General features: G+C 50.5%; 3 protein-coding genes across 3 annotated transcripts; 1 reads left to right on the top strand and 2 right to left on the bottom strand.

Annotated features, from left to right (window-relative positions):
• Window positions 1-850: 850 nt before the first annotated feature.
• On the bottom strand, window positions 851-11,230 carry TTI1 (TELO2 interacting protein 1; the record flags this gene model as incomplete). The annotated part of the gene is made up of 7 exons (XM_079543397.1): window positions 851-1,073; window positions 4,455-4,542; window positions 5,246-5,450; window positions 6,415-6,555; window positions 7,397-7,545; window positions 8,318-8,506; window positions 8,941-11,230. The coding sequence occupies 7 exons, from the start codon at window positions 11,228-11,230 to the stop codon at window positions 851-853; spliced, it is 3,285 nt and encodes a 1,094-aa protein (XP_079399523.1).
• A 460-nt stretch (window positions 11,231-11,690) lies between these two features.
• Window positions 11,691-30,039, top strand: RPRD1B (regulation of nuclear pre-mRNA domain containing 1B; the record flags this gene model as incomplete). Its single annotated transcript, XM_079543396.1, has 7 exons — window positions 11,691-11,841; window positions 13,084-13,213; window positions 14,310-14,443; window positions 19,222-19,337; window positions 21,117-21,243; window positions 22,081-22,256; window positions 29,890-30,039. 7 exons carry the CDS (start codon window positions 11,691-11,693, stop codon window positions 30,037-30,039), a joined length of 984 nt encoding a protein of 327 aa, XP_079399522.1.
• Window positions 30,040-36,754: 6,715 nt separating this feature from the next.
• TGM2 (transglutaminase 2) lies at window positions 36,755-45,463 on the bottom strand (the record flags this gene model as incomplete). The annotated part of the gene is made up of 13 exons (XM_079543258.1): window positions 36,755-36,911; window positions 37,111-37,247; window positions 37,331-37,491; window positions 38,677-38,949; window positions 39,034-39,273; window positions 39,380-39,483; window positions 39,570-39,705; window positions 40,463-40,643; window positions 40,901-41,029; window positions 41,558-41,676; window positions 42,433-42,675; window positions 44,171-44,350; window positions 45,376-45,463. 13 exons carry the CDS (start codon window positions 45,461-45,463, stop codon window positions 36,755-36,757), a joined length of 2,148 nt encoding a protein of 715 aa, XP_079399384.1.
• Window positions 45,464-50,970: the final 5,507 nt, after the last annotated feature.

Here is a 50,970-nt window from a genome sequence, read left to right as displayed (position 1 = left end):
CTGCAGGGCTCGGGGCAGCCCCAGGTGAGTGCAGCAGGACCTGCAGCCTTGCACCAAATGTCACCGTCTGGCCACATGCACGCAGCCAGCAGCCTGATGCTTCTCCTTGAGGTGGGCGTTAAGGATTGGAGAGGTTTGAGAAATAGCCTGCAAGAAATGGCAGGCAATCTGGGAATAAGGGGGACTCTTAAATCACTTGCAAGTTGTAAATCAAGGCTGGCTGTTTATCTAAAGGATCTGCCGCGGCTCAACGGCAAGAATGAGGCAGCACGATTCATTTGGCCTGGCTTAAATAACTGTAAGGGAAAACCTCGCTATTGCTAAGGGGAAAGCAGGATGCTGTTCTCAGTAATACTGGTGAGGCATTCCCTGTAAATGGATATAGCTGTTGTTCTTGATTTCAGTTAATATCAGAAGAGGATTTCTAATGCGCCGCCTCTCCAGGAGGGTTAAGCATTAGTTTTCAGTGATGTTGCAGGTGGGGACGGGACACAACAGCTGTAAGGGCAAGGGGTGCTGCAGGGATGTCACCCAACCACCGAGTGCTGGGAAGTCATGTCTGGAAAACAACTCTTTGTCCTGCAGATCTGGAAAGAGCTGAGCTCTGACCCTCCGATCTCCTCCAGCACAGCGTGCAAAGTACAAATCCAGAGCTGGGATGAGGCACCCACCTCACCTTCACACACTGCTTAAAGAAAACCTTTCACCCACGGGGAAGGCGCCTCAGTCAGGACCCAAACAGGGCCGTGGTTTCCCCTGCAATGACGCTGGGCATCGCTGCCAGGATTCTCCCAGGTGAGCGCTGTATGGCGGCGGTTCTCCTCTCCTCTGCCAGCTGCTGTGAAGGTCCTCACGGAGGAGGTGCCCTCTGTGCCCCTGCACTCTCCTGTTGCTGCAGTTCCTCCAGCAGAAGCAGGATGTTGTTGGTGAACTCATCGCGCTGCCTGCCCATCCCACGCAGCTTCACAGGCTGCAGGCTGGCGTGAGGAGCCTCATATGGCTGTGGGCAGCACACCTCAGTCAGGAACAGCCAGGTGCTGTCAGGGTCCACACGCATTAAGTGGTGGAAAACGCTTCAGAAAGCAATGGGAAGAAAGGAGAGATGAGTAAGGAGAAAGGTTTTTTTGATTTACATCCAGTGGGGCCATTATAAGCAGCTCAGGAACGCATTGGCTCTGTCTGCAACCTACACAGCTTTCCAGGCTGGGCCTCTAAGAGCTGCATGCTGTTCTGAGGGTCTGTCTTCCAGTCTCTCCCACTCTGATTTCTTATGAACTGCCTCTACATTTTCCCCCTTCTACACAGCGTTTTCAGAAAGCAGAGTTCCTTCCCTTGCCTGGCTGTGCTGGTGGGAGCAAACTGTGCTGACTGCAGGGAGCAGCAGGTCCCCTCTGTCTCCCTGGCTTACGGCGGGTGGCTGCACAGAAATCATCCCCGTTCCTTCTGCCTGGGATGGATCACAGCAGGCAAGGAAGATGAATCACTGGGAAGTAAATGTGGGAATGGGGAATGCTGTGCTCCTGCCATCCATCTCCCCAGCTTCCACTCCTATATTCACAGCACAGAGCTCCTGGTCTCCAACCCTTCCCCAAGGGATCTGCTGCTCCCCAGAGAACTCCACTGCCCCTCCTGCCCACAATGGCTCACGGCCTGGGATCATCTCCTGTAACCCGGACTGCTGTGCAGCAGCTTCAGGAACAACTGGACTCTTGCAGTTCCAAACTCTTTGGATAGTATCTAAGCAACCTGTTTCCATGGCAAACAAACCTGGGGTTAATCCAGGTTTGTTTTCTGTTGTTGGTTTTTTTTTCTTTTTAAGTTCAATATCATTTCATTGAATGCTGCCACGTGCAGGTGGCTGTCTTAGTGGGTTTCAGCCCAGCTTGCAAATGACAGCTGTTAGTAAGAATCCAATAAGCTGCACAGTCAAAGCAAAGGATGTCGTTAATGCTGTGTAATCAAATATGGTATCTAAAAAGATCCCCAAATTGCTCCAATTTGTTCCAGTTGTGTGAACCAACTGGTTCTTATGGCACAGGGCAGCGAGGCTATTCTGATAACTGGGCTTTGCCCGGGCTCAGAGCAAAGCCATGGCACAAATGGGCTGGCAGAAGAACCAGCCTGCCTGGCTTTCGCAGCTGTGCTGGGTAAGAACTGGAGACGGGTCACTGCAGGCTTCAGCACGAGCAGGGAAATTATTTCTGTGCCTCAGAAAAAAGCATTCCTCCCCTGAATGGTGACGGAAAGGTCAAATGGGAAACTTCACAGACTGTAAACATTTATTAAAAAGAAGTGTAAATTTCAAAACAGTCACTTCAAACGGAGAAAAAATGCCCAGCTATTTGTAAAGCGCTGACATGGGCCAGTGACAATTTCTTCATCTCTCTTTTTTTTCCCTTTTCCTTCAGGGTTTGATGTTCTGTTTTTTCCCAAGCTGAGGAACTTAGGGGTGATGCCATTTCGGAAGTGGATCAGATGCTCAAATCCACGTTTTGGTTTGCACTGTTTTCCCCCCATCTCATTCCTGACCCCTCACAGTGCAGCCCCTCAGCTGCATGATGCCTGCTCACCTTCCTTGAAGGCACGCTGCCTCATTTTCCATCAAAGCAAAGCTGTCCCTATGTTCCCTGCTTTTCCCAAACCTTGGTGTTTCGGTTTCTTAAACCAAGGTTTGGGTAATGCTTATCTCCTGGAATACTACCAGCAGCCATAGGAAAGCCCTGCTTTCCCTGCCTCAGACACGCTGCAGTTCTTCTTTTCCCAGCCATCTATTTTTGCCCGTTGAGTTCTGCACAAAGCTGCATTTACCAAATTCACTTACTCCCACTGCTTCATCCAATAAAACTACAGGGTCCCATAAATGGGATTAAATGGCCTCCCTGGAGCACCGTAACATTCCTGGAAGACAAAAATCTATTTATTTTTTTTTTTGGTGATGGCAGCACCTTGGCCCAAAATTGCTGCTCAGCACTTCGCTACAGAACCTTCACTTTAAAATCGGGCTTAGACGATGAGGGGAGTTATTGCAGCTGGCTGTGGATGAGCTGACCTTCCTCCTGGCAGGTCACAACTCATGAGTAGCATAAGGAACCAAAAAGGTGAGCAAAAACCAGTTAGCATAAATCAGCATGGCACGGGGGCTCCAGACATCCTTTTACCCTGTATGATTTTGGTAGTGATAAAGCTGAGTTATGTGATGCGTGCTGGCACTCGGGCTGCAGCTAAGATTAGTTCTGTTCTATCTGTTTTTAGAAGCATTTAAATTGCAGAATACTTCATGTAGCAGGCTGATAATTTGCCCTTGCCTAAATGCACATCATATGGCTAATTCAGTCTTTCCCCCCTCCATCCCTAGCGTGCGTGTGAGAAATTACACAGCTTTTCAGCCTGCTTTGTTAATGATTTAAAAGCTTAAGTTTCCAAACAGATAAATCCTGGCGTTCTGCTTTCCACGCCGGCGTTGCTTACACAGATGAACATTATATTGTATCAAGGATATGCAAGCCTACAGCAAAGAGCCCCTTTGCAGAACAAATGCTGCTGAAGCCTGCTGCGATGCCATAAAAGCCACTAAGGTAAAAATAAACTGACTCTCACCAACTCCGGAATACAAACAAAGGTATGGCTGCAGTTCTGAGAGCTCTGTCTGTCTCAGCTGCTGCCCAGCCACACAAAAGCTCTCGCACACCCCTGGGAGGTCTGCACTCAGGTGAAAGGGAGCTGACAGCTTTTCCCTTTTTAACAGCCTGCCCTCTGAAATCTGCTGTGCCTGCTGAACCTGCTCGCAGCGGGCTGCCTCTCCCATTAGGGGAGGGAAGGTGGCCACACAAAGAGGGTGGCTCTTCCTCATCTTCAGCAGAAACACAGACGTGTGGCTTTCTTATTCTTTTTCTGTGTTCCGTAACTGGACACGTTTTGTCTGCTGAAATGCCTGCCCTTGTTTCCAGGTGACAACATATGGCAGCAGCGATTTCTTATCCTGACAGCAGGAACATGTCGAGCAGGATTTTGAACAGCAACTGGCAAAGTGTGTCTGTCAACGTTTCATAGGGCTAATGCATGTTCACCTAAACTGTTTGTGCTCTTTTAACCTCTCCCAGCCTCTGCAGAGCGAGACTGGTGCCAAGACTGACAGCAACCTAAGCAACACAGGTCCACCTGGCTGAGCCTGGGGGGAACAGGCCTTTTTTCCTGCTTAGCTATGGGCTGGCAGGTGGAAGAGGTAAGCCATTTAGCTGGACACTACGGCAGAGCTGTTCTGCCAGGTCTGATCCACATGGATGATTTATTTTGAGTAACACCTGAGAAATTCTATGAGGGACTCTTTTCTATGTCAGATGGAGACGTGCTGGGAAAAGGAATGAGAAAGGAGCAAGAGGAAAGGGGTTACTGCGTTTCCCTCCTCTCCCCAAATTACTTGTACACCAGATAGATCTGCATCTAAGAGACATTACCTCTGGGCAGCTTCTTGCAACTTCATGGGCTGCTTGGCACTGAGGTAAACCAGGCAAGCATCTGCCACTTTATTCAGGTCACTCTCACCTGCAGAAATGGAACAGAAAAGAAGGGTAGGAGGTAACCTACTCAGCTGCTGCCACCTAATAGAATCTGCTCTAAATTGGCAGCAATGGGCTTCTGAGCCTTTGAACTGTCTGACCCAGAGCTCTTCTGACCTCTCCTCTTGAAAATCTTGCTGCGGAGCCAGGAAAGCAATCAAGAGTATTGAGAGAGGAAAATAGCAACCAGCCAGCAAGCCTTCCCCCCCATCAAAGTCAGCTCCAGAAATTTAACCTAGAAGAATTTCAGAGAGTTTTGTTCCACAGAAGAATAATATGCTGCATGTAAAGGGTCATCCAGAGAGATACCTCAAAATGGAACCAGCCAGCTTAGCCAGAAGTTTCACCTGGGTGCTGGTGTTCAGTTGAGAACAAAGCACTGCCCAGCAGGTCTGAGTGCAGCAACTCAAACATTCCACTTCACACACGTTTTAATGCACATTCTAATGCACGCACAGGACAAGTTGTCAGATTCTGTGTGGTACTGGGAAACTCTCTGTTGGGGAGTAAGGAATAACAAGACCCTCTAGAAAGAGGACAGATTAAGGCCCAGCAGGATGGGATGAATCTGGAGATCAGTCTGTGGGGCACCAGAAGAGTGGGAATCCAGTGCAGACCCAGTTAGTCACGACAAGAGAAGTTACAGCACACAGGGATATCACACAGTCCACACTTCCCCTGCTACTCACCCATGTCCAGCTTCTCACACAGGGAACCCAGTCCCTGCAACACAGCCAGCTGTAACTTGAAGGCAAGAGTGTGGTTGTACACAGGCCCAGCTCTAGCACTCGCTGCAGCTTGGCTGAGGAGGGAACTGGTCAGCTTAGGCAGGACATCTTTGGAGAACCTCTGCCTCAGAAAGTCTCCACACTTTTGTGCCAGGGTACACAGCACCTAGTGGAGAAACTTCAGTTACTGGAGGTTAAGTGCACCCACAGGTCTGTGAGTTGGCTGCTCCAGATTACTGCACTCAGCAGCAGCTCTCTGAGCAACACGTTCTCTATTGATTATCTTTACAGGGGGAAGGAATGTGACCACACCTGCCACCACCTCCCATGTAAAGCAGAAGCTAAACGTTTGACAGAAGCTGGGTGAGCTGTACCTTGCTGCTCAGTTTCACACTGCTAACTTCCTGGGTCTTCTCCTCTCTCTTAGCAAGGTAAGGGTGGTTTGTGAGGGCCTATTCAGAACTGCTGGAGGAGCCTCTGATGGAAGATGCTTTTCAAGAGTTAGTCCTGCACGGTGATCTTGCCCTTGTTTTGGAGCAGGCACACGTGATGTACGGCTACTCTGAAATTCCAGTGCATGGCTTCTTGAATTTGGGGAATCAAAACTTTCCTTTTATTCACACTGAAGGATTTGAAAATGAGTCTCATTCTGCACAGCAGAGTAAGCCCAGGGCAACTCTGGAGCTGTCAACCTCAGGCACTGCGTTTTTTGTGCAACTTGTGATTTAGGAAGAGAATGCTGTCAGTTGGCATGGCCAGGAAATCCTTTAAAATGTTATTATGAGGCTAAGTCTGCACTTAACCTCTTCCCTCCCCTGCCAATGTTTCAATTGCAAAACATTCCCCTCTCTTCAGACTAAGACTTCCAAAGGGCATTGCTGAGACTGTGCTTCCAGCAAGGCTAAGCTGCACTGTACAGTATCAAGATCTTATCTGTGGACATGCTGTGGTTAAGAGGGCTACAAACCTACCCAGTGCAGGGAGGTGATCCTGTTTCCTGAACCACATTAAAAAAATCACAAAAACGATTCCATAAACTCAGAGTTTCTCCCACTGGCCACAATAGCTTGCGAGCTGCTTGCCTTCTAAGCGCCAGCTTGAAGGCTGCTGGCAAAGATTCACTGTTGTACCTTGAAGGCTCTCAGCACTGCCAGAGGGTCATCGCTAATCAGCCGAGTGACAAGAGCTGGCCAGACACGATGAGCCATGGGAAGCAGATGGTTTCTGTGAGGATGCAGCACAGTCACACAGAGCTCCAGCACGTCCAGGACCTGTGCACAAGGGATAGGAAACGGACTTCCAGAACGTTGCGGCGCCAGGCGTTCAGGTGGATGCCCAGCCTCACAGCAGGGAGCAAGGACAAAGAAAGATGCTAACACAGAAGGGTACAGTTTCACCTCAGCAGGAGCTGGGATAACTGAGCACTGCTCAGAGCGTTGGCCTGCTCTGAAATCAACACGCAGCACAGTGATGTAACTCACACAGGGGTACAAGGCCAGGCAGAAATAAGGACAGGATCTCTAGCCGGATCCTGCAGGCTGAGCTGTGCTCAGAACCCCACTGTTCCTGTTGCACAGCAGCAGGAATCACCTCACAGGGCTGAGGCTGCTGTAGTAAGAATCTGGGTTATGCCTCACTGCTGCATTTTTCTGTCTTGCTTTGCAGTTTAAAAGGAGGACACCTTCAAAGGATTTTATAATTTAAAGAAAAAAAAAAAAAAAAACAGGCTTCTAGCTTTGCTTATCACAACCCCAGCAACTTCTGAAATATTTGTTAGTCTGTGAAGTCTACAGCCTGCAGTAGGAGGATGGGACAAAAACGCTTCTCCTTCTTCCACCAAAGGCTGAGGCATGATGGCTTCACTGTGAGCACCAAGGAAACGTGCTCTCACAAAGCCACCCTTAAGATCACACGCAGCCTGGCTGCCACTCCTTGCACAGAATACTTTCAGAAAACTCTCTCCCTTTTCTTGCTGACGCTTGGAGGGCCTGTCCTGAATATGTCAGCACTAATCTTGAGACAGCAGGAAGCCCCACGTGCATTGTGTACACACTGAGGGGGCTACCAGCCCCTCCAGGGGCACCACCTGCCCCTACACCACTGTTCACTCACCTTCAGCCGCACACGGAGGTTCCTGTCAGACAGCAGATGGATGCACCTCTCCATCACATCTTTGGCCAGCTGAGCATGGCTTGGCAGTGCAGTTTCTCCTTCTGCGTCAGAGTTGCTTGGCTCGGGCTTAGCAAGGGGGGGAACCTCGTCTGGAGGACAAAACTGTTACTGAAACCATGAAAATGACTTGGAAATCCTGGGAGATCAGAAAACCCACCCACGGCTACTCTGCAAATTCCCAAATGAGACCTTTGGCATTTCTGAGCATGTTTAGATATAGTCAAGTATATGCTTGAGCTCTGTGACTTAAATGGCAGATTCAGACTGTGGGACTGAGGAATTTTTGCTTTCTTCACTGGACAATGCAATTGGTCTGACATTTGCAGTCTCTCTTCACCACAGACTTCTTTATTTCCCATTGATTTTTATTAAAAATGAAAAGCTTGGATATTTAAAGATGAAGTATTTAAAGGTCAGGATTGCAGCATAGCCCAGTAAAGACTACAGAGTTCCCTACATGAATGTCTGCAGGGCCTTCCAAGGCCAGGTGGGAAAGAAGTAGCAGCATTATGAGACAGGAGAAAATGGTATAGGGATTCCTGGGGGAGGGTGAGGAAGCTGAAATAAGATTCTGTCACGAGTTAGTGACAGGATTCTGAAAAGGGGTAAGTTTGGATCCTGGACTCTGTTACAGTGGTCGTTTATGAGTGAGGAAATAGGTTTTTTTCCTCCCCCAAGAACATAACAAAGCAAGAACACCAAGCAGCACCTCACAGGAGCTGCAATCAGCTCAGAGCAAACCTGGGATTGTCACGAGCACATCAACCCTTCAACCCCACCCAGAGACCTTCAACTGATGAAAGGAAGCCTTGGAAATCACCATCTTTCTCTAAGCTGAAGATTCTCAGCTCCTGTACTGACCTGCCTCCTCGTCACCCGAGTCAGGAAGGTTGCCCTCTGCAATCTGCTTCTGCTTGATGTAGTCGAGGAAGAATCGCTCCATTTCTTGACTTGTTATCTCCTGCTGTATCTGGGACACAGTCCTGCTCTGCCCCTCCGCAGCCTGCCTCCGCTGGTGCTCCTTGCTGCAGGATGGCCCAAACCACTGGACTGCAAAAGAACTGGTGTGTCACTAAGCATTCATAACTCCTTCCTGCAAGACAACAGGCTATCACAGTTTCCTCGAGATGAACATGGCTTTTAAGTGTGGGATTGAAGTGCGTAATCAGGCAGAAGCTGTCGCATCACCAGGACCTCCTGTGAGTGTCAAAACCCTGCTGGACACAGCAATACACCCCATGTGCTTCTACAGAACAATTATGGGAGGAGTGAAACTACCCTTTTTGAACCACACCCCCATAACTCTGCAGGCCAGAAACTGGTTATTATTGCCCACAAGCAAAGAAACTGGTTATTATTGCCCATAAGTAAATGTTGCAGTACCTCAGCTACTTGAAACTTCCCATGGCGAGTCGAAATGTCAAAGCCAGGGACCCTTAGTCACAGCAACACTGAATTATGCAAAGTAAACATCACTTAGATACCTAGAGCTGCCATTAAGGAGTGGAGGACACCGAGGAAGGTAGAAGCCTGGTCACTGTAAGACTGATCCAGTGCAGACAGGACATCTTGGATAACGTCTTCTACCAGTGGCAGCAAGCTGGCATCCGAGTGCCTCAGCATCGTGCTCAGGACCTGGGCAGCATGTGGCTGGTGTGCCACCTGGCGCAGGTTCAGGGAAATCCCATTCACCAGATAGTCAGAATTCTCATTAATCAGACTCTGCACACAGTCATAACCGCAGGCCTCGCATATGTCTACCAGCGTCCCCTGTGCTGTCTCACTGATGAGCAGAGTTCTGTCACCGGCCTTTTCCAACACTGGGTAGAGAGCTGACAGCAGAAGCAGGCGGAACTCTCTCCCCAGCACAGCTGCAAAGCAGCCGACCCCCTCCAGCTGGATGCAGAGCTGCCACACGTTGCTGTTCATGGTGCGCGTCGTTACGTGAGGGTCTGGGGATGGCAGAATGCTGCTGCATGCAGGTCCTGGGAGGGCAGCAAGTCCTGAGCGTGGCACAGAGAGCTGCTCGTGGCCGATTTCCTCTGTGTCAATGCTAGTGACCAAATACCAGTTTGCCTGGTCTGTGTACTCCTCAAGAATGGACGTTACGGACGCTTTGAGATCATCCATGCTCAGTGAAACTTCCCTTTCCTGAAGGACATCCACCCCCATGCCAGCAGCTCCTGCAATCAGCTCATTGAGGACCATGGCAGCCTGCTTTCGGTACATGGCAGACTCGCTGTACAGCCCCATGAAATGATCCACAAGCAAATAGATGTTCCCATAGTAGCCGAGAACACGACAAACTTGCTGAAGGAGCTGGAAAATTTTTTCCTCTGTGAAGAAGCGGAAGTATTTCCTTTGACTTCTGCCCTTCTGCACGCCGTGCTGCACGGAGCCTGAGGGGTCGTACCCACCCACACAGCCCCACTGTCTGTCTTCCACTATCTTCACATCCGTCACATCCAGCTCCAGAACCTGCATCAGTGCTTTGGACAGGCGGTGGAGGTGGGATGCAGAGTTGAGGACAATGTTAATCTTGGGGCCCAGCAGCTTCAAGTAGCCAAGTAACAAGCTCAAAGTGGAAAACTTGCCTGCGTCATCCTGAGAGTTCATCAGGCGAGGAAGGGCTGTGGCAAGGGAATGGAGGTTCTCTGAGAGAACATCAGCGAGAGCCCTGTTCTGTGTTATCACCTGCTGCTCTGCAATGCCTTGCAGCACTTCGTTACACCTGCTTTGCACTTCGCTGTTCTCATCATTAACCAGCCCCACCAAGGCCTTCAGAAGGTGGGTGAACGAGTCCACCAGCGACAGCCTGCAGTTGCTCAGCAAGTGATGGACAAGTTCCACCAGCTCCAGTCTCACTCTCCAGTGAGAGTGAACCGAAGAAAGTTCGACGATTTTATGAAGGAGGAGGGAGAGTTTTTCTGATGTACTTTTGCTCCACTCAGGCCCTCTATGGACAATCAGTTCTGCTATCCTACTTTGTTCTACCGGCGGCTTTTCTTTCTGCTTCGGGACTCTGGCTAGCTGCTCATCAGCCATTACCGAGACAACGACCTGATAAAAGAGTCTGATGGCAGAAACAGTGATTCTGTGCCCTTGTTTGACATCGCCAGCAATAATCCGAGACAGCGCAAGAGAAACGCCGGGCAGAAAAGAAGCAAATAAATCCCCGCATCGCTGCGCCTGCTCCTCGCGTAGCCACCGGTGCTCCTGGCACTCGCCCTGCAGCAGCAGGACCTGCAAGCACTCCAAAGCGGACAGCCTAATTTGCTTCGCCTTCTCTCGCTCCGCCAGACCCAGGAGCAGAGATACGGCGAAGCCGAGGAGCGGGAGGCAGGAAGGCCGGTACAGAGCGGCGACGGCATCCCTCTGAGCAGAACGCATCAGGGCGAGCAGCGCCTGCAGCGCGGCCAGCTGCAGCTCCTCGGCCGGTGCCGGGGCTCCGTGCGGGGCGGGCAGGCAGGCGCAGAGCTCGGACAGCAGCTCCCGCAGCAGCCGCGGGTCGGTGACGCGGGTGCCGAGCAGCACGGCACGGAGGCACCGCAGCACGCGCTGCACCACGCGCTCCCGCTTGGGCCCGGGCACCTTGAGGGCGAAGCGCAGCGGGAACAGCACGTATTCCTGCAGCTCCTGAAGGGCCCCCGCGCCCACCGCCGCCAGCCGGGCCTCCAGCTGGGCCACGTTCTCCACCGTCTGCGCCTTGGTCAGCTGCACGCAGGCGGGGCGCAGCGCCCCGAAGGCCTCCTGCGGGGTGTCGAACACGGCCATGGCGGGGCGCCCCTCGGAACGGAGCCTCGGGCCGGGCGGCGGGGCAGCGCCTACCTGCTCCCGTAGCGAGGCCCCCGCGTGCGGGAAGTGACGGGAGCGCGGCGCGGGTCGTTGGCGTGACAAACGGCCCGAGAGAGATCAGCGGGGAGAGCGCCGCCAGAAAAGTCGCGGTTGCTCGCGCTGCGCGTGCGCGTCCTCTTACTAAAAGGCAGCGCGCGTTCGCGGCGTCTTGGCGGGCTCCGTCGGCGGGCCGCGCATGCGCTGCACGGCGCCCTCCCGCCCCGCTCGGCGGTCGCGGAGCCGCTTGTCCCTTCTGGCGCCCCGTAGACGCTGCCCTTTGACCCCGCGCGGCGGGGTGAGAGGGCGGGCGGCCATCTTGTTGCACCGGGTTGCCGTCGGTGCGGCCGCGTCGCGCCCTCCCCCGGGCGGAGCAGGCCCGGCGCGGGGCCGGCCCGCCGCCATGTCCTCCTTCTCGGAGTCGGCGCTGGAGAAGAAGCTGTCGGAGCTGAGCAACTCCCAGCAGAGCGTGCAGACGCTGTCGCTGTGGCTCATCCACCACCGCAAGCACGCAGGGCCCATCGTCTCCGTCTGGCACCGGGAGCTCCGCAAAGGTGGGCGCGGAGCGGGCCCGTAGCCCTGCCCGGGGCTTCCCCTCATCCTGCTCACCTTCACATCCGTCCCCACCGTGGGCCGCCTCCCGTCTGCCTGCCCGGGGCTGGGTCTGTGCGGCTGCGGCCTGAGGCGATGCTCCCCGGCCCTAGAACTCACGCGGAGAGCAGAACGTGGGGATGAAAGAGAATGGAGGCTTCTGGTTTTGAGCCATAGAACGATTGGGTTGGAAGAGGCCTCACAGTTCATGTGTTTCCAACCTCGTGCTCTGGGCAGTGATGCCACCTGCTAAATTGTGGGTTTGGATCTCTGTTGCTGAGCTGTACAAAGGCAGCCAGAGTTAAGCAAAGTAAAAGCAGAAATCTGTGAAACTGTTTGTTAGCGCTGTCCGGAAATGCTCTGTACTCGCCGTGCTTAGAGCTGGATTCAAGTTTGCCTTAGGAAGCACCACTGACTTCCCAGAAAACTTTGCAGTGAGTTTATGGGGACACTGGTGGTGTTCCTGAGGGAGCTCTGAAAGCAGCTGCTGCTACCTCTGACATCCTGTGTGATGCTGCAGGAACCTCCACACGACTGTTGGTTGGTGCCCCTTCCATCCAGGATGGGCTTCCAGAGGTCTCAGTGGGGCCTGCTGTGAGAACAAGAGCTCTGTTTTCTCTCTCTACTGCTGTGCTCAAGAGAGCAGCATCTCCCATGGCTTCTGCCTGTGGTGAAATAAGGTCTGGTGGTGCCACAATAGGAAAAGCTATGGGATAAGTTATTTCAAAACAGCAGTGTCTAAAAAAAACATCTGAGTTTCTGCAATAGTATTCTCCTTTCATTCAGTTCTGAATTAGTTGCATACCAAATTGTTGTGGTTTTTTTTTCCTGAATCTGATGAACAGAAAGAATCTTACTACATCACACATGGGTTAGAGCAGCTCTTTTTAAACTTTCCTAGAATTAAACATAGTGTTTTCTTCAGAGATTAGGTATTATACAAAAAAGGCTTAAACTCATGTTTGTTTTGAGTTAGCTAGGAGAAACCAAAGTAAAACACAGAACTGAAGAGATTAAGGACTGCTTGACTTGAAAGCCTCTGATTTGTCATGGTAAAATTGAAATCTTTTTAGATTTGTTTTTAGGCTAAAAACCTGTGAGTCACTTTGAAAATAATGCTAATGCTTTTGGGTCAAAAAATGAGAAATAAATGCAATTTCTTTTTTTTTTCTTTTTCTTTTTTTTTTTTTTTTCCCCTTTCCCAGCAAAATCAAGTAGGAAACTTACTTTCCTATACTTAGCAAATGATGTCATCCAGAACAGTAAGAGGAAAGGTCCTGAATTTACCAGGGAATTCGAATCTGTTCTTGTGGATGCTTTTTCTCATGTTGCCAGGTATGTTGTTGCATTATGTATTTCTTCAACTTTTCTCGGTAGATTTGTGTTCTTGTCATGCTAAGTCTAATTAATTGACTTCTTTGAAGCATTAGGAATGTTCCCACCTTGTTTCTAGTAGAGATCAGGTTCAGCCTGCTTTGCACCTAGGAACTGTTTTGTGGTCGTATTTCTCTGTGGGGAAATGTGCATAAAGTTGTGAGGCAACTGATTCACATCCAGACATCTGTGCTTTCTGTGCAGCTCCTGTATGCTTTATTTCAATCGTTACCAGAAGATCCTGAAGTTCTGTTCCATGGGTAGATAAAACTGAACAGTTGCATCTGTTTGCTGGAGCTGCTTAATGAATGCCTTTTCTTCATTGCTGGAAGTCTCTAAAACAGACCTGGTATCTCAGGTTGCAGTGCCCTCATCGTTCTTCTGGCTTGGGTGTAGTTTCTTTTGTTTTATTGGTTGTTTTAATGGTTATCTGATCATTGGCTTCCTTGCCAGATAAAGGAAGGATTTCATACATAAAAGGGAAGATGTGAGGCAGCTGCAGTTCTAGTAAGGATAAACTATTGCTTAGTTAAGATCTTCCCTAAATAGTGTAATAAGTCTTATTATCTCAGTTAAACAAGAGCTTCAGTGTTCTGTGCATTTAGTGGTATATTGTTCTGGATGGCTGTCTAACTTTCAGTGTGCTAAATGAGTATGTGTGAGTGCCTAATGAGCCAAACAACCTGCTTTTTAATTGGGATGTTATTGACTGAAACAACTGTTTGAAGTTAGCACTGAATTGTAAGCGTGTCAACTTGAAGGTGTTTTATAACTAACTGTTCTTGGAAGTTCTGAGAGATGTTGGGCTCCTTCCTTGAAAGCTGTTCTTGCCCATACACTGGGTGGGAATGTGGGGTGCTTTCAGGCAATTTTTGGTTCCAGCAGAAGGGGAAAAATTGATCACAAACGTGTTTTACAGAGTCTGTCTTAGACAGAGAGAATCTCTCCAAATGTGTGAGCATTGCCATGGGTACAGGTGCTAGCTTGGAAGATGCTCTCTTAAAATGCTCCATATGTTTTTCAGCTGAACAATAATTATTTTCTGATCTTTGAGCAGAGAAGCAGATGAGGGCTGCAAAAAGCCCTTGGAACGATTGCTTAACATCTGGCAAGAAAGAAGTGTGTATGGCAGTGAGTTCATACAGCAGCTGAAACTTTCTATGGAAGACTCCAATAGTCCCCAAACTAAAGGTAAGTGCATGTGCTTTTTTGTGGAGTATTTTACTTTCTTTTTTAAACACAGAGTGATGGTGAGAAGTTAAGCTCTGGGTTGCTGTAGTTGCGTTGCTTTCAGGGTTGGTCATGGAGATTGGTCAGAATTCTCTTGAGAGAAGTGTGACTCTATAAAACTTGCTGTTCTGGTTTGCAGGTGTGTTGCCCTGTAGCTGTTAGTGAGCCTGCATGTAATTTCTGCCTCTGCACGTGCAGGTGGGGGAATGCACCAGGGCTGCTGTGAAAACAAGCAGGCAGGGTGGAGGGAACTGTTGTGTTCACAGCAGTTTGACGTTGTCCTGCTCTAAATGTCTGTGAGTAGTTAGCTGGGTTATTATGGTGGTTCCTTCTGCATATTTACATTTTATTACGATTTGACAAGGGCTTTTTTATATATGAAAGCTGGAATGAAAGCTGGCATATATTCCCAGAGGCTTGTGTCTTTTTTCTTATACCAGCTGGAGTCATTTGAGGAGAAAGTAATAACTTCCAATAATTTCTTATCATCAGAAAGATGAGAAACTTAGTGTAAACTTGTTGTATTTACTGTATTTTTATACTGCTTTGACAGATACTGCCTGTTCTGGGGTGTCTGACAGTATTTACTGGGTTTACTGTAACGAGGAGCAGGTGGCAACAGGATACCTGAGCTGTGGAAAGTGAAGCTCATTACAAATGAGTGCTCTGGTCAAGGGAATTTGTTCGCTGCAGCTGAAGGTGGTGTCAGCATCTTTCTGTAAGCTGAAGATTGATGCTTTGACCAAATTTTGCTTGGCTGCCATAGAGGAGGTATGATGCTTTGTGACACAGCTTCATTATTAATAAAGTACTCTTAGGCCATTCTTAGATGGTAAAAACAAGGAAGATAGCAAGCTGAGGTTGGTAATGGTATGGAATGAACGTGAGGGCACCAGCAAAGTATGTGAAGGCATCTAAGGCTGCAGTTTGGAGGGTTTTCAGGTGCTTCAGGCAAAATTACTGAATGGGTGCTTTAGCAGCTTACAACAAAAGCCTTCATCCCTAGTGTCTGCTTTTTCTTTTGGAGCCCTGACCTGACCTTTCTTTGGAGCAGCTGACCTGACCGCAGGCCTTGTCTCTTCCATCAGGGCCTCCCACGCAGGTCTGTTCTGGGGCTGGGAGGTGGGGAAATGAGTTCTGGGAGGGCTGAGGCAATTGTGGTCTGGAAGTGGAATCGTTCATTTTGTGTTCTTTCCAGACTGGGCGCGAGGCCTAAAACAACTGTTTGTCAGGAAAGGATGGAACTTAACATTCCTGAGTTCTTTTCAAACTGATTAGCTTGAAACTGTTGATTTCTTAGGTCACCTAGATAAATGTTTCATTTTTTAGCTAAACAAAATGATACAGTGCATCCAAGAAACACAGCTGTGACTTCCAGGTGAACTGGCAATGAACTGTTGTTCAGTATCATTGGCTGTTGGATGGAGTCAATCAGTGCTGCTACTGTTATCCTAAGGACTTAACAGTTGATAGGAAGTGCAGCTCTGAGAGAGCTTTGTGGGAAAGAGTGAAAATGCAGTTGTTCAGTTGGTGAGGACCTTAGCATTTGGCTGGGTACTTGAAGGCACAAATACGTGGTTTTCATTTGAGAGAACAGCCCATGCCTTTTCAGAAGTGTGAGCATTGCTGCTTTGTCAGTTCTCTGTGGTGGATTTTCTCATTTGGTTTTTTTTAAATCAGCTTTCTTCCCTTAGTTGAAAAAACCCTTGGAGTTCTGAGATTTCTTTCCTTGTTTTGGCTGTCGTGTTCTCAAATGCAGCTTCATTGTGGTGAGCTCACGTTCCACATGGGTTGTCTGCAGCCTTTAGGTGAGCTGGTGTTTGCCTGGTGTCTGCTGGTCAGTTATCTGCATTGCAGAAGGCTTTGATGTAGTTACTCTATTCTGTTTTCAAATTGGTGAATGTAATCAAGGTGGATGACAGCTTTAGAGGTGTCACACGTGTCATGACGAGAGGTGATGGGCCTCCACAGCCCTTCTGTCTGCCTGCTTTTGTGAGCATCCGGGGTCGATGGAGCTCAGAGATGGGGAGTGTCGCCATCTTCAGATTGCTGCAGACTTAAGGCTCTTCAAAACTGTGATGGCGTCAGAGCATCTGGTCCTGTGACAAGGAGATGCTTTGGTTCAGCCTGAGGGGTGGCAACTGGTGCGTGCAGATGATTCTCCACGTTTTCTCACATTGCAGCATGATTGAGTTGTGCTGCTTTCTGAAGAGGGTGGCTCTGCGCTGGTTGAAGAGCACCAGTTGTGTTTGGAGTTGTGAAACTCGCCAAAATTAAGGAGACTCCTGAATCAGAGAGGAAAGACATCTTTAAGGTTTATTGGTGAATGTTCCAGTGGTGCAGCCTGTTTCTTCTTACCTTAGCAGCAGGGCCTCAGATAGACATTTATTCGTTTTGTACTGGGTTGAGATTAAAAAAAATCCGATCAGATGCTTGTTTTTAACAGAGCAAAGGTTTAAATTCCCAGTTCTCCCGTTCTGTGTGTCCCTGTCCTGTGTTCAACATAGGATCCACAGCCAGTTTCTCGTTGCTGTGCGTGTGATCCCGAGTGAAATCAAAGAAGCGTCTTTACCTCTCGAACCAGCCTGCAGGTGATGAGAACAAAGAGGTGGGTGGCCTAGGTGGGAAGATCTGCTTTGCCAGCTTGTAGGCAAAGTCTTTCTTTGCCACTGAAGTATTTGACACTGTAAGCTTTCTCGAGCCACAAGAGATGATTTGAAGACTGAAAAGCCAGTTGGTGGAGGAATACCTTTACAGTTCTCTCTGGATTTTCCTGGCACTACAGCAGCAACAAGATCAACAGCAATCTGGAGATTCACTGCAGAGCTGTTATGACAGCAATTGTCAGTTATTTTGGAGGAAAAAGTGCTTTGCTCTTTCGGAGGCTTTTAGGGAGCAGTTCAATTTCTGAGCTGTGAGGAAGACCCCAAAGGAAGCAGGAGAACTGAAATCCACTTGAGTAACGGCTTCTGTCGTTTTCACGTTGGTGTCAACAGCAGGCTCTTGATTTTCCTGGAAGGATCTTTCCATCTTCCACAGGGATACCCTGATTGTTTCAGAAGCTGTGTGCAATTCGCTGCTGTTGTATTCTGATCGGTGTTAGATGCTCTTAGTGCTTTCTCTCTTTCTTGTTGGATTTGACAGGCGTTTTCATATATGTAGATTGCAGTGGATAGATTACTTCTGGCTAGTTTTTTTTTGAAGGCTACCCAGGCAGGGTGTGTTATATTTTATGCCTGGCATCCTGTTGTTTCTGGGGTCCCTTTCCACCGTATGCTCTTGAGTTTGCAAATAAGTGTATTTTTTTTCTGTTGTGATGAAATGGAGATGGTAATTCCATATTCTTCAGGGAGGTCTTTTACTGCCCATGTTTACCACTGCTGAAGGGGGGGGAAAAAAGTGCCACTCCACACTTGTCATGCTACTCATGCCCAAAATGGTACTGGAGGGCAGCCTGCTTTGCTCCTCTCTCACCTGGCCTCAGTGTCCCCTGGCTGCCATGCCCCCATCATGGGATGGCTGCTTTTGGGGCACGCCAGCTGGCTGCTGTTACTGAAGTCTGTGGGTGGCCAAGCACCTGTCTTCTGTAGAGTCTTTTCAGTCAAACTTATTCAGACAAAATTCAATGGAATGCCAGATCCTCTGTTAGTTGTTACCAAACATAAAACTGTGTCTTGTGGTGGAACAGTTGGCTGCACAGCAGGAGCTGTTTTTCAGCAATTTGAATCCCCGTTCTCATTCATGTTTTTGCTTCTGTGTGCACTGTGGTCATTCATTCTTGTATTGATTATCTTGTGTTTATCTTCTGTTGGTTAATTACTTTATGCTAAGTGCATACAAGTGGTAAATGCTGAGGGCTCCATTGGCTGGGTTTGATCCAAGGATGTTCCCTGGACTCTGTCCTCTGCTTTTTTACAAATGAGCCTGACTTGTAAATTGTGGTGGCAAGTCTGAGGAATGGTCTGTCTTCTGAGGGCTCTGTAATTGGATCAAAGGCTGTGTTAAGACTTCTGACTCATTTAATAAACTGTCTTCTTTCAAGGCAAGAAATGCTATGCTAAGGTTCATTCACCCCACTGTCTTGCTTTATGAAATTATTTCTGAAGTGTTATAGGTTCCCTGCTGGGAGATTGGTTCGTGCTCTGCCCATAGCTGCTGCTGCCATCACATCATGCTGCAGAGCTTGAGTTTGACAGAGCTGTCCTGGAGTCTGTTGTGACGGAAGAGTGAAAGGTTGAATAACCAGCAGTTACTCAATTGATCGTGGGACTGCAGCGAGCGTATGCTTGGTGCAGGGAAGAACTTGAAATTCTTCTATCCTTATGTATCTTGGGATCCATGCTTCATTTCTACTGGTAGAAAATCCTTACCAGCATACATAGTATAACTGGGGAAACCTAACAGTGTTGAAGACCTGCCATTTATAGGTAAATTAGGGCATTTAGGTGTCTTTCCTTCTTCCAACAAGGGAGGCTCAAAGATGTGCACTGTGATAGGAAGACTGCAACCTTGTAGTTGTGTGTGTGCGTGTGCAGAGAACCGTGTGGGTGAAATCAGCCTGTTGTTGCTGTTTTGTATTTGATTATTTGGAATATGGTGCAAGTGTTGGAGTCTATCTGTGGCCATCCTTCTCTTTAGAGAGACCTAAGGCTCGGAGCGCAGGGTATGGTTGGTTTTGAAGTAGAGATTGTGAACGTGGGCAGATGTGGTATCCAAAGGAGTTGCTCATGTGTCTTTAGTTGCAGAAGAGAAGAAGTCGTCTTTGAAGCGGACTTTTCAGCAAATACAAGAGGAGGAAGATGATGATTACCCTGGGAGCTACTCGCCCCAGGACCCCAGCGCTGGGCCACTGCTGGTAGGTGGGAAGGGGTGGGAGTGGGAGAAGTTGTGCAGGTCTCCTCCCTGTGGTCCCACCACAAGGTGGAGCTCCCAACAAGTACAATGCATTGCATGAGGAGGTGCAGTTGGGGGTTGAGATGTTAACGTGAAATGGAACAGATTCTTTTTCCGTGTTGAAACCCTGTGCCGATTCTAAGTGATGTCAGGTAGTCCAAGCTAAGATCTGAGTATAGACACCAGTAAAGAATCGCAAAGGACTGCTAGAAGAACAAACTATATCTTAAATCTTTCTGAAGTCAACATGTAATCTCTTAAAGCTGATGCTTTAACACTAACACAACTAGGTTTTTTGTTTTTTCTTTTTAATTGGTCGGGCGTATCTCCGTTTTTTATGTAAAAGCTCAAACTTTGCTGGGTTTCATGGGAGTTGGTTGGGAGAATCAGGTGGGTTTTTTTTGAGGCTGATATGTAAGGGGTGTGGAAACAATAGGAATGAAATAGAGGATTGTTCTGACCATTTAAGGCTACACAATGGTTTAACATATGTTCATTTGAAAAGGATACAAAAAATTATGCTATCCATCTGGTAGAGTGTAAACTTTGAAACATAAAAATAAATCACAGTTGTCAAAGAAAGAAGTGAGGTGGTTTTTTTGCTGTTTTTAGCTCCAGAGGCCTCGCAACTTTTGATTTCTCTTGATGATAAATATTTCTTGTTACTGTTGGATGTCGTTAGCAGTTTCCAAAGAATTTATAACTGTTAAGCAATAAGCTCTTTTTTTTTCCCCTAGATAAAATGGTAAGACTTTCATAAGTACTTATTTAAAAGCTTTCAGTGTTTTTATCAGTTTTCAAACTAACCCTTGAAATGCTGCTTAAATATCAATGTTATTTCCAGGGCAAGCATTGCAGTTACAAAAACTTGCATTAAGCAAAGAAATGAAATGCTTTTTCTTTCTGCTTACGAAGTCTCCCTTCCTCCTTCCGCTCTCTGGAGCTATCTAGGGTAGGTACGTGGGGTCAGCAGAGCTGTTCTCTAGGCTGTCCTCATCCACATCATTTTTAAACCAGGATATCTTTGGAGTGTATTCATTGAGGCTGATGTATTTTTGTCAGTGTGTTAAAACAGTTGAGAGGTGAAGCTGAGGGGATGCAGTGGAGCGCAGTGAGAGTGCCTTGCATTTCCAAAGAGCGAGTTTTCCTAACTGAGGGTAGCAGTGTCTTAAATCAGGGCGGTGTAAACTTCAGCTTTGCTCCATCTATGGGTCCCCTACCAGAAGTTTAGGAGATTTCAGTAAGTGTAACTGTGGAAATATGAAGCCCTTTGGTTCACACTGATAGAAGGGGCTTTGTCTGTTTGCGTGTCAGAATGCGCCTGTGGAATTGAGCAGCAGCGTGCAGGTGGGCTCCTGGCACTTTAAGGGGAGGCATCAGAAAGATGGTCAGAAACAGCCCAAATCTGATGCCGTGCAAAGGGCAGGTGGTACTTTTGGGCTTTGGCTCAAACAGTCACTTATCTTGACTGGAATGAGAAGTTTTCCGCCGTGGAGTCTTGAAGGTGATGATCCTCCTCTAATTGTGCATAAACTGCCTCAGTGCTGGAGTACTGTAAATTGAATGCATACTTCCTGCGTTAGGATGCAACTGCTGAAAGATTACTTGCAAAAAATATTCTGGAAGTGGTTCCTTTTAAGTAGGTGATTTCAGATGGGAGAGGACACATCTATAGGAAATGGCAGAGAAGTTACATTTGTTGTATCTTTCGTGTACATTTGTGACCTATCTTGTCTTGCAGACAGAGGATTTGATCAAAGCCCTGCAGGACCTGGAGAATGCAGCATCAGGGGATGCAACAGTGCGGCAAAAAATTGCCTCCCTGCCTCAGGAAGTTCAGGATGTTTCATTACTGGAGAAAATTACAGGTATGAAGCTGGAAGATGAAAGAACCTTGGTCTAAAAAAAAAAAAAACAACACCTTAATGTGAATAATCACAGTGCATGAGGGTGGATTTCTGCTTTTGTGTCCTTGTTTGGTCGTTCTTGGCTTTTTGACAGAATGTCAAGGAAGTAGAGCTAGAGTTGTCAAACGGATGATTGATTTTTGAGCACCTTGAACGGTACATACCTTTGAGTTTTATCAGAATTGTCCTGAGTAAACATGTACACACTGATTGCTATGGAAAGGGAAGCTCGCTACTCTCACAAGTCTTTCACTCTTTATTTAAACTGAGTTTATGCAATTGTTTTTAAGAAGTAATTTGAAACCCGTTTGACTTCTGTTCCTGGAAGTAGTTTAATTTATAACTCATTATGAATAGTCCCTAATCATTTCTTTGAAAGATAGTCTTGCTGTGTCCAGCTGTGAAGAATGGTGATTCATGTGATTGCCTGTATTGGTCATTAGGACTTTTTCGTAGAAAAGTATTAAATGCACACCATCTAATTTGTTCAGCTAAGTCCTAGCAGTACAGCCTGAGGTATCAGTTGAATGAACCTGGTTGTAGGACTCCCTCCCACATTGTTAGCATCTCTGTGAGAACAAAATGTAGTCAATCCCACCTGTTGCTGAAAAACACCGTTCTTGGGTCTCTAGCCCTGCCTGCTTCCCTCGTGTCCTCTGCAGTCAGAATTGTTTTCATACAGAGCCTGAGGCATCTTTATGAATGGCACATTGCTGCACGCACAGTGAGCCGTAGCCCTTCTATCAGAAATCAGTCATCTAGAGGACCAAGTTTAAAACCAGGCACTCTTGCTTGCAGACAAAGAGGCAGCCGAGCGCCTTTCCAAGACCGTGGACGAAGCATGCCTCTTGCTGGCTGAGTACAACGGGAGGCTGGCAGCAGAGCTGGAGGACCGGCGCCAGCTGGCACGCATGCTGATCGAGTACACGCAGAATCAGAAGGACGTGTTGACGGAGAAGGAGAAGAAGCTAGAAGTGAGTACTGAGGGGCCTGGTGCTGCTGCTGCTTGTCCCTGCGAATGCTCCCGCTGGACTCCAGGTGTATGTGTTTATCTAAAGACGATGCCTGTCGGTGGTGTTTTCATTTAGAGTAAAACAGGGAGGGGAATGGTATAAAAACGCTGGAGAAAACAAATTAAGTTTGGTATTTTAACTACAGGTTGGCTTTGGAAGGCCCATCGCTTGACGGTTTTTAAAGAAATATAGGTACACTGAACAAACTTCTTCAGGTATCCTCGTTTTTCTAAGTGCAGTCTCCATTCCCAAAAAGTCAAGCTCCCTCTGGCATAGCCACCTGTAATTTTGGTTGGTTGGTAGCTTGCTTTTTTTATTTATTTATTTTTCTTATGACTGGGTGCTTCGTCTGTCTTCTAACCTCTACCCGATAGAGATGCAGTTTAAGCAAAATCTTCTGGCAGCCACCCTTTAACAGCTGTTTTTACCTACAGCTTCAATAGCAGAGTACAAATTGGGCTGACACCGAAAGCTGAAGACTTGCTTTTCCTGCCATAGCTCTCTTGAGCAAGGAGGGCCTGAAACTGAAAATGGCAGCACTCTGGCAGGGCTGAGCATTAGCCACGAGCCCATGGCGAGTGCACAGGCTGCAGCAGGCAGCCATTTATCTCAAGTGCTCTTCCTCAGAGAAGTTTTTAGCAGTGCACCTTGGGACTGGTATGGAAGTTTAATTAATGATTTTGGTTGTATGTCACTCTGCCATCTGTTAAACTGCCCCTTGGCGGCACATTAAGGGCTTCCTCTACACTGTCGGCTGCTGATTATTATGAACAGCTGCTGCTGGGTGGGACATGAGTTGCTGTAGAGGACAAAGTCTTCTGGAAGGAGACTGTGCCGTAGCAATTGCAAGTTCTGTTTACTGTCATGACAAACCTGATTTTCTGACAGCTAGGCAACATTGTTCTGAGGTAAACTTCATTTCAAATGTATTCTTTGTCATGTGTGTTTATGTTGGAGTTTCTAAACGTCTTGTGATTGTGAAAAGTCTTGCTCTGGCAAAGCAACGTGTTTCTAAATCAGCCAGGCAAGTGCAGCTAGTTGATTGTTAGCTCATTTAGCTTGAATTTCTTCAAATGTAACATCTGTCTTATGACTGAGACATTAAAAAACACTTTCAAACACAAATATGAAAGATGCCATAACAACAAATTGTTTCTGGCACAGATTGGCTCAGTGCTAGTGGAAATCTTGGGTCAGGTTTTTCCTTGCTGAAAGAACGAATCTTGTCCAGTAGAACATACATATATTTAAAACAAAATTAAACATGATACATCGCTGTTTAGGTTTTTTAAGGCAAATGGCAAACTGTTGCACAGCAATGTTTTCCAAAAAATGGAGGAACAGTTCATACACTTGGGTCTGCTCGAGGCAGCATTGAGGTCGCCAATGCACTGACTGAAGCGTTGTCCAGTTGTGGTTTTTTGTTGTGGTTTGATGCTGATGAGGCCCATTATTTGAAAGCTAACTCTGGCAGAGACACAAAGTAAATGAAATTGGAAATTGAAGGTTAAGCAGCTCAGTGAGTGAGCTACTTTGATAGGAATAATCCTGTGGGGTAGCAGGATGGGTTGTTTGTACGCTGTTAAAAGTAAACAAGCTTTTAATACATCAGAAACTCAAGAATGATTGTAATGACTGATTAGGATAGTCTTTGTCCTTCTGCCAACATAAGGTGGTCTTGGTCCTGCACAAGTCTGCAATTACTGTAGGAGATGCTGCTCGTTGATATTTATTTAACATGAAGGCACCAGTTGTGCTCGCCTCAATTCTTAGCTGGGGATGTTGCTGATGAAAGCACCCCATTGTTCCTGAGCTGTGCAGGGTTAATCAATAGTGGAAGCTGTTGATCACAGATGAGGCCATATCTGCTTGTCGGGTGCGTTTGATGTTCTCACAGCACCGCTTGATAAGGGCCTGCTTTTCCTTTGTAGTGCTAATGAACATTTTAGTGGAAATATCTGAAATTCTTGCGGCTGTTAGGAAGAGCTGTAAGGAAAACAAAACGTTTTCTCCAACAAAGGCTGAGATGAGGAAAGGACTGAAAACAACCTGGTTTTAAATTTCTTACTGAATGATTTGTGCTCTCGAGGTACCTACGAGAATCCTTGGTACTGCTGATGTGAGTTTTGACTCTTGGGAAGTAAATTTGGTGACTCTCAAGTGAGAAGGTGTTCTGAGATAGAGGGATCCTAACCTAGTCGAGGATATCAGTAGAGGAATGGGGGTTTCTGGTGTTAGTGTGAGTCAGTGTTATTGTAAGATACATAAATATATGATTCAAGAATCTCTGGATATTTGTCGTGTTTTATTTGCAATATAATGTCTTTCACTGTGATTGTAATGAAAACAGGTAATCCTTCTGCATTGAAAAGCAGCTTTTTGCTATCTGAAGAGCTACACTTTAATGACCCTATTAATACTGTCCCTTGTGAAGCACAGCAAATTCTCAAATTGTACAAACTGGGTATATTTATGCCTGAAGGACTAAAGCACAAAATCCTGAGTGATGCCAAAACCCCGGGATGCAGAGCTCTTGTCATCAGCTGCAGAAAAGCTGTTACCAAGGGGCAGTGTGCTGAGAAAGGTGGCCTTGGGCAATGAATTACCCTTCAGCACAGGTGAGGTCTGGCATGAGTAAGGATTGAAAAAACAGTGCTGAGAAATGCTGGTAATTGGAAGGGAGAAAGGCAGCACAGAGCCTGGAGATCGCAGCACATGGACAAACTGCTTTTAAGAGAGCAATTTCCAGGGTGCAGTTGAAAAATTGAAAGCCTAACAATTAGGGCTGCTTTATTTGGAGGGGAAAAAAAAAAGACTGTAGTGATTTGATTCTAGCCTAAAAGCAGCTACAGGGACAGCAAGGAAGAATTTCTTCAATTCTGGCAGCACACTGCAGAGCAAACCAACGCTGATGTCAAACAGCCTATTACAAGGCATGTAATTTTAAGCACAAATATTCCTTTAGGTTAATTTACTGAATGCTATGGTGGGTTCTGTCGTTCAGTATCCGACACTGAATTTCACTTTAAACAGTGCTTCCCCTCAGCCAGAAATCATGGGCCTGATACTGCAGTTACTGCTTGACTCACTCACTGTGCAGCTTTCAGATCTGTTGAGCCTCCGCTGCGTTTTTCCCCCTGAAATCTCTGGTCTTTTGCTTTAGTATATCTGGTTTACCTATGGCACATCAAAACAGAGACTGAGGGCTCTTAGTCACTTTCTGAATTCTCATTAATGCTTAACTCGATGCTTTGCAGAAGTTACAGTTGATGTGATGGCATTCCACGTGTTGCTGCTTGACCTAGAGAAAATCTTAAGCTCAAGTGAAGTCTGCACTGTGTAACTCCCCAAGTGCTCCAAGCTGTGCAGCGCTCCTTGGAAGGATTTCCTATCACATCAATACCAGCCAGTCTGGTAATGTTCTAGCAAGGTTTATTCTGAATGAAACGCTTCCATCAGGTTTATTCAGTGGTGTTTAATTCTGATTTCATGTTTATTTCAGGGACTAAACATCCAATTCACTTGGACGGTGTGGATGTAGAGTTCTGCGTACTGAGAAGGAATACTGATTAGCAAAGGCATTCATGTGGCACAGTGCCAGTTTTTTTTCTGCCTCAAAGTCCTGCTTACAGCAAAGATCTCATTATTTTGCCTAAAAAAAGGCAAATAGCATCCAGATACTGTTAATCTTAATGAAAACCTACTCTGCAGCAAGGCAATTAGCTAGATGCATGGAGTCCAAACTAAGATCTCAGCAAGCAGTGATTTCTTGTAAGTGCACTTCATTTCATGTGGATTTTTATGGAGTAGATGGACCTTATGCAAGAATCAGCAATATGCAGTTTCGAAGCTTGTCATGTAAGGTAGCTAAATGAAAAACATGTTTCTCTGTGAAAATTGCTCCCAGTTCTGTAATGCAGAACATGACCACCACTTGGTCTGTGGGGAGAAAGGAAAACCACTGAGCCTGGAAGGAGGTTACGTGCCCCTGCTTGCGTGTTCCTGAGCAGAGCAGAGGGGTGCTCCTGAGCATGGCAAACGTAAATGCAAATAAATATGCCCTGTGCTTCCTGTGAAGGTAAGAGGATGCAGGGCTGTATCTCCTGGTAGCATCTCTTCCATGTTGCAGCCGGCCTTTGGAGCTCCGGGGCGGTGGTGGCTGCAGCTGGGCCTCTTGGAGGCACTCTGTCCTGCTGTGCTGTGCCTCCTGCAGCCCCCGTTGCCCCTGCACTGGTGCTCAGCCTCTGTGCTCCTTCACTGCACTGTGGCAGCTGGCACAGCTCGGTGCTGGAGCAGGAGTGTGAAGCACACACGAGGCACTTCTGTGACATGGTCAGTTGTGTATCTGATCTGCCCTGCTCTTCTAGGAAATCAGAGTTCCTGGATTACTCCCTCAGAATGTTGTTTCCATTCCTGAGCAGTCTGTTCTGAGCCAGTGTTTGATGTATTTGAGGCTGGTTCTGCATCTTCCCAGTGGGTCTTTTTGTATTCTTGGTTTTTTTCCTGTATATTTTTTTTAAACAGATGAGATTTAGGCCTTACTGCTTTAACCAGAACTTTTGTGTGGGCTAGTTAACACCTTCATTAGCCTACTAATAAGGTAAGGTAAGATTACGGAGAATTGGGATAACAGGCAAGGTCATTTAAGATTCTTGCTCTCATAAATAGTTACTTAGAAAGAAAATCAGACTCAAACTCTATCTATTTAAAAAAAAAAGTAGTCACACAAAATGTCTTCAGCTTGAAAGTAGAGTACTGTCATCTGGACTGTCCACCAGCACTGCCCTGTTCCTCCTGCCCTGCTACTTTCAGGCACGACTGCTGTTAGTCTTCCAGTGGAGGCAGGCATTGGGTTTATCTGCTTTTACAGTATTCTTGCACGTGGATCTAGGCAATTCAGGCAGCACTGGAGATCTCTTCTTGGCTTAGAATTTGTGCTTTCTACACCATTTACTAAACTTGGATGATTTGGGCTCCTTTGCTATTCTTGATTTTTTTTTTTTTTCCTATCTTTAATAGGAGTTGCTACAGGGGGAAAAACTGCTGGTATTCACTCTTGGTAGTTTGTGATTCTTGAGGAAGTGCTGCCTTTTCTTGGCTTGGTATCCATCTCTCCCTTCTGAATTGCAATTATATTATTATTGATCACTGATTTATTTTTAATTCTGCCCTGTCACCTCCCCACTCCCCCCTCCTCCCCCAAAAAATCACTCTAAATCCAGCCTCCTCTCCATTCTTTCTGTAAGCATTTGGAAGACAAGAATTCTTGCTGTCTCTTCCGTATGTGCAGGAGCTGGCATTCTGCTGTGACCCCATCTCACCTGAATTGTGAAATCCCAGTCTTGAGCAGAATGCAGTTTCCAGTCTCTTTCTTTTCCCAGCGTTGGCTTCTGTGTTCTCTTAGAGAAATGTTAGATGTAGGAATTCAGTGCTTCGATGGCTTTCATCTTTATCTGTTTTTCTTCTGTGTTTATGCTTAAAAATCTGTTTTTTTTCTTTCTTTTTTTTTCTTTTTTTTGTCTTCATAATTCTATTTTCTTCCCTTGTTCCCCCACTGAAATATTTCCTGGAGTGGCAGGACTGCGGATGTTGGGTGCATTCTTATTTGAATCCTGAGTTGTCTTCCATGAAACCAAACCAAACCAAAGCCTAGCAGCCCTAAATGAACGAGCCCACCTTTTCTCCAGTGGCTTTTTTTGTTGCTGTTGCTGTTGCCCTCTGGACTTCATGTATCTGTTGGAGCTCTGAATGTAATTACTTCAGTGTATTAACCCCTGCATGCTAGCAGAGTTGTTACATTAACTCCCTGAACGTAAGTTTGAAAGGTGTTAAAGGGCCCTCTAGTTTGGGGCTGGCTGGAAATGTATGGAATATATTTATAATAGGTGTTTCAAGTGTATTCTGAGCTGTTGCCATCAGTTCTGCTGCTCTCACTGTTCTAATTCAAAGTAATGAAAGAGAGAATGTAAACTCATTGCTTGTAACCCTGCAGGAACTGCTCGCTTTGATATTTGGAGAAGGTGAAGAGAATTTCCATCATTGAGAAGGTTAGAAAGATTGGATTGAAGTTGTAAAGCCTTCAGAAACATATTTTGATTTAATGTGCACTAGTTCCATTTGATCTTCAAAGACAAACTTCTGTTCTCTGGTAAATTGTTCTCTTTGCCAAGTAATTAAGAAATGCGTATTAATGATACGACGGGCTTTATGGAAGCCTATTGCACATAATTCTTCCCATTTCATTTTGGAGATGCTTCCCCCCACTGACACACATAATTAGGTAAAAATCAGTGCTTTCCCGAAGAAATTATGTAATGCTGTTTTTTATTTAAACAGCTGTTTTTTGTGATTCTAAATATTTACGTGACAGTCACAGAACTTTGAAAATCATACAAATATAAACCCTTAATTGGGATTTGTGTTAAATAACTGGAGTGTGTGTTGGTCTGCTCTTAAACATACCGAGGTAAGGGTCTGTCAGCATCAGGGTCCGGGCTCCTCTTCTGTCTTCTTGTTATGCAGTACTGACTGCTGTTACCTGCTCTGCTTTGGAGTGTAGGGACATCTGAGGATGGTAAATATTGCATAGAGTCACAGGACATCCCGGGTTGAAGGGACCTGTGTGGGTCGGAGTCCCACCACGGCCCCAGGCACAGCTAGTGGTTGCCTATCTCTTATCTGACAAGATCTCTCTGCAAGGCCTTTCCACTCCCACAGGAGTCAACAACTCCTAATTTAGTACCATCTGCAAACTTGCTTAGTCTGCATTAGTCCTGTGGTTGGATTGTTTATAAAAACATGGAAGAGAACTGTCCATAAAATGGAATTTTCACACTCAATCCAAAACTCATTTGTGGGAAAACTACTTGCAAGCTGCTGCTTCGGGGAAATTTAACTTACTGCTCTTCTCCTTTTGCTGTAATTAAATTCTAAAAATGTTGGCAACTGCCTTTTGCTTGATTTCAATCCAATGTGGACAAACTTTTGTCTGGTTTATATTTAGTGATCACTTGTGTTCTGTGCTCACATGTCAGTCTAATGTTACAGCTGCTGGGGTTGCTAACATGTGTTGTCTGTCTCATAACAAGGAGTCCCTATTCCACAACCAAACACTCAGAATTCATCAAGTTGGGGTAGGAGGAAGAACATTTCAGCAGGCCATTAATACCTGTGGTGTTCCTCAGCCTGCTGCCTTTGTCAGTGGGATGTGCCTGAAGAATGCTCTGTCAGTTTCCTCCTTGGGCTCTGCACAAATCCAGTTGTCTGGAGAAGGATGTAGGAATAGAGCAACTATAGAATGGCAGTTCTGACAAATATTCTCCCAGATCTCAGTGGCTGTGGGGGCATTTACAAACTTCTGCTCAGGCATCGTGGCAGGATCAGTGGCTCTGAGATGCTTGTGGACTTCCTGTTGGTGCAGGCTGTGTGTCTGGGTGCAGCTGGCAGCTCTGCAGTCGTGCAGTAGCAGCACAGAGAACCAATACCTTGCCACCTTTTCCCAGCATCCTCTCTTAAAAGTAAACACAAATCCTGGCTTAACTAAAAGCACTGTATGTTAACCTGTGTTTGACGTTTGCTCTCTTGTCTCTTTCAGGAATACAAACAGAAGCTCGCTCGGGTAACCCAGGTCCGCAAGGAGCTGAAATCTCACATCCAGAGCCTTCCAGATCTGTCACTGCTGCCCAACGTCACAGGAGGTCTGGCACCTCTGCCGTCTGCTGGTGACCTGTTTTCAACAGACTAGAACAAATGGTGTCCCCTCGTTTCCATTATTACCAGCAAAAGTGAGAAGACTGTTGACTGGAAATCCAGTCTTCCCAGATGTACAGTAGGAAAGAACTTTCAGACCCTGCTTTCAACCTCTTGGCTGCTCATGCTCACCCTCTTTCTGTGTACACTGGCTCACAAGGAGGGCAGGATAAAGAGCGAGTTTTGTGAGCTCTTAAGGGGGTGGGGATAGTCCGTATAAGCAATCTTCTCTCATAATTTTTCCTTCCTCTTTAGTTTGTTTGCTCTTAGCACTTGTTACCCCACGAAAGTCATGAGAATCGTGTACATAGATATCTGGAAGGCGTTCAAAGAAAGGCTGACCGTGTGACATTTTCCTCTGTGAAACTATTGTGTTATTTCAGAACGTCTTGCCTGTTTTTGCTGGGTCTCTGCACCTCGCATCTGAAAGCAGTGGTGGCTGGTGGGCTTTGTAGGGCTGCGTGCATGTGTGTCTGCAGGTACTGCATCGTGTCACTGAAGGACAAAGGCACCTACTGAGCAATGGCACAAACATTTTAAATCTACAGTCCCTCATGCTGTTGTAGGCCTCACATAAAAAATAGTTCCTATTTGGCATGAACATAAATTGAAACTCACCACAGGCAATAAAAATAAACAGCTTTTCTTTGTGAATTAGAGAGCTTCATAATTTAAGCTCTGCTGAGCCATGCAGAACTGGATATTACCTAAACGAGAGTGCAAGTAAATTTTGTTCTAGCTACCTTAGATTTATGCTATATTTTTCCTCTTCATTATACAAAATAAACGATCACAGAAGCTTTGCTTTAACTGAGAGGCTGGAATGGTGGATTGTAACTGGTCACGTCCCAGTGGCAGATCTGCTCTGAAGGTCGTCGTGCTGAAAGCATTCTATGAATTCTCCCTGTAGCTTTAGTCAAGTTATTTGATGAACAGAAGTTAAATGTGATATAAACACTTTTTTAATCTAGAAAGTAGGCCCATGTACACATCCAGTATGCACATGTGCTATATCTATGCATGTAGGTATTAGAAGGACGTACTTGATTTTGTATCACAGATTGTGAGTTGATTTTATTATTTGGGGGAAAAAAATAGAGTACTCTTTAATTTGCTAGCTAATATTTTAGCTGCCATGGGTGTCGTTAGATTTCAGTTTGTGTGTTAGGTCTATCAAGCTGGACTCTCATCACTGAAAACCATTCCTATTTGGGATAAAAATCTGCTTAATATCTCTATAGAACACCTGAATCTTCTGGAAACACTTGGTCTGACAACACAGGCTCTGTCACAGAGAGGCTGGGATTGGTGACCTTGATGTGCTGTGTTTGTGCCTCGCTGTGCTCTGCAGCTGCAGCTATCAAAGACATGAGGAGATACCTATGGAAATGCAAACCTTGGTCTGCGTTCTCATTAATTTATTTTGTGGAGTATTCAGTAGCTTATTTGCATTCAGTGAAATAACACCACGTCTCTGGTCCTTCGGTTGTTGAAAGGCTCGTGTGCTTTTCTTACTGACGCCTCACTTCTCGTTTGGTTTTGTTTTGTAAAAAGGAAACTTCTTGCACCCTCGTTGCCCAGCCAAGAAATGCGCTTCCTTCTTCACTTACAGGAATTTTTACGATGGCAGAGAATTCTTTTTTCCATGAATTGGTTTGATCTTTGCAACCATTTGTGGACCAAATGACGCTTACATAAAGCACCCAATTCTTTCTGCTTTTGCCAAAAATTAAAAAGGAAAAAAAGATAAAATAAAATCAAGGGAAACAAAACGACCCACCGAAGCTCTGAATCCCAAACCAGAAGGTGAATTTCTCTCCTGCCTCAACTCGTGGAGGTACCCTGAGGTTGCTTTCACCAGTAATTGCTCTGGCCGTGGATGGATTGAACGTGTGTCCATTGTAATGGGAAACAAAAGATCAAAATTGTCCTAAAAAAAGAAATGTGCTAGAGATGTGTTGCCATCTCATGCTGTTGTTTTGGGCAGATCTCGTGTGAGAAAGTGGTTATGTCTGTCTTCTGTTTTATGATTGAAATGTTTTGACTTTTTATTTCCAAGCGTGCGTGTGTTTTATTTTGCTTAATTTAAATGAAGTCTCATGGGTTTTACTTTTGTTTTACTTTTTGGGCAAAGGGCATCTGGTGAACTGAGTAACATTCTCTCAAGGTTGAACAGATTTCCCCAAGGTGTGTCTTTTTTTTTTTTTTTTTTTTAATGCTAAAATCTGTATATGAATTGTTTTAGGAATTAATTTAGACATATAGGCTGCCGTTTGTGACAGCAGTATATTCTGAAATGTCTCATAGATCTATATTTTTGAATAAAGAGGGTGTCGTTGAACAGTGCTGCTTCTACTTGCTTTATTCCCAGTGCAGGAGCTGCTTGGACACACGGTGGACTTTGCTTTGTTCTTACCCTCTGTATTTAAAGGGCACAGAGTGCAGGACGCTCCTTACGGCCGAGTTGGAAGATGTGAGCATTATTCTGAGCAGCCAAGCTGTAATCCGTGCCTTCTAACAGTGCCTGCTCCTCAGATCTGACCTCTGGTTGATGAGCACAAGGTATGGGATGCTGGCTTCCTAACTCCTCACACATTAATTCAGGTTGCATGGAGGACGAGTAAATAATTAGGTTTGGAAACAAACAGAAACCAAACCCAGAAGCTGGGAAACTGACTCTCCTGTACACGCATTGAGAGCTGCTGCTGTTCCTGCAGTGTTTTGATGCTGTGAAATCAAAGCCTTTCTGCTTTAGAGGAGGTGGATCTTCACATCTTATTGTGTATTAATTCTCTTAGAGGTTTTGGGGGGGAGCTCATGGGTTCTTCACTCCAATTAACTGCTATTCAATAGTCTCTTTGGGCAAACTTGGTAATTGTTTCATGTGCCGTGGAGAGTGTCAGTAAAGCTGCTTACAATTTCAGCAACTTACAAATCTTTCATTAAGGAGGCTATATTTAGTCTGCTTTTGTAATCGACTTGCAGGAAGTTTGATCTGCAGCCTTCTGTGAGAAGGGAGACTGAAATGGTTCCTTCCAGTGGCAAGCAGCCTTTGTATGCTGTTTGTAGAACTGGAGAGGTTTCGGTGACCTGAAATGTGGCTGAGTACTGCATGTCCTTTCTTGCCTTTGAGATTTTTCTATTTTTATTTTTATTTCTTGCAGAGCTGAACCAAATTTGTCCAAACCTATCTGCCTATTTAGCAGCTTCCCATGCAGTTAACTGCTTCAGTGCATTGGGCTGTATTCCCTTCGGTCTTCCTGCTCACCAGGTATTTGTGTAACAAACTAATGCTGGCTTACACATGTGTAGGGAGTGAGAACTGGATTCTGGTGAACTAATGCTAAGGTCTGTGGGATGGCAGGTTGTAATTGGGGCATTGAAGCAAGGCTGGTGTAGCTAAGCCCCACAAAACAGTTTTTGTGTGGAAACCAAGTAGGGAAAGAGCATAAAGGAAGCTGCTCAGCTCTGGGCTTGTCTGCAGTACAGCTGGAGCAGCAGCTTAGCTTTGGGGTATGAAGGATAACGGGAAGTAGAGGTGGGCAAAAAAGTGATTGTCAGAATAGGAGCTGCATCTTAACGGCGAGTCTCCACCCTTGTGGGTAAAAGGGTGGTGGTGAATCTTGTTAGGAATGGTCTGGGGGTAATTCAGCAACAGACACGCAGTGCCAGAAGGAAGGTGGGCGCTGCTGCCAAGTGTCTGCAGCGGGAAAACGAAGACGCCGGGCTGTTCTTAGGAAATTGAAGGCTAAGCAAATGCCCCAAATACTTTTCAAGTTTGGTATGTGTCAACAGGTTTTATACCTTGGGCAATTTGTTTTATAGGTCAGAGCCTGTCCAGGGCTGCAGCTTCAGAAAAAGTCAGGTCAGAGGTGGCTTCACATTCAGGGCTCTGCAAAACAAAGCAAACCAGCAAAGTACAAATATTGTGAAAAAGTGTATAGATTTGAGTCATTGCATAGATGCTGTGGTGGTCTCTTGAGAGGGGTGAGGTTGGGACAAGTGCTTTCCTGTAATTTTGCTTGCCTTTAGGGAAGTGCCAGAGGTGTCAGCTGCGTCTTTCCTATCTGAACTTTGCTATCATTTGCAAGTTTGGAATTTACCAGATGACGCTAGTTGGAGATTTTTGGATAAGCAAGTAAGGAAAATGAGCTATGCCCAGAAGAACAGGGAAGCTAGATGGCCTGGAGGTTCAATTTTACTGCAATGTGAAGGTAAAGGAATTTGCATTAGCATTGAGTGCATTACCTTTGTCTTGCCTTAGAAAGTAAATTCTTGTCTGAGTAGCTAAGCGAAATGTAGTCATTTCTTTACAGGGAAGAAGGATAAAAACGTTCCTCTTAAAATATGGCAAATAGACTCAAATTCCAAGCTCCATTTTCCAGGAAATACCAGCAGTGGTTTCACAACACAGGCAGCGGTCAGATAGGTGGTGGGAGGGCTGGGCTGGGAGCCTTGGTCTGAGTGGCCCTGGAGTTGGAGTGCAGCAGTGTGAGCTCTGCACACCTGTGGGCTGGGCTCTGCGGGTCAGTGGGTCCTGATGGCGATGGGCTCTGAGCCTCCTGCAGGGGAGGGCAGTGCAGGGCTGGCCTCACTCAGTGCTCTGGGGGTTCTGTCACTGGTACCCTCTGTTCTTGCTGCAGGACAGTGCAGCTTCTGCTGCAAGTCTTGGTGCTGCAGTTCCAGGGAGGTGGTGGGATTTCTGCTATGACTGCACAGTGAGTGACGGCCATCTACTCCCCTGCAGCAGTCACCAATGGGTGGTAAGATGCTCTGTGTGCTGTCCAGAGAACTGAGGGTGAAGGGTGTGCCAGTCTAGGACCCCTGTGTTGCATTGTTCCTTGCGTCTGGTTTGTTTTTCTCTTGCCTGCACCATGGGTGAATGTGAAAATCTACCCATGCTCATCAGAAAGGGCTTTGTTGAGACCTGACAGTCCCCCAGATCTATCAGCAGCACTGTGATTTATGGGAGGTTTTTCCTTGTCTTGGTCCATCAATAAAGCCAAGCTAAAGGTCCTCAGGACTGAAATGAGCTTACAGCTGATTCTTGGCCAGTCAGCATCTCAGTGAGCTGTGGTGTAATAATAACCACTCCTCCGCATGCGAACGGTCTCACTTTGCTTTGGCACTTGGGCTAATGCTGCATTAAGAATTCTCCTGGGCAATGGGTGCAGTGTTTAACCATCTGTAACTCGCTGCTTGCAGAGCAGCAGTGCCCAGCAGGGAGGGCTGTGGCCGTGCCCGTGGTGCAGTGCTGTACTCAGGGACTGCTGGGCAGCTGGGTGCAGGACTCTGGGGCAGCTGGGAAATGCGTAGGGCAAAGCCCACAGCGTGGATTTGTCTGGCCCTGTGCAGTGGGCTGCAGGGTGGTTGGGGATAATGCTGGAGAAACTGGCCCTGGGAACCCAAGAGCAGAACCCCAGAGCTGGACCATAACTGCAGCATTTGGTGTCTGCCATGCGAGCTTTGTTCCTTGTCAAAGCAGCCCTGCTCCGCTGTGCTTCGGATGGATGGGAGTGACCTTCAGAAAGAGCTGTGCTAATGTTTATTTTATCAGGACCCAGCTTCGAACCAGAGGAGCAGCCAGTTATTTTTAAACCAGGCATTGAGCAGCTTGAAGCCTGGCTCAGCAGAGCTGCGTGTAACAAATGCTCTTTAAAGTACGGCTGTGCATCATCTCTGGCTCTGAGCAATGCTCCTGCCAAGGGAGAGCGGCGCAGGGCTCGTGCCTGTTAACCCTCTGGGGCACTTTTGGGGCCGTGCTTTGGAGCAGCCATTCCTGAGGCTCTGTGATGCCAGTGCTTGGGGCTGGCTGCAGGGGGAGGGCACAGACCCCATCCTGTTGCCCCCCCCGAGCTGTGGTTCCCACGCTGTAGGGTGGGCACTCTTCATCTCTGTCCCATGGACCCGGTGCTGCCCCTTGGATTCAGTGCTGCGTGGAAGGTGAGAAGCCAGGAGGAGAGGGGGGAGGGAGGAGAGGGGAGGCCCTGCTGGGCCCCTCCGGCGGAAAGGATGCTCACGAGGCAGGCATGGCTTTAAAAGTGAAAAATAGAGGTTTTATTCAGTGCTTGCATAGTTAATTCCCATCAAGGCAACGTCCCATTCCTCACCGCACCATCTCTGCGGTGACAGGAACAGTTATTAAAGCAAATAACCTGCTTTACCTATGCAGCAGGGTTCTAGGCAGTATGTATTTATAGAGCTATAAATAGATTTATGCTATATGTGTATATAGCACATAAACAGCTTCGTGCTCACAGTATACAATCTTTTCTCTACCAAATTGCATTCGGAGCATTTTAACTGGCAGGCGTGAATGCTGCTGCTGCGCGACCGGTGCGGGAGAAGATTGTCTTTCTATTGTTTGCGTTATGAAATGTGCTCTGCGTCCCAGGGGCGTGTTTAGAGCTGCGGAAATGAGTGAGGCTGCTGCTGGGCTGCTGCAGGAGGGCCCCGAGCTGGGGCTGCGTCCACCTCCACGGGGAGGGAGAGGAGCAGAAGGCACGGCTCGGCCCCGGCGGTTGTCAGTACCACGGTTATCGCTGTCCCCCAGCCCCTGGCAGTGGCAGTGATGGAGGGGGGCTGTGGTGGCACTGGGCACTTGGAGGTGCAGGGTCCCGTGCCCTCGGCGCGGGTCGGGCTAAGGTTTGCAGTTGTTTCTCCGCAGCACTGCCCAGGGCTGGAGCAGGGTGTGGGGACGTGGGGAGCCCTCACTTGGGCAGGGGTGCGATGATGACGTTGCGGTAGCCCTTCACTCCCGTCAGCTTGTCGCTCTCAAAGTCCACCATCAGCTTGCGCAGCCCGGCCTGGCGCGGCACGAACTCCATCCGGAACTTGGCCTCTGCCTGCGGCTCCACAGGGTCCTCCCTGGGGGGGGGGGGGGTGGAGGAGTCAAGCGTGGTCCCTCCAGGTCCCCGTTCCCCTGTGCCGTGACACCCCCAGGACCCCTGTGGCGCTGCTGAGCCCTGGGACTGGCTCGGCCCCACTCCCACCCTGTCCCAGTGGAGCTGCCGTGGGCCCCAGGACCCCCCCAGCTCCCTCCCCACCACCCGGCCCTGGCTCTTACAGCTCCTCGATCCTCTGCCCCTCGGTGAGGCCGGCGCCTTCCACCACGAACGTGCAGTTGTTCAGCGGCTCTGCCAGTGGGTTCACCAGTGTGATCTCTGCCACCAGCTTCCGCTCCTGCATCGGCTCCCCTAAAATCTGTGAGCAAAAGGGATGGTTGGACCGCAGCACTGCGCCAGGACTGAGCTCCCATGGATTGGAGCATCTGAGGCCTCGCTCACCCTGATCTTGATCTCCGGGTTCTGGATGTAGACATCCCTGATGGCCACCACGCTGTCACCACTCTCATACTCAGTCAGCAGAGCCACCACCTTGATCATGTTGTCCTGGGTCAGATTGGGCCCATACTGCTCATAGAGGATGCGCAAAGGCACGCTCTGTGCTGAAGGCAAAGCAGAGCAGGGTCAGTGCAGCTCCTGAGCCAGCACACAGGGTTGGTCAGAGGAGCTGCAGGAGGGTCTGCAAGCATGCAGGTGCCTGCAGGGCAAAGGCAGCATCCTTTTTCTTGGGCTGCATGAGGTGCAAACATTGTTTGGTTGATGAATCCCAGTGTGCAGCTGCTGATTGCATTTGTTATGGACTCCCGTAGGAGAGAAAGCTTGGCTTGCATTAAAAGTTAGCTTGCTCTGGTGTATCAGCTGTATGGCATTTCCAAACCCTGAAGGTTCTGTAGAAAAATGATACAAATCAGAGTGGTGTTTAATTACCAGGCAGCAATGCTAATTTGTACGAACAGCAAACCAGAGTTCAGCAGTGCATTGGGCTTGGGCCAGGACAGCTCTGACTCAAATAATGTGAGGATGAGAGAGGTTGTGTCCTCTGCAGAGGGGATGCTGAGCACGTCAGCACTGCTGAGCACAGCCCGAATTCAGTGCTGCTTTTCCCACCAGCTGAGGGCTGGGGGCCGGAGCCACTGGGAAAACCCCATGCAGTCCTTTGGGATCTGCTCATCCGCCTGCTGCCTCCACACAGGGTGTGTGAGAGCAGGAACTTCCGCCCTGCTTTAAGTGCATCACCAGCCTCCTGCCTGAGCAATGTTCTTTAAGCAAAGATTTAAAAGCCACAGCTGTAAATCAATGTGAACAGAACCCCGAGGAGGTACTGCTTGCTGTGGGATGGGTCAGTGCTGCAGCCTGTGGGGGCTGTCAGAGTAGAGGCAGCTCAGGGCTGCCATGGGATGTTGTTCTGGGTTAAAGCAGGGCTGCATTTGCGCCACGGGATTAAACACAAGTGCTGCATTCTGCCAGCCTGGAGTGTGCTGAGCCAGGGACCCACGGGTGCTAGTGCAGTGCGGATGAGGACAAGAAGAACTTCTCATGGCTGGGAGCTGGGTGCGTGCCTTGCAGCGGTTTCTGCCCGTCCCACAGTACCCGGGCCCAGGCCAAGATTTGCACGGATATTATTGCTGCTTAAGCCATTGTGTGCACAGTGTGTGCGGTCGGTGGCTGCAGGAAGAATTTCCTCTTTGGGAAGCTGCCAGCACAAGCTGGGACTTGGCGCTGGGACAACAACTGGCTGCTGGTGCTGCAGCATGGCCCCCACACCCGGTACCCCCCTATTGCCTTACCCAGGCGGGGCTGCAGGGTGAGGTTCAGCAGGTCCTTGGAGCCGCACTGCGGGCCCACCTCGCCGTTGTAGCTGGCAGTGCGGGCGCACAGCCTCAGCCTGCACTCACGCTCCGTGTCTGTGTCGTTGCTGATGACAGCGAAGACGTCGAAGTCGGAGCCGTTGTTGGCGCCCTCTGACAGCTTGATCCGCATGTGCAGCCCCTCGTCCTGCTCACCCAGCGAGCTCTTCTCGTGCTCCGCCTTGCTGAACACCTCTCGCTCCTTCTCAGACCCTGCGGTGCAGAAGAGCTCCGGTCAGCAGAGTGACGTTGCCCCTCCTCAGCGCCAACCCTGCGCTCCCTCCGTGGCTGCCGTACCCTCTGGATACTTGTAGGTGTGGGTGATGTCCTCGCGGCTGTCCCTGCCGACGCTCTTGGTGCTGATGTTCTTCCCCACCACTGAGGAGTGGGTGCTCTTCCTCTGCTCGCCGTCACTCTGAACGATCCAGTACACCACGTCGGCATTGACCTCCGCGAAGACGAAGGGGATGTCGTACTGCATCTGCAGGTCGCCCTCCTTGATGGCCTTGATGGGGGCCGGCCCGCAGCAGTAAACCCCTGCAGGGAGCAGGGCCGCTGCTGTTGCCCAGGACCCGGCCATCGTGGGAGCCACGGGGCCGCCCCATCTGAGGGCAAGGCATGGGGGGACACGGCCGTGCCGCACCTTCGCTCTTCTCCTGGGGTGTGGGGTCCAGCGCTTGCCACCCATCGTATCCAGGTGCCAGGTCAGGCCGGGTCATCCAGCACTCCACCCAGCAGTGGAAGTTCCTGCAAGGGAAGCGTGGCGCTGAGCAGCTCCTGCCCCGTCCAACCGTGCCGGGGATGCCGTGGTCCCGGTGCTCGCAGCAACTCACCAGATCATGTCCCTGGAGCGCCGCTCCTCCATGCCGTCCTCGCTCAGGTAGCGGTCGATCACCAGGTTGCCGTTGGTGTCGTGGGCAGAGTTGTAGTTGGTGACCACACGGCTGGGGACACCCAGGCAGCGCATGACTGCGGGAAGCAGGGCAGCATTGGGGCGGTGGTCCCACAGTGCCACGAGGGGTGGCAACCCGCTGGGATGCCGCTGGGTTTGGTGGCATGGTGGGGAACAGGCACAAGAGAGACTGGGAGTGCTTTGGGGGCAGCGTGGAGGCAGCGTGCTGCAGCCTCCATCGGATCTCAGTGCCGCCTCTCACTGCGTGGAGACACCCTGGGGAGCAGCAGTTGTAATGTTCCAGAGGAGGGCTGTCAGCTCTTCTGATTTGCAGAAAATCTGCTTTAGCTCTCTGCTATTTCTCTTCTCTCTACAGAGTCTCACAGACATGAAATATATAACCGTGCACACGCTCACAGCCCAGGGAGAAAGGCAGTGCTGCAGCGTGCCCACGTCTGTGCACTTAGCAGAGGATGGCCTTGGATTTTCCTTCTCTTTTGCCCCAAACTGACTATGATGGTGGCACTGAAATTATCTTGATCTCAGCGGATTCATTACTTCACTGCAAACTTGACCTTAACACTGCTTTTCTTCTCCTGAGCCACAAATTCAGCCTCTCCCTCCTGGCCAGGGCTGTCCTTGGCACAGCAGAGAGCTAATTGCAAAGCCAGAGAGGTTCTTTATCATTTTTTCCCTCCGTTTCCTGACAAACTGGAATAACAGAGAACCTAATTTCTCAGAGGCTGAGGTGAATGGACCGCTGCCCTCCCTGCAGTGCATGTGGGGTGGCAGGTGGCTGGCAGGGGGAACAGGGGGTCCAGGGGCTGTGCTCACCGGTGCACGCCACGGCAGCGAAGACCCAGCACTGGCCGTACTTGACAGGCTGGCAGCCCAACCTCCTCCACCTCTTGAGGATGTCCACGCTGCCGATCCACGCCATGGGGCTCATCCCATCCTCATAGTGGTTGTCCCAGCGCCCCAGCAGCACCCCATGGTCTTCATCGTTGCAGTTGACCTGCAGGGTGACACGAGGAGATGGCACTGTGTGGCCCCTGGGTGCAAAGGGACAGAGCGCACTGCCCAGGAGCAGGCTGGATGGAGCGCCTTCATCCAGCTTAGTCTTGCTGCCATCATCATCAGGCAGCATGGAGGGATGCAAGAGCTGCACTGGGATGCACCAGGACATGCGTGGCTGTGATGGAGGAGCACGCTGAGAGCTTGTGTGTTACAGGTGCTGCAGAGGGTTGGTCTGCAGAGCCCTGCTGCACTCACCATGGCGCTCACCACCCTGCCAATGTAAACGGGGTCATTGCGATGAGAGCAGTCCAGGTTTTGATCCCGCAGGAATTTGGGGTTGATGTCCAGCATCTCGAGGCAGATGGCCAAGATCTCATCTTCAAACTGGTGCAAGAGAGAGGGGGGGGGGTAGAAAACACGGGTGAGGCATGCAGTCTGCGGGTAGAGACAGCACAGTGGCAGCACCACTTTGTCCCATTTGTGCTGCCGTGATAAGGAGCTCCATCCTGCTGCCAAGCACGGCTTTCAGGAGTGGAGAGAAAAGAAATCTCAAAGGGAAAACCACCTATTTCTCCACCTGCAGGTGGGTCTGGGCTTAGAGTCTTCTGACAGTCACGGCCCTGTGCTGCCCAGCACACAGCCCTGTTGGGAGCTGGGGGACGTGGCTGCACCCCTCCAGCCCCCGGGGCTCCCACACAGTGCTGGGTGCTGCAGCACAGCTCACGGTGCTGCGTTATCGGCACGGCCGGCGCAGCCCTGGGGAGCTGCTATCAAGCACCAGCTCTCCTGTGGCACCGATTAGAAGCGTGCAGCCCTGAGCTCCCCGTGTGCTCCCAGGTTCAGGAGGCAGCTCAGCAGTGAGGTTTTGTTTGCTGTGTGGTGCTGGGTGTCCCAGGGCCGTGCTGCACTCACCTGCCCGAAGTTCCAGGGTGTGGAGGTGATGTAGTCCCGGGAGCCCATGTAGATGAGCCCCTGCTGGGACAGCACGTATTCACGGCGCTCGTCCTCTTCCTGCAGGTACACTGCATCGTCTGCGGGGAGAGCAAGGGATGGGGCACTGGAACAGGGCACCAGGGGCTGGGGTTGCTCCTGTCTAAAAAGGCTGCTCAAGAATTTCCACTCAGTTTGACCCGAGCTGATGGGAAATCATCAGTGGGCCTCTGTTTCCCTTTTTTGTTCTTTTCTGACTTCTCTTTCACTTTCATCCCCTTTGTTTCACACAGCGGATTTTTTCCCCAGGGGTGGGAACCTCCGTGGCTGAGAAGCAAATGGTGGGAACTGGGAGTGCTCACAGCCATCAGGACCTGTGCAGGGTCAATGCTGGAAACAACACCTCTTACTGGAAAGGCTTTCAGGAACAAAACTCATACGTCCACAGCATCAGCACTCAGCACAGCCCTGGGTGAGCAAAGCTTCCTTGCAGCCCTTATCTCCAGAGCCAGCACAAAGCATCAGGATTCAGGAAATTGGTCCCTCAGCCAAGGTCAGCATGGGGGAGCGCAGGGCTGCTCCTGGGGCAGGGGAAGGATGTGAACAAATGACTGCCAATTGCCAGCTGTAATTAACCTCCAGCAGGTCTGCATGCTGTCTCCTGCATTGCTGTGTGTCTGGGAGCTCCCAGGAGCCTTTTCCCCACCATGAGCTGCTGCTAGGGACGTCAGGTACTGGGTGCCGATAAGAGGAGCTGTGTCCTGAGCAGAGGAAGGGGCTGTGGCCTGCTGCAGGGATCTGTAGAGAGGGGAAAGAGCCCTGGGACCTCTGCGGTGTCGGGAAGGCGAGAGCCTCACCTGGGTGCCAGGCATTGAAGAGCAGAACGAAGTCCCCGAGGTGGAAGCTGGAGCCCTGGTACTCGGTGGAGGCCTCCAGCGTCAGGCGGTAGCGGCCCACGCGGGCACTGCTGGGGGAGCAGAGCGAGACACAGAGCACAGCCCCGTCCTGCTGCTGCAGCACTGCACTCCAGGTCCCCTCCTCGGGGCAGTCAGTCAAGGTGAAGTGTGACCTGGTGCCCGACGTCTCGATGGGGCAGGGCCCTGCAAGCAAGGGGACATCAGCTTTCCCCAGTGCCAGGGATCCCGTGCAGGGCTGTGCAGTGCAGGGGTGTCCCCATGCCTGCTGGGGGGGGACAGAAGCCACCCACTGGGACCCAGGAGTGGAGCCAGGTAGAAGAACCATGCAAATGCCACCAGGGCTTAGAGGCTTTGGAATGGGGGTATGGAGCCCTCCACATCAGGTTTTGTTTCTGAGGGGCTTGCTCACAGCCCAGGGTGAGGCTTTGCTAGGCTGCCCCCCAGCAAGCAGCCGGGTCACGGTGCGAGAGCAGCCTTTGGCACAGAGCCTGGAGCCCTCAGCACGGAGCTGCTCTCAGCAGGAGCTCCGCTGCACGCACACAGCCCCCGGTGAGCCATGAGCTCAGCGGCTGCAGTGCTCGAGCCGAGAACACAGCGATCCCTGCCTTCCCCCTGAGCCGTGGGGCCCCGCAGCTGAGCCCGAGTCGCTTGCACGTGGCCGGCTCCAAAAGCTGCTCCTGGGAGCGTGGATACCAGCCCCATCCCAGCCCTGGTTGCTGGTGCTGATGGGCTTGGCTGGTAGCCATTGTGTTTCGGAGCAGCCGCAGCGAGGGCGGCACAGCAGTGAGCCACCAAGAATACTCATGAACTCATGAGAGTGACACAGTTTCTCCTCTCTGCCCTTTCGGGGAGGCTGGGCTGAGCTATCCCTGTCTTTCTGGCAGCTTTGGGCTCTGCCTCCGCCTCCTCTTGCTGCAGAACCTGCTGTCCTGCCACAGCATCCCGGGGGCCTGGGCAGGGCTCTGCAAGTCCATCAGCCCTAAAAATACAGGCGCTATTTTTGCACTGAGCTGATCCCCTCTGTCCTGTAGGAGGTGGCACATGTCCTGGGGTGGTTTCGTTGTCCCCAGGGGATAAGATCTGGCACCTCCCCTCTCCCCTCCAACCCCATGGGGTAGAGCCTCTGGCGAGGGTGCTGGTCGAGGCTGTCCAGCAGGGCTGTGCCTTGGCTGGAGCCATGGATCCTTGGCCCATTTTGTGCAAGCGCAGTGGCTGGAAGCCAGCCTGCAGCCTCTGACCTGCTGCACCCAGGACTCCCATAGCATGCAGGGAATGACCTGCAGCATCACCCCAAGGAAGGGATCAGCTTCCCAGGAAACCTTGCCCTGCACAGCATGAGCGTGGTGCAGTTTCACTATGAGTTCTGGCCTGATTGACTCAGCAGGATACAGCATCCCTAAAATAACTCTTTCCCCAGACAGAGTTTCCTCTTTGTTTGCCTGTAGCTGCACTCAGCCTAACCCTTATGCAGGGTGTGGGCACTCAGCTGGCAGTGGTGCCCATCCCTACCCCTGCACTGTGCTGTCCATGCAGGCTCACATGGCACAGCCAAGCAGCACACGGGCCCCAGCTCTGCAGACAGCCTCTGGTCGAAGGCCCGCTTCGGTTGCACCACAGGGGGGCATGGATGCTGGGGGCACCCTGGGCTCAACCCTTGCATGGGAGCTGCGGCACTCACCCGTCTCCACATTGAAGGCGAGTTTGTCCACCCCTTCCTCGTAGTCCCGGCCCGTGAAGTTCAGGGTGATGGTGAAGGGCTGCCCGCGCCGCACCACCAGCTGCTGGCTGCCCATCTCCGCCGTCCGGTGCTCGCGGCCATTGCGCTCGCACTGCAGGTCCCACGTCTCCAGCACCAGCTCTGCAAGAGGCGCTGCGTGAGGCTCTGCCCGGCAGCATCTCCCCGTGCACACAGGGAGATCCCAGCCCCGGGGCTGTGGATGCGCCCTGAGCATTGCCCTGTGTTTGGGATTTCTCCTTAATCCCAGCCTGAGTCTTTGTGGGGCCTCAGCAGTCCCCTCTGCACCAGGCAGCCCTGTGCAAGCGCCGTGCCCAGCACAGCCCTGGGTCCCAAGCATCCCCACTGCACAGCCATGCTCTGCATGTTGCTGTACCCAGCACCACAGCAAAGCCCAGTGCTCATTCTCTTTCTGGGAGGCTCTGTGCCAGTTTGCTGTCTACATCCCTCTCCAAAGCACTCTGATATGGAACTTGGCTAAGTGCTGGGAATGCCAGAGATGTTTCCGTGCCTCAGCTGCGGGCAACTTTCCTGCATTGTGACTGCTGAGAAATGGGACAGACGGAGCAGAAACGCAGTGACAGAGGCAGCAATTGGTTCCCAGGCTGCGTGCAGGGCAGTGACACTGCTGGACACAGGGCTGTGTGCTGGGAGCAAAGCTGCAGCCCAGCGCTGCGCCGCAGCAACACGACGTTGCTCAGCATCATTCAGGGCCGCTGACCCCTGAATGCTGTGCAGGCAGACAGAACGGAGCTGCCAAAGTAAATGAGAGCATTTAACGCTGGAGAGCACACAGCAAGCTCAGCAGCAGCTGGCCTGTGGGGTGGCCAGGGCCGTGGCGGCCTCGCTCAGCTCTCCCCAGCTGTGCCTTTCTGCAGCGGTGATCTCAGAGCCGTCCCTGAGCAGCGCTGGATGCAAAGAGCTGACCCAAGTGCTGTGTTTCCAGAGCAGAACAGAACCCCACGCCGGATCATCTGGGCGCAGTCTGCTGCAGCACAGCGTGCGGGTGCAGAGCTGAAGGCCCACATGGGGCCCTGCAGTGGGGACAGAGTGCAGGAAGAGCTTCGTCCTGGTCACCTCCCCCTCTGTGAGCAGGAGCACCGCTCCGTGCTGCCACGGCACGCTGTGTGAGCAAGAACCTCACTAACGATGTGCCGAAGGAGAAACTGCCTTCGGGACACCGCAAACAAGCGTGCAGAGCCGCAGCTGCTCCTTTTCCCGGCCACCCCGGCTCATCCCCGCAGGTTTTAGCACAAAGCACAAAGCGAAGCCCTGCACAGTTTGGCAGCAACTCTCCCCCGGCCGCCAGCGTTCAGGAGGCGGTGTGACGGCCGTGCGCCCGCAGCGCAGCGCGGCCCCCGGAGGCTCCGGGACAGGTGCGGGTTGTCCGCGCCCCGCACGGGGCTCCCAGAAGCCCTTCGGAGGAGGACTCCCGTCCGGCACAGCAGCTCTGCAGCAGGACCGCCTCCTCCAACCGGCCCGACGTGCGGCGCACGACCCCGGTCCCGCAGCGCCCCGCGGAGCCCCGTGCGTGGCACAGCGTCGCTCCGTCCCGCACGCCGCGGCCGGGGACGGAACCGTTGCCGCCTTTTGCGCTCCCGATCGCGGCTCGCGGGAACGGGCCGGAGCCCCGCGCTGGCGGCGGGCTCTTACCTTCGGCCATGGTCCCGTCCGGTCCCGGTCCCGGTGCCGCCGCCTCCCGCTGCCTTTATAGCGCGGGCGCAGCGCCCTCCCCCGGGGCCGGGGCCGGGGGGGAATGAAAACGAAGTTTCCAGGAAACCGAGTGGGTTTGGTCCCACCTATTTTAAACAACCGAAAAAAATAATAATCCCAACCCACGGGACTTTGGAGGGGGAGGGGGGGGTTCAGCCCCGTCGGCCCCGCACCTGCCGCCCCTCCCCGGAGCCGTCCCTTCTCGCAGCCCCAGCGCTTTCCGGGAAAAGGGGCGAGGCGGGAGGGGAGAGGGGCTGCGCGGCCCCCACCGCGGTGCCAGGAGCTCGGGAATGTTTTCTCCTTATAAAGTTTTCCTCCCCCGTCCCTTATCTCCATATGCTGCCATTCCCAGCCGCCTCGGAGCCGCCGCAGCCGCCCCCTTCCCGTAAACACGGCCCCGGACGATGCTTGAGGGAAGATCTGCTGGAGGGCTCCGAGGGTGAACCAGCAGCCCCACAGCGCCCGGCCCGCTCCCTGCCTTCCCCGTGTGCCCCAAGGCTGCCACGGCCCCCCACCACTGATACCTCAACCCCATCAGAACTGCCGGACCCCAACCCCACTGACGCTGCCAACACCCCAACCCTATCAGCACTGCGGAGACCCCGAGCCCATCGGAAATACTGAGAGCCCGGTGTGTTCTGCATCGCACAGCTGGTTCTGCAGCCCCCCTCTCCATCGGGCAGATGGCTTTAACTGAAGCCTTCCCGCATCTCTCCATCATCTGTGTGTGCACACTGAGGCTGTGGCAGCAATGGGAAGGAGCTCCCCCCTCTCCTACTGGGCCCCTCAGTGCTGGCCCCACAGGCAGTGCAGGGCTGAATATTCCCATGGGGCAGCAGGGGCTGCAGGGCTGTGGGGGCTGCCAGCTTCCAGGCACTGGATGCCCTCCCCCTACTGCAGGGTTGTAGGCATTGGGGTCCTTCCTGGCAGCAGGGTTTTGCCTGTCCCGAGCTGACCCCACTCCCAGCTCCACTTGCAGTGTGCTGGAGCCTCTGCCACCAGCAGTTTTGTGCCAATGCAGTGTCAATGCACGCAGGCTCACCCCAAGGATGCAGGCTCATTTCTGTCCACACAAGCCCTCGCTTCCGTCTCACTGCATGTGAACTCTGGATAAACTCTGCAGCCCGGGGTGCAGCATTCGGATGTGTTTGATTTGCTCTGGTTGGTGCATGACAAACAGCCGTGTGATGGCACCGAATTCTTGGAGTGATCTGAAACAGATTTTTCTCGCTCAGCTCTGCCCCGACTCGGGATCAGCTGCCCAGCAGGAGTCTGCATGCATGGTGGGTGCGATGCTGGGGCTGATGGCATGGAGCTGGTGGCACAAAGATGGTTCCTGCACAGCCAAGCACAGAGTAGCGGTGGTACCTGGGCTATAGCTGTGTCTCAGCTCCCATTTGGGGCAGTGGGAGCCAGCTCTGACCCTGCATCCCTGCAGGAGGAATCCCTCCACTCACAGTTGGTGCCCTCTCCGTTTACCCCTGCACACAGGGGGGTTCTGTCTGCCCTGCAGTGGAAATGCTGCAGGCGGGAGGTGGCCGTGATGATGGTGTTATTTTTACTCTCCTTAGTAAGACAAGGATGCATTAAGAGGGAGTTTGCTCTGCTGGATGCCCAAAATAGCCCATGTGCTCAAGGTGTTCCACGGAGGGCTGTGCCTGCCCCGCTCCCACCCGCTGCTGGAGCAGCTTCAAAGGGGCTGTGCCCATGTCCCGGCTGTTTGCTATGCTGGGTGTGCAGCGAGCTACACCCAGCCCCACGCAAGGCACATCCTGAGTTAGGAGAGCAAACAAACCCTGAAAGGGACAGTGTCTTCCCTGAGCCCTGAGCTACGCCGTCAGCTGCCTCTGAGTGCTCGGCCTGTGCTGGGCTCCTCCGCCCTGGGATGCTCTCCGTACAGCTGGGGTGGGGGCAGAAGTGGGTGGGGGTGTCCTGAGCTCCCACTGCCACCACGGGGCTCTGGGAGCTGTGCTGGGGGTCTGGGATGGGCCGGTCTGAGGGGTGCGGTGTGCTCTGGTGGCACCCTGATGTCACCCCGGTGTCACCCGGTGTCATCCGTGTATCATCCCAGCGTCACCCCACTGTGGTGCAGGACAGCAGTGGAGAGGCAAAAGCTGAGCTGTGCAAATCCTCGATTCCCGAGGAGTGCCAAGAGAAGCCCCAAGGGGAGAGCTGGGCAGCCAGTTTCCTTCTCTGGAAACCCTGGGAGCAAAGTGCTCATGAGCGCCTTCTCTGGAAACCTTGGGTGCAAAGTGCTGGGCCACATGGCTGGGGGGAGGCTCAGGGAGGAATGCGTGATTTCACGACCTTTGTTCTACAGCCCAACCTGTGTTTTCTATTTAAGATGAGGAGAAGCCAACCCTCCCTGCCCCCCTTCATCCAGCTCTGAGCTCCATGCCAGCCCCGGCGCTCTGACAGCCCTGGGATGTGCCCATGGACCGTGTGGCATCGGGTGCCAGCTGTGTAGAGCAGGGCTCAGTGCTCTCTTTGTGAGCTGAACGGCTTCCCCCCGTAGTGAGCCCATTTCCAGCTGCTGGGTGTCATTTCCAAGCAGCTCTCTGGAAGAACCCCAGCCCTGCTCTCCGCACCATGCCTTCGTGTTTCCTCAGTAATCCCACACCTCTGTGGTTTCTGACAGCCGTTTTCTGGATGGATCGGGACGGCCTCCACTCCCTGCTCAGGGCTTTGATTTGCAGCGGTGCACCTCTGAGATGCATTTTTCAGGCGCTGGGATGAATGATGTGCTCACATCTCCGGTGATGAACCTGTGTCACCTCAGTGCCCCACAGCCCTGTGCCCAGGGCAGCTCCCGTCACAGCTGTGTGCCACCTTTGGGGGAGGGCTCAGGACCCCCTGGGTCAGGTTGGGGTTGTGCTGGGCGTTGGTGTTCCATACTTGGTGCCATCTTTGCCCCCGCTGTCAGGAATTTCTTGGCCTCTGCATTTGTCCCAGTTTAGGGCAGGAGCAGGAGCCTGGACGCAGTAATGCAGCCCAGGGATCTCTCCTCTCAGCCAAAGGCACCACACAGAGCAGCACTGAAGCTCAGCTCCCCAGGCACCAGGACTCTGTGCTTACCTGCAGAAACCAATGCCCCAATCCTTGGCTGTGTGCAGTGAGCACAGGTCTGGACATGAGCAGCACGCTCTGTGCCAGGCCCCCGTCCTGTGCCCCGTATTGCCCAGGGGCTGCCATAACAGGAGCACAGAGCCCTGTGCCCAGCTCTGGGGGCTCAGTGCCCGCCTGAACCCATTGCCCAGCTCTGTTTTCTTCCTTCTGCACCCATCATTCATTCATCCCTTTGGTTTGGAAGGAAGCGTACCACGCAGCAGTGCAGGTGGGCCGTGGCCCCGCTGGGGAGCGCAGCTCCTGGGGACCCCCCACAGCTCCTGACAAATGGCTTTGCCATTTCCTGGGTGGGAAAGAGACATTGATTAACTCCTGCACTTGCCTTTCTGGAAAGGTTATAGCTTAATTGGTCAGACCCGGAGCCATAAATCAGGCACTGAAGGAGCAGTGGAGCTAAGAAAAATTTGTGCAGAATGTTACAAAAACACTTTTGGGGAGGATGCACCCCACCATGAGCACAGAGGTGGGCAGGGAGCTCCGAGCATCACGAGAAAATGCTTTTCTGTCTGCTGAGGAGCTGGAAGCTCTCCTATCTTTTATCAATTAACCTCAGGGTTTGCAAAATACCATATTACTGTGGATTTTTTTTTTTTTTTCCTTTTGGAAAAAGAAGAACAACAGGAAAGCCATTGTTTGTTTTATTGGGAAGAGATTGTAACCGGGTTTGAGAGATGATTCTCTTTCTCCATGGGAAACGCTGCTCTTCTCTGACTTCCAAAACAACGTGGAAAACCCACAGCGTGTGGGCCAGGCTGGGCTGGGCGGTGGGACAGCAGACCCCCAGTGCTGAGCTCACGGTTACATGAGGAAGGGGAAACATCTCGGCACGGAGCTCCTCTCGGAGCACTGCAGTGTTGTTGCTGTATGCCAGCAGAGCAGCCTGCAGCCATTATGGGGTTTGACTCGGGGCTGCTGGGGGGATTTTGTCTCCTGGATTATATGATGGCACCGACGAGATCCCGCTCTGCTGCCACCCGATGTGGCTGCAGCCACCCTTTCACAGTGGGCTGAGAGGCACCCGGAATTAATTGGAACAATCCATCCTAAAGATGACAAAGGTGTCGATGAGTGTTTTTGTCTTCCAGCAGCACTGGGACTGCGGCGGTGCTGCGAAAGAGATGAAGAGCAACTCCAGCATGGATGGACCTCAGAGGAACTTGTACTGTGGGGATAGTTGGAAAATGGAGCAAACCAGCTGGGCTTGTCCCAATGGGTCACACAGGGCCACCCGCACCTCTCTGGAGTAATTCCTTTCAAGCCAAAAGGAATGAGACAGACCTCAGCTATCAGGATTGCAGGAGGCACTGGCAGAAGTGTTACCAGGGAAATGAGTGGGGAGGAGTGGGGTCAGCGGATCGAAGAGATGCCATGGGAGCGATCGCTGTGCTGCCAGCACCTACCCATGGGGACCAGCCCACTTTGGTGAATTTGGCACAAACAAGGCTGGAGGGGGGTATGACTGATGCTTACAAACTCTGGGATGGGCACCATGTGCCCTTTATGCTGGGGAGCTGTGCCGTGTGGGACAGCCAGCCGTGCCCATATGACAGCTGGGAGTAGGGCTGTGTTTTTCTGGACCAGACTCTATGTGAGATATTGCATTTTGCAAGAGTTCCCTTGGCTAGCTCATGGTCACCCCATCCCAGCCCCGCCTGCTCTCCTGCACCATGTGTGTCCCATGCAGGGCTGTGGGATGGAGCAGGCAGGGGCCAAGTCCCAAGGATCGGACGGTGATGGGAGGGATCAGCTACAGACCTGCAGGGACCAGGTGGGACAGAGGGAGAACTGCAGACAGAGCTGCTTCTGCCAACCCTAACAACAGGGAGGGGGCTCCCGTGAGCTGCTGCAGGGCTTTTTGGTGGTGAGTCCGACCACGAGCTGCTGGGAGGGTCGGCGCCGTGGCT

This window comes from Tetrao urogallus (assembly GCF_951394365.1).
Source record: "Tetrao urogallus genome assembly, chromosome: 16".
Taxonomy (NCBI): domain Eukaryota; kingdom Metazoa; phylum Chordata; class Aves; order Galliformes; family Phasianidae; genus Tetrao; species Tetrao urogallus.
The sequence above is the reverse complement of the archived record's forward strand: the minus strand, read 5'-3'. Positions and strand labels throughout refer to the sequence as shown.